Source organism: Solanum pennellii, chromosome 5, assembly GCF_001406875.1.
Source record: "Solanum pennellii chromosome 5, SPENNV200".
Taxonomy (NCBI): domain Eukaryota; kingdom Viridiplantae; phylum Streptophyta; class Magnoliopsida; order Solanales; family Solanaceae; genus Solanum; species Solanum pennellii.
The window spans coordinates 72,676,604-72,747,030 of NC_028641.1; the positions used below are offsets into that span (position 1 = coordinate 72,676,604).

A 70,427-nucleotide genomic window follows, 5' to 3' on the forward strand; every position below is an offset into this window, starting at 1 on the left:
TTTATTCATCAATAAGCATAAGCTAAAACTATTCAAATAATCGATTTTGACTCTTGTGTTAAGCAAATCATGAAACTAGACTAGAAACTTGTTGAACACATCCAAAGATTTTCTTTGATAATAAGCGCAACCATTCGAATAGTCGATTTATATGAATTTGGAATTCATGCAATATAAGCAGAGCTTAGTGCACCAAGCTACTTATTTTAGAAAATAGAGGTATTGCAAACTGAATGCCTACTCTAGTGACGAGACCATTTAAACATATTTACAACCAAATGATGAATAATTTCTTGTTTGGTAAACACTCACTTATTTAGTTTAATATCAATCATTCATATACCCTTGTGCAAGTTCTTCGCACTTCACATTACCATTATCACTAGTTTTAAGGAAATAACATATTTAGCTTTGATATAACCATTTAATATACCATCACACATCATTACAACTGGAAATTGTCCTAAAAAAGGAAGGGTGATATACCCTAGTCTATGATCCTGATGACTGGAAAATGGTAGGAGTAAATACTGAAGAGAGATGAAAGATCATTAGAGTGGCCACGAAAATTGGTCGTCGATGAGGAAATATAAATCAATTCTCAAACTGGTGTGATGAAACAAGCTTTACAAATGCTGTCATGGCAATATTCTGGGAATAAATTTCACCTGACAGATTGGCCCAAGTTGCCTTTCATCAATGAAGAACAATGTTTCATAATTATCACCAACTCATCCGCTTCACCTGTCTCTACCATAACCAATTGTACATCAAAGCTACCTAGCAATAATCATTACTGGCAGAAAATTTGATCTGTTTACAACATCATAACGGGCTTTACTGTCAAGTCTTGTGGATCTTGAAGCCAAACACCCTGGGGACAAAGTTTTGCGTTGGTTTTTGCGGCTTGAGGTGTCCATAAGTCATCAAGAAGAGATGAGGAAATGTCGTCCCAAAGTAAGCTCCATCAATATCTTGAGCAGTTAAAGAAATCATAACCAAGAACAAAAAATAGGCTACTCAAGCAGGCAACAAGAGCAATATGAAATTTATGAGCAGAGACGTAATCTCAAAATTGATATAAGATTAGCAAGTGTGTGTGTGTGCGGAGAGAGAGAGCACATCAAAAAGTAGTAGCAGAAAAGGATACTGCCTTGGTACTTCGATCGAGGGTAATAGATGTCCTCACACTTCGGACAGTATATTTTTACAGTACTTGCACGCGGAATATCTGATTGACCAACGGGAAGACAAGGCTGTCCACTGCAGTAAACTCGTGGGCATCTTCCAAAGTCGTAGTTTTTGTACTTCTCCAACTGAAAGGTTTGTCCCAGATATTAGGCACCACCACCGTCTCATGGACAGGGTTAAATGAAACATAGTAAAAACAACACATCAAAGGGAGGAAAATATGAAACTATACAAGAGAATGTGGACAAGCAATTACCATAGCGGCTATTCCCTTGCTAGTCAAAATGTACCGAACATGAATCAAACCATACAACATCTCAGCCGCCGATTCAACCAATTCATTCTGCTCTTCTGTGAACATATCACCTATTCAAAGCAGGAAAAATTTGACAAACTGCAATTGTCTTAATATGAAAGATGATGCAGCATTTTGATGTAGGACAGTATTCTTGGTCTCATAAAGACACAGACGGGGAAGTTTTACTTTAGATTATAAAGGAGGATGTGTTTCTAACTTGAAACATAAAACAAAAAATGAAAGAATCGTTAAGCTTGGTCTGCCCCAAAAGTCCAAGGATGTACTGGTAACAAAGACATTTTCAACTTGAACATAAAAGTAGATTCAGGACTTGCAACAAATTGATAGCTTGTTAGATCATGCAACAGAAATTATTCAGAAACGTCACATATATCATTTTTCCAAAACATCAGAATTAGTTAAGAGCCATGGTAACAGATTAACCCCCAACCTCACCCACCAATGCAAAGAAAAATAAAAGGATTTAACTCGTAATGTTTTACACCAAGAGATGGAACTGCTAAGGAAAATAGAATTTTTGACATCAAATAATTAGGAAAAAATACAAGATTATTTAAAACTCACACCAAAAGAACCCTAAACCTGAAATATCTGGCCATGGAAGCAGATTTGGCGGATAAGAGTTCCCCACAAAGGTATCAATTTTTGTATGGTTACTAGCAAAGGGGGCCACTTTAACAGTGTACAGCTTGATGAGCAGAGGTATGACACTGCTCAAAATGCTTTCTGTGTAACGGAACAGCTGAGACAGTCAACCATCTATTTCTGCATTGTCCATACACAGCTCATTTGTGGAGAATCACCTAAACCTTAAAGGCTTTTGCATGGACAATGCCAGGCAAGATAAAAGAAGCTCTAGCAGCTGGGAGGTAACGTTCACATGCTTAGGATAGGAGTAGATGGAGAATTCTCCCAGCTGACAATCTGGAAGGAGAGAAATTCCAGATGTTTTGAGAGCTTAGAGATATATGCAGAAGATCAAGATGAACTTCATCTTACTGCTATGTTTTTGGTGTAATCAGATTTACTCTAATGATACTGGGTCTCCATCTTTTGGCACCATCAAACAAGCGAATACATGAAAGAGAAGGGAGTTAAAAACAGCAGACAAAAGAATATACCAATATTTATTGCAACACATGCCATAATTCCAGAAGAAAACTGAACTCTTGATTGAAAAGAAGCAGCTCCTTTTAAGTTCTATCAGCAGTTAGCAGAGGTAAACAGGAATTTATCCCCTTTCCATCCCATCTTTTGATTTTTAGCAAGGACAGTTGGTTTCCTTTTTTACTTTCCAATGAGATGTGCGATAGAATACAATACACAATTAGCCATAGGGGCACCACAATTTCAATATATCAAGGTTTACTGGCTTAAATTTGCTGCATTGTGGCAAGAAGGTCTCATCAAACATGGACAATGAGAGACAAAGGAGATGCTCCCAGTGTAATCACAGGCGCGCTTAATCCTAAAGCGAGGCTCAAAACGTGTTGAGCTCTTCTCGTCGCTTAATGTGTGCTTCAGTATCGTCATCAAAGCTCTAAAGCATACTTTTCCTTGCCAATGAGCCTCTTCTGAAGAGGTGACACCAAACCATTGATAATTCAGTTTTTCGTAAAAAGAATGTCAATTTCTTTGTTCATAAATTTGACATTCATACTCCAATCGTTAGTCTTTGACTTGACATATATATATTTGTATTTTTCTCCCTTTGAGTCTTTTTTCACTAAAGCCCACACTTTATTTGCACTAAAACTCCTACGGATCTCACAACTTTTTTGCACTTTTTGTTTTTGATAACACTGAACATTCCTCCAAAACCTTACTACTCCCTCCGTAGCCACCAAGTTTAACAATGAAAGGAAGACTTTGAAACTGCAGTTTAAAATAAGCCATAAATATTTAAAATCATCTCATTAAGTGTGAAGTATTCAATTATCCTTCGGGGTGGCCCAGTGGTTTGGAATTGGGACTTCCATATTGGAGGTTTCAAGTTCGACACCCCTTGCCAGCGAAAGCACGGGGTTTGCCTTTTAGGTCGAGCTCGTCGCACCGGGCTTGCCTAGTGCGGGTTACTCTCTTATGTGGTTTGCGAGCTATTGCATAGGAGCGGGGGTTTTACCCTGTGCGCACCAAAAGGGTAGCAGCTGCGGGTTTCCCTTGTCAAAAAAAAAAAGTGTGAAGTATACGATTTAAATGTTACAAAAAGAAAAGAGTGTGACATAAATTGGAGCAGAGGGAGGACTAGATAAGAACTTTACTTCAAATGACTTAAAAATTATATGAACATAAAGACTCAAAATGACTTAGAAAATACATTTGCATCACCTATGGGCATTTCTACACAATTATGATGGTACAGCTTACACCAGTTGACTGAACCTGCAAGAGTGACTGAAAAAGTATAACAACCGGACTCTAAATTCTAAGTTTTAGCACCCTGTTTTAGGATCTAAGACTTTATACAAGTCAAAATAACCATTTGGGACTTGCTTGAGGGGTTTGGGTTGGGACACAAGGGGACAACCCACAAATAGACTGCAGATTTTTTCTGGTATTGTTTGCTTCACAACACGATCACAGCAGGGGAATTTTTGTCATCGCAATCGCATAGGGCAGTGTAACAGGTATAAAAGCTAAAGTTTTTTATTTCATTTCAAGACATTTTTGGGGTGCTCTGCACTCGGTTTGGTGCGATTTTTGGAGAGGAAATCATCAACTAACTTTGGATAAGTTTCTTAGACTAGTATTAGTGCCTGTTTGGATCGACTTATTTTAGGTGTTTTTAAGCCAAAATAGCTTTTTGTTACCAACCAAGTCAAAAAAAAAAAAAGAAGCCAAAATAGCTTTTAAGCAGTTTGAAGTGTTTGGGTAAAGTTAAAAAGTGCTTAAAAGCACTTATTTTAAAGCCAAAATAACAAAAATAAGCCAAAAGCCATAAGTTAGAAATCCTAACTTATGACTTATAAACCAAAAGCCAATCCAAACAGGCTCTTAGTTATTATATGTCAGGACCATGAGATTCAAAGCTTCAATCATTGATTTTGAAGTGTCCAATGGAGGGATTTTGTCCTAGATTCTAGAATGTGCATTTTAGGATTTGAAGGTATGTCGGATTGGGAATCTAATTACAGATTTGAACTCGGGAACTTCCGGGTAACTAATTTTCAAATAAATTTTGGATTTTGACCCTGGGGATTGAGTTCGAATTTTATTAACTTTAATTTAGACCATGTACTAAATTATGGGAATAGATTCTTATCTTCGTTTGACGTTGTTGAACATTCTTTAGGCTAGAGTTGAGCCATTTGGACATGTTTGGGTGTGGAAAGGAGGTCATAAATGGCTGAAAGCTTGCTTTAATCGAGTTAAGTCGAGCCTTTTTTTGTCAATAGGGTAATAATTCCCAATTTATGTGTTATTCATGACTTGTAATGTGTAGGGATAATTTATGCATGGCATGACACGGATATATACAACTATCAGGTGTAAAAGGGGATACTTGAAATGCTAGGCTTTTGCTTTCGTACCCATATCCACATTTTGATGAGTTGAGCATTATATATATGTCATGTTGAAGTTGGGCTAGTTAAATACTAGTAAAGCGCCCCCAAGGCCTAGCTCGAGTGGCAAAAGGTGGAGGATCTGTGGCTTAGGTCGCAAGTTCAAGCCCCACACCATGCAAAGTGAAGCCAATGGTAGAGGGGCAACCCCATTATCCACCGAGTTTAGAAGGCTGTGATTGGTCAAAAGGGTGGGTCACAAACGGATTTCTCGGTTATCCAAAAAAACACTAGAAAAGCATGTTCTAACTTCTATCTTCATATCTGTTGAAATTCATGCTTTATCTGCTATGTAGTGTACATTGATTTCCTTTTCAGCTCCTAATATGAAATTGATACAGTTGTACAACTTACTTGTGACGAATTAGGGACCATGTGATGTGGGGACTATTGAGTTTGGATTGTGAAAGTAACATGAAGGACTATTTGGGTATGTAAGATCGTTGATATGATCATTTAGTTTCACAAAAAAAAAAGATCATTAATATGATCATATGCGTGTGGATATGAATCTGTCGCTTATGAGTCAACGACTTGCTACTTCCCTAGGGGTGTACACGCTAACCATGAAAGAGTTAGCCAACTGAGTTGAGAAGTGAATTATGTGATAAAGATTTTACCTTAACTGTCTTCTTTGACTATTTAACTTTGTTTGATTCGTTATCTGTATCGAACATTTCTATTATGTTGGTTTGAATTGCGATAAATGCTTAAATGTTGTTAATTGGCTATTCCTGCCTATATTCTTGTTAATTGCTCATTCCCTTATATGTCCCACCTAAATTGCATAAACTAAAGGTAAAGGTGTCTTTTTAAGTAACATTTCTCATTACTCTATGGGAGCAGTCAATGAGACTTATTGGGTACAGATTGATTTTCACACGCAAGCTACACTTCCTACACTTTTTGGTACAAGTTCGGATCACATTACCAACATGGTACGCGAGTGAGTTCCAGTTGTGATCCAGTTTTTCAGTAGTGTATCGTTTGCCTTCTACCACAGTGGTCATGACATGCTTTCATGTCATTATGTTGTTGACTTCTCCATTTTCGAACTATGTACTAGTTGAGAAATTTTGTACCTTTCTCTTCAGTTTGCTCATTAGTCATGACAATGTAACATCAGTTCAAGAAAATTTAATTATGTGCTTTTAATTTGGCTTCCATGTTGTATTAAATCTCTCATTTATGACTATTCAATTGTTAGCTTTTATTATTAATGCTTCCGCATAATTAGATTTTGGGTAATAAATGTTTTGATTTGCCTAGACTGGTATAGTCAATCATAGCTAAGGGAGGGTTTGGATCGTGATAGGAAGTTACTCATTTATTATTATTTTTGAGAGCATGAACTTGATCCAAAATTAACTTTCAGTAATTTCTCCCAGCCTATATAAGAACCAGTGTTTTGGACGGCGAGAGGCGACAAGGGCCTGCCTCGCCACGCGGCGAGGCGAGCGGCGAGGCGCTCGCCTTTTTGAATCGAGGCGCCAATTAATACCAAAAATTAAAAACATTTAATTGCACATATAATATTCAAAATTTCAATAGCAATTACATATATTACAAATACTATAATAATTACTATAGAAGAATTAATTTTTTTTCAAAAAAATAATGTACAACAGTCACAACACAGTGAAAGCAGAAAGCATTTTACAGTAATCCGGGACAAAACAGAGAGCAAAGAAAACAGAGGAAAAAAAGAATAGTGAAGGCAGGGACAGTGAAGAGTGAGAGAAAGAGACGAATGGAGCAGCAACTCGAGGGAAAGAGACGAAGAAGAGAGCAGCGACTGAGGAAGAGAAGAAGATAGCAGCGACCGAGGAAGAGAAGAAGAGGAATACACAAAAGTCTGATGAAAGTTTGAAAATAGAAAAAAAAAACCTAATATTATTAAGTTAAAACTTTTTTTTAAAAAAAATTCAAAATGGCGACGCCATTGGGTCGCCTCGGGTCGCCTCGCCTCAGTTGATAATGGCGACACAGCCTCGCCTCGCCTCGCCATTCGCCAAAGGCGCTATGGCGAGTGCCTTTCACAACACTGATAAGAACTTGTCATCCTAATCAACCTAGAAGCTAGAACATATCAAGTAAAACTAACTAGTTTTCCGCATCTTCCATTCACTAGGTACTAATTTGTGGATATAGTCCATAAGAAACCAAAAAAAATAAAAATGAACCCAATAGTTTCAAAGACGAGAAAATTATTCTTCAATATAATGTAAAGATAAGTCCAAAATTAATTCTCTGGAATTTCATAACAAAATATGAAGTAATCTAAATAAGAGAAAAAATATGTACCATGGGAGGATTCAACATCAAGGATGAGGTCAAGTGCATAGTCGTAGTAGGGAACTTGACTGCTCAATCCACATAAGTTAAAATCATCCTGAATGTAATCATCATCAACTTCACAGAAGAACTCGTTACCACGCAGGTTACAAAACCAAGAAATCCATGAAGTATCATCCCCATCAGAACCACTAACATCAGACTCTTCACTGTCCGTTTCAGATTCCTCTACAAAGTAGATAAAAATGAGATTATACTCCTGTCGATTTTGAAATTCAATGGTAGTGCATTATGGGTTGGCATAGTATGTCACACTATACCCCACGAAAAAGTAGCACCTCAAGAAGACTAAATTACGTATTTTATTGAGAAAAAAGTTGTGACATGCTTTCCACAACCCAACACAAGAACCAACTATAAGTAAAAGATCAAGTTATTCTACTTGCAAGGCTAAAGGTTTTTAACAATCAAAACATTAAGCCTGACTTGAAACAGGATAAATAATACAGATAGTGTTAATTAGTAAGGGCAATATACCATATAAAAATATCAATTTTAACTTCATAACTTCTATCCCAGAGTACAATTGACTGATACTACAGCAATATATATTGACAAGTACTAGCATAAAAAGACCACAAAAGTCTGGCCTGAACTTATGATTGCACATCACAACACAAACTATTTTAGAAAAAAGAACTCAACTTTGTAAGCCACTAACAAGTATTGACTATGTACAACCAAGCAAATTACATATGATTCCACAAGGATAATCTGCATTTCTTCATGTTGAGAATCTGAGAATATCAGAAATTCAATTTGGAAACATCCACAAAGAACAAGCAACAAAATAAGCAGATTCCGGCCATACTCATTCATCCATGTTCACCCTTTTAGCACTTGATAAAGCTTTATCTGAAATTCATTCCATGATGCTTTTTTGATAAAAGGAACATTGCAATTACTTCCAAAGAATTGCATCCTTAAAAAATAGGGGAAACCGGAAACGAAAGCAATTTTACTATAAGAACAACTAAAACACACCAAAGATGGATGAAGCTCTCATAAATTTTAATAATTTCATATCAATGCAAAGGCAAGTGGATTAAGCTCCAAAAATACTTTACAGCCAAAGCCGCAATAAAAGCGAATGATATATCTTTCCTGCTTCAAAGCATGACCAACAGCAGTTGAAAACCATTATATAAAAAAACATAAGAAGAAGAAGAAACTACAAACTCCCCTGTTTTCATTTGCCTGTCTCGCTTTAACTTGGCATAGAGTTTAAGAAACTAAAGACAACTTTTATTTAATCTTATAGTCTTAAACTAAAAATACATAGAAAGAACCCAAAATATCGTTTAATCTTGTCGTCTTAAACGTGTCATTTGAAATTAAAGATTAGAAAAAAATGTTAAGAGACAAGTTTCTGAAACGGACTTAAAAAGGAATGCAAGACAAACAAATTGAAACAAGGAAGTAGCTAATCACAACTAAAGCCTATTATGCTCATCTCCAGCAATTACTCCCAAAATCACATCTCTATTAAAACATGTTAAACCAAAACAGCCGGATCCTCTATTCTACCAGCAGCTGCAGAAATGATATCAATAGATAATCACAAAATACTACAGTTTTCACCCGATAAAAACAAAATCCAATGCTTTCTAAAAATGGAAAATATTTAATGGCGAAAAAAAAAATCCTAACCATCGGAGCACTTGTTTTTGTTGGTATTACGATGATCAAAATGCGATTTTCCAGCACCACCACCACCACCGGTTGACGTAGAGGGAACAGCTTTATCCTTCAAAGACCTAGATGTAGAAGGCGACAACTTCTCTAAGTGCTTATCCAACGCATCGTTAATTCTTTTCCGATCCAACGGTCCACCGATCATCTCCGACTTGGATGAACCACCACCTCCTCCTCCGCCACCTCCTCGATCTCTATACATTTCTATCAAGTATTTATCAAACCTTGCTACTATATATCTATATCTGCATTCAGGAGATTACAGAAAGTTACGGAAAATTGGAGAGAAATTGAAACTGAGAAACAGTGAGTCGGGTTGAGGAAGATAATTAGGGTTTCAAAAGGGGAAAGTGAGAGAAGAAGACACAGAGAGCTTCTATGAGGTTCTCTCTCCTTTTTTTGATTTTGTTATTGTTAGATCTTTTGTTTTCTTTCTCCACCTTTGTTTTTTTCTTTTTTAATTTTTGACGCTTAATACATCGATAATCTTTAAATTATAAGCAAATTTTATTTACAGAAAATTGATTTATTTTAATTGATTGTCGAAATGATTATTTTTTGACGCTTAATACATCGATAATCTTTAAATTATAAGTAAATTTTATTTACAGAAAATCGATTTATTTTAATTGATTGTCGAAACATATAATCATGTATTTCTATCAAATGTTTTTTGTTCAAGTTTTAAAATAAAGAAAATTGTTATTGTGGTTTGCAGCTACGGGTAAGGGTGGCGACGGAATCGGTACCGTGCGGACCAGACCGGTAATTGTCGAAATTGGCATGGAACCGGGATCGTTCAGCCGGAACTGTTCCGGAACTGGTAGGTCCGGTAGTTTCAGGTTGGAGCTGTCTTATATTATAATAATTATAAATTTAAAATTAATAATATATACCTTTAAAATTTATAAAATTTAAAATTCAAAGTTTAGAATTTATAAAATTTGAAATTCAAAGTTTAAAAGTTATAAAATTTAAATTTCAAAGTTTAAAAGTTATAAAATTTAAATTTCAAACTTTAAAAGTTATAAAATTTAAATTTCAAACTTTAAAAGTTAAAATTTAAATTTCAAACTTTAAAAGTTGTAAAATTTAAAATTCACAATATTAAAAATTAAATTTAATACACCAATAATAAAAAAATTAAGGTGATAGCCTATACTTCTATTAATATTTATTTCATATTACAATTTCATCTACAAAAATATTAGTAGAGTATTAAAAGATTTAATCTAGACAACCACCTTCTAGGAAGGGTTCGGTTTGAATTAAATCTCGAATTATCATACTCTTACTAATAGTCGGTGCTACGATATTGATCCTTTCTTAAATCATTTAACATTTCTATAGTAACATGATCGGGAATTGGTTGAATAGATAAATCTTCCATTGATTCAATCTCGTCGTTACTATAATCTTGCATGATTTCATCAACGTCAATTTGAAATTTGGTCGATAGTGGTTCACGACCCAAATTTCTTCTCTCGACATTAATCCAATCTCTAAATAATACCGAATCTCCAAGCTATCTGCTGCTAGTGAATGCCAATGATCTTCAATTTGAAATCTTGCTTCACTAAAACCGCCTTCCCAAGCTACTGACAACGCTTGAATAGCTAATATATCTCGAGTCATCGGTTGTAGTTTTGGAAATCCTTTGCCGCGATTTTTCCACCATGCTAGAACATCTTCAGTAGGTTAAGTATTTTGATTGACATATGCATCAAAATCTATTATTGTGAGAAAGTTCAAGATAAGAATCTAAATAATCATCAATATTATCTTCATTAAGTCTACTCCTAGAACTTTGAGGTTCTTGTTCACTTGATAAATTTATATTAGAATTGTATAATTCATACAATTTTCTAGCTTCAAGTTTTATATTATCTTTAACTTGTTGACAACTAGGAATTTTATCTAATTCACTATCAATATCTAAGTTAAAATATATTTTATCAACCATTTTTGATGCACGTATATCTTTATAATGAGGTTTAACATACAAGCGGTTAAATAAATTTGAGGAATAGGAATATAATATTTTCTATATTTTTCAATCATTTTTTGTATAGTTTCTTGAAATCTTGGTTATTTTTAAATTTATATAATTTAGAAGAAATCATACAAATATCAGGCAAAACAGTACAAATTGATGGACTATAAAGTACAGATATTCTTTTGGTAGTTAAGTAAAAAACTTTTAGGAAATCTATAAGTTCATTTATGTCACGCCAATCACTATCATCGAATTTATATGATATATCTGAATTATGAGCATTCCAAACCATTTGTAAGGGTATTCTATATTCATAAGCGACTACAAGCGTTTCATATAAAGAATTTCATCTAGTAGACACTGTTTTTGAAATTTTTCTAGGTGGAAGATTATATTCTAAACAACGATTTTGAAAAAATCTCTACGCCTAAACTTAACTTGACATTTAAATATAAAATGACATGCATTTTCAATTTCCGTGCAACCGTTATCATACATCTATATACCATCTCTAACAATAATTATATATGTGTCCAATACACCTAATATGATAATCATCACCATAAATAGGACAAAGAGTAGGTTTTAACAATTCAACAGCAACGTAATTATTTGAAGCATTATCTAAGGTTATACTACTTATTTTATCATATATTTCATAACTTTGTAAAATATATAAAATAGTTTGAGCTATATAACAACTGGTTTTTTGCATCTGACAACATTTATAACCTAATTTTTTTTTAGCATATTCCAATTTTCATCAATCCAATGTGCAGTAACAGTCAAATAATCGTTACCTTTTATACTACGACCCATATCAGAAGTAATAGCTATTTTACAATTATTATAATAAAATAAACAACGAAGATATTGAAAATGTTGTGCTTGATAATCAAATAAAGCATTTTTTATTGTATTTCTAGCAAAACCTTTAAAATGTGAATTATATACAATTTGAATATAATGTATAAAACCGAGATTTTCAGCAAAACTAAATGGCAAATCCATAACAACTATCATTTTAGCTAGTTCTTCAAGATCTTTTTCTCTACTATGAACAGGGTAAACTAGAAACAGAAACATTAGAAGAATTTATTTGTGTTTGTACCATGTTAGAGCCGCCTACTCCTACATTTTCAGGAAGGGGGTTACCGTTCTTTTTAGCTTCCGTTACCGCTTTAGCATGCAAAAATTCATATTACAACAAGACATTAAATTATTACTCAAATGTCCCGTCCCAGCAGATTTACCAACAGTTTTATGATTTAATCTATGTTTACATTTATTACAAATAGCTTGTGTTTTATCTTTATTTTGTGTCATAAATTGTCAAACAATCGATTTTTTAGCACGTTCTACCTTAGGCCTAGGATGTACGGGGGGAACAGGGGCAAGACAACGAAAGGGAGCGGGACTAGGAGTGGGAATGGGAGTATTAATAGCCATAGGTGGCTCAGTTTCATTATCATCATCATCATCAAAAGTAGGTGTATCAGTATAATCATCAATGTCATTATCATTATCATAATCTCGCGGCAATTCCTCATTAAAATTACCAAAACGACGTTGTAAATGTTCATGATAAGGCTCTAATCTTGAATTACTATCAATATTAAAAACAGTATCATTAACATGTATATAATCATCCGTATTCATTCTTACTATAGTATATTTTTTAGTTTTAGATCTAGAAGGACTACCGATTTTTTGATTATCGGAGGATGTCAAGTTATACATATTTTCAACATGCTCAATTGCACTTGTTTTACCTTTTCCTTTTTGAACAACATTTTTACCGGAATCCATATTAAAATATTAAACGTGAGATTATATATAATACAAAAAATGTAATGCAAACAAATAATTAATCACAAAATAAATAATTAATTATTTCAATATAAATGAAATGTAAATTATAAGTTGGAACGAATGTATCGAACGTCTACTTAAAAAAGTAGACGTTTATGACCGCCGAAAGTCGAAAGCCGAAAGTGGAAAGTTAAAAGTTCAATTTAGAAGCTCCAAATCCAATTTCAAAGATCAAATTTAAGGCAAAAACGAAATTTCATTAATTTTAAGAGATTAAATATTACAGAAGTAGAGAGTCGAAAGAATTGAAGATGATTTTGTGAATTTGTGATTAAAAAGAATAAAAATTTAGGGATATTCATAGGTAAAAAAAAAAGGTTAAAGGTGTAATTTTTAAAACTTTGAAAAATTAAAAAAGTTAAGGAGGGGGGTAGGGGGTGTAAATGGCTGCAAAAATGGGGAATGAGCCGTTGGGGGGCCCCACTAGCCGTTACCCAACGGCTCTAAAACGACCTGAATTTTTTTTTAAAAAAAATTAACTAATTAAGTGGACCGGACCGGACGGTAACGGATCAGATTTACCAGAACCGGGACAAACCGGTAAATTTCGGTTTTCGTCCCATTACCTGTCCCAAAACTGGACCGAATCGATCCCTACCAGGATAAACCGGAATGAAACTGGACCGAGACGGACCGGATCGGTAACCGGATAGTGCCGGTTCCGTTGTCAGCCTTAGCTACGGGTGAACACTTTGTACACACTGCTAAAGTTTATACTATATAATAACATGTAAATCACACAATAGATGTAAATTGCTCTAGGTAAATTATAAGCAACAGGCTCGACTTAGAAGTCATTAAGTGAGAACAATTTTGGGTCATGTGTAGGGTGTGCATCGATCTGTTCGGTTCGATTTTATGTATGATAGAATCTGGTAATTCTACAAGAATATAAAATTGGTGTTTTGATGATAGACAAGAAATGCAAATAATTTGTGTAGCAAATTGACGCAGCCAATTGACGCATCCAAGTATTGAAATTAATTGTCACAGCCAAAATTAATTAAATGTACAATTGCTAAAGATGTTGAATATACATGTTGATACAAATAAGGAAACCTTTAATATATTTTATTAAGGTTTGTCATAAGTGTGGAAGTCCGGATCACTTCATCAAATTCTGTCCACTTTGGGCTTTAGAGCAGAAAAAGACAAACTCTGAGAAGGGAAAAGACATTAAGAAAGATAAGTTTGTTCCCTCAAACAGAAGAATAACAACTCAAGAGGCAGATATCTCAATGAAAAGGGCCTTTGCAGCAATAGGGAATTCATCTGATGAAGAATCTGAGGATGATGAGACAGAAAACAAATCCCTTCTTGCACTAGAACAAGAAGATGATTATGACTTTCTTGCTCTAGTAGCAGTGGAATTCAAGGAAGAAAAAGAAACCTGCAGATCACAAGAAACCATATTAGCACTCATGGCTGGATCAGATTCTGAAGAGGACAAAGAAGAAGAAGATATGAATGAAAAGGTTAGTCTTCATCACATACAAGACAATCTAAACTCATACTCAAAAAGGGAGCTAGAATCTTTACTCTACACTCTCATTGATGCATATAAAACCATAGATTCAAAAAGGGAATTGATAATGGAAGAGTATGCATCACTAAGAGAAGAAAACAAGAAGCTTGAAAAACAAAATCTTCATTTATTATCCAAAAATACTGAGCTAAGTAAAAACCTAGACTTGGTAAGTAAAAGGAATGAAGAGCTAACCAAAGAGCTTCTTGTGACTAAAACTGAAGCTGAAAATAGGATGAGATGGACCAAGTCCTCCATATTGCTTGACAACATTCATAAGAATCGTACATCTGAGAGACATGGGATAGGTTTTGATAGAACTAGTCCTCAAGTAAAAAATCCCAACATAGATTGTCTATGCATGCACTGTGGGCTGGTAGGGCATAAAAGTTATGATTGTCGAAGAAAATTGATTGCTCATAACAAAAACTTAAATTCTCCGAGAAAACCTCATCATGAGAAAACCAATGAACAAAAACAAATCCCTACAGTCAAATTCTTCCCAGATGGGCCAGAAAAAATCTTATTCATCCATTTTTAAAGCATAAATCAAAGTGGATCTGGGTACCAAAATCTAACCCCCGAAATTAACTGCAGGGATTAGTGAGAAGGAAGCAACAACAGTGGTACTTGGATAGTGCATGTTCCAGACACATGACTGGAGATAAAAGTAGCTTCCTCTCACTCAAAAACATCAAAGGAGGAAACGTTGCCTTTGGTAATAGAAAAAATAGGGAAATTCAGGAATTGGAAAGGTTGGGTCTATGAATACTCATGCAATTGAAAACGTATACTATGTAAATGGTCTACAACACAGTCTACTGAGTGTATCTCAAATATGTGATAAAGGTAACAATGTACTCTTTACGGAAAAAGAATGCAGAGTGAGAAATTCAGCGACTACCTGGTTCTACTAGGTAAGAGACACAAGAATGTGTACAAAGCCAAGATTGTTGATTCTAAGGAAGATACTCTTAAATGTCTAAGTGCAGTTTCTGATTGCTCCATGCTTTGGCACAAAAGAATGGGACACATTAGCATGACAACAATAAATAAACTCATATCTAAAAACCTGGTTAGGGGACTGTCAACCAAAAGTTTCAGGGACAACAAAGTATGTGGAACCTGCATTCAAGGAAAATAGGTTAGATCATCCTTCAAACCAAAGTTGACAGTCAGTACTACCAAGCCACTAGAATTGCTTCACATGGATTTGTGTGGACCAATGCGTGTACAAAGCAGAGGTGGGAAAAGATATGTGTTTGTAATAGTCGATGATTATTCAAGATTCACTTGGACACTGTTTCTTGCAACAAAGGATGAAACATTCACTATGTTTGAAATCTTTGCAAAGCAGGTTCAGAGAAAATTCAACAAAGAAATAATTAGTATCAGATTTGATCATGGACTGGAATTCGAAAATTCACAATTCCTACAATTTTGTATTACAAATGGGATTGAACATAACTTTTCAGCACCTAGAACACCACAACAAAATGGTGTAGTTGAGAGGAAGAATAGAACACTGGAAGATATNTTGTGTAGTTGAGAGGAAAAATACTGGAAGATATTGCAAGAACAATGTTGATCTCAAGCAAACTTCCAAAATCTTATTGGGCTGAAGCAGTAAACACAGGATGCTATCTAATAAACAGATGTATGATCAGATCAGTGTTAAACAAAACACCATATGAGTTGCTAAAAGGGAGAAAACCAAATTTAGCACATCTTAGGGCCTTTGGGTGTGTATGTTTTATACACAACAATGATAAAGACAACTTGGGAAAATTTGATGCCAAGAGTGATGAAGGAATTTTTGTGGGCTATTCTTCACAAAGCAAAGCCTACAAGGTACTTAATAAAAGAACAAACCGTGTAGAAGAAAGTGTTCATGTTGTCTTTAATGAAAATAAGAGTGAAGTTGAAGGAAATTCAGAAGATGAACAGAATGAAGCAACCTGCTCCAGGTCATCAGAACCAAAGATACGAGAAGAAGAATTTATACCCTCTCATAAAACACCTGAAATAGAAGATAAGTCTGCTACTGAAACTGGCCCTTCTGCATCTCAAGAGCAGTAAACATCCAAACTCACAGCTGGAAGCATCAAAGTTCTCATCCTTTACAAAACATTCTTACTCCGCTTAACTCAGGCATCTCAACAAGATCCAAATTACATAGCATGTGTGCTTTCTCTGCTACGTATCCCTAATTGAGCCAAAAAATATAAAGGAAGCACTATTAGACTCTGATTGGATTAGTGCTATGCAAGAAGAACTTAATCAGTTTGAAAGAAGCAGAGTATGGAACCTGGTTTCAAAACCTCAAAACAGAACGGTGATAGGAACAAGGTGGGTGTTTAGAAATAAGCTCGATGAACAAGATCAAATCATACGCAACAAAGCCAGGCTAGTTGTACAGGGATATAACCAAGAAGAAGGGATAGACTACGATGAAACTTTTGCACCCGTAGCAAGAATTGAAGCAATCAGAATATTGATTGCATATGCTGCCCACATGGAGTTTAAACTCTATCAGATGGATGTCAAAAGTGCCTTCTTAAATGGTTATCTACAAGAAGAGGTGTATGTGAAACAACCCCCAGGTTTTGAAAATACCAAGTATCCTGATCATGTATACAAACTAGACAAAGCACTCTATGGGCTAAAGCAAGCACCTAGAGCATGGTATGATCGATTGTCCACTTTTCTTCTCACACATGATACACAAGAGGAAAAATTGATAATACATTGTTTCTTCGAAAACAAGGTGAAGATCTGTTCATAGTTCAAGCGTATGTAGATGATATCATATTTGGAGGAACTAATGACTCACTTGGAGTAGAATTTGCCCAACTTCTTTGGATAAAACAGCAGCTTAAAGTTTTTGGTATAAAAACCGGTTGCATTCCTATTCTTTGAGATAATACCAGTGCTATGAACATAGCCAAAAACCCGGTTCAACACAAACGTACCAAACACATAGATATTAGACATCACTTCCTTCGTGATAATGTTGAGAAAGGGAACATAGTAATGACATTCTGCAAAACTGAGGATCAAGTTGCTGATATTTTCACCAAAGCACTAGGAAGAGAATCATTTCAGAAAAATCGACTTTCGCTAGGGCTCATCTTTTTAGATTGATTACTGCCTTACCAAGTCCTCAGGATATAAGAACCAGGTCCAGTCTAGTTGGTACTACAACTGCTTTACACTAAGCACAGAAAATCAGCAGTCAAAATATTTAAAAAAAAGGAATAACTATTGCTCTTTCTCTCTCCTATGCCACTTCTCTGAAAAGCAGGTGCAACCATCAACGCACACGTCTCTTCGATGTCAATCCCTCATAATTACTAAAACCCCTCGAAGATAACACCAAAACCGTTCCCAATAAAGCACTTTCTCCAAACAAGCAACCAACTCTTTCTCCTCTTCTTTTTTTCAGAAAAATCCTCTCCATCACCATGTTTAATCCTCTTGTTGCTTACTCAGATGATGAAAACTCATCTGACAGTACATCTTCTCAGGGGAAAGAGAACCCTTCCATTGATACAGTACTTGCTCAGGGGGAAGAAAATCAACCCACAAACAAACCGTCTACATCTTCTCCATCCTCCCCAAAATCAGTTCAGCCTACATCTCCACCACCACCAGTCACAGAGTCTCCACCACCACCAGTCACAGAAACATCTCCACCACCAGTTATAGAATCACCATCACCACCAGTCAAAGAAACCCCATTACCACCAAACCAGAAACACCCATAACCACTAGCACAAAAAACCCTCTTCTTCTCCATCTCATAAACCGACTCCTCAAAACCTACCTAACTCCTCTCTACCACCATCCCTACACTCTCTAAACGCTGATGACATCCTTCTAAGCACACTTCACCCTAAAAAAACAAGACGGCCAAGAAAACACATTGCAGTCAAACAAATTCGTCCGCACAGGCCAGTAACTCTGAGTGCGAATGTAGTTAAACCAACTGATGGTGCGATATCCAGTGTGAAGCGTCGTCGTCTGGGTAAGTCTCTTGTTCACTCATCTGTTTCTCCAATGGTTCTTGATTCTGAATCTGATGATGTTTCTGAGGGTAAAAATTCTGAAACCCCTCAGTCAAAATCAAAATCTGCAAAAAGAAATGTGGATAAATTTCTTAAAGTTGTAAGGAAAAAATATTTTCAAACCAAAACAGTGCTTAGGGGTAGAACTTTTCATCCTGATATTCTATCAATGGACATAGTCAAGCAGGTCTGTGAGTTACTACAGTTTCAGGGGTAGGAGGAGCTATTTCTTGAACCTAATCTGATTATGAACAAGAAGTAGTAGATTTTTACACAAATTTAACAATCTTGGAAGGGGATGTAGTATCTTCTAGTGTGAAGGGAGTTGAGATTGTTTTTGATGCAACTAAGCTTGGGGAAATTTTACATATACCATCTGTGGGTATTAATGAGTATCATTGTGCTTTTGATGAACATTCTAGTCTTCCAGCTAAGTTTTCTCAAGGTAGAGTCAATTCTAGGGCCCAGACTATGTTGAAAGGTATCATGAGGTCAGTTCATAAGCTTCTCTTTGAGATAGTACATAAGGGAATACGGCCCAGGGGTCACTAACGTCACATTGCTTCCATAAGGGACATGGACTTATGAATGCTCTTGAATGTAAAGAACGTATTGACTGGCCCACACTGATCATCAAACACTTTGCTAGAATTGTTGATCCTAAACTAGGTTCTCATCAATTAGCATTTGGGAATCTTTTAACTAGAGCGTTTGATGCGTTTGAACTACCATTGGTAGAAGGAAGGGTTTTGACTCGTGCAGATATGTTTACTCAAACCATTCTTGCTGATTGTGGCATTCCCATGGAGTCGGAGCAAGTTGCTAATGCTTCTCCACGTACATCTGGTCCTGTTGCTCAATTACTCAGGGAACTCAACGTGGCAGAAGAAAAGTATGCCACTCTTGAATTGGAAAACCAGAATTTGCGTGCTGAACTTCATACTTCAAATGCTGAGATTCACAGGTTGAAAGATCAGTTGGTGCAGCAGCAGCTTGCTAACAATGCACGGATTGACAGAGTACTGGATATGCTTGCTTCTGCCTCCACCAAGCCTAGTCAATCTTCAACTTGAAAAGCATCTTGTTTGCATCTGGTTCTTTTGATTACTTAACTTTGTGTTGATAATCCTCTTTGTGTTGCCAGAACATTTTATTTTGCTCAACTGGCTGAGCATCAATTGTTGCTATGGATGATATCTGGTTTTGCTTAGCTGTTATTGGACTCTTTTTGATTTGTCAAAAGGGGGAAGATTATTACATCACACAGATTATTTGTCTTCATCAAAAAGGGGGAATATGATAGAATCTGGTAATTCTACAAGAATATAAAATTGGTGTTTTGATGATAGACAAGAAATGCAAATAATTTGTGTAGCAAATTGACGCAGCCAAGTATTGAAATTAATTGTCGCAGCCAAAATTAATTAAATGTACAAGTGCTAAAGATGTTAAATATACAAGTTGATACAAATAAGGAAACCTTTAATATATTTTATTAAGGAAGGAAGTTGGATATATAAAGGATTGTACAATAAAAGGTAAAATCAGTACTCCTTGTTTAAATACAATTACAATTTCCTTACCTTATTTGATAAGGACTCAAGGCGCAGAAAAATCTATAAAGGGAGAACACACGCAGAAGAGCAAGACACGACTTTCACATAGAGAGAAAAGAGAGAATTATTCATCAAGTAAAAGTCTTCAAGATCGATAAGTTTGCTAAGTTCAAGAAGTTCTTGAGTTAGAAGTCTTGAACATGTAAAACTATTTCTTGATTCATTGTTGAGATTGTTAGTTACGATTCTTTGTACAAGAAGTGGGTTTGGCTTCTTGTAGAGTAGAGCTTTGGTGAGGTTTGTAACAAAAGGTGGGTTTGGCCTTTTGGAGAGTAGAAGTAGTCGATTATAGTTAATCGAGAGTTGTACTAGTGGTGAGTCTTTTTGATTATTGAGCTGTAATCATAAAATCATCTAGTTGAATTAATAAAACGAGGTTTTTCCTTCCTTGATTGAGGAAGGTTTTTAATTTAACAAGTGTTTGTGTTCTGACTAAAAACCAACTTACAAGAACCTGGTTCTTGTTCTAGAGGAAAGGTTTCTTCAATGTATTACCGATTCAAATTATCGATTTTGAAATAGAAAAAATTATATATAATGGCAGACTAATAATTCAAATTATAGAAAAGTTTCATGTTTTATATTCAAGCTTGTATTGGACAAGAATTAGTGCAATTGAGGCACATTCTATGGTAAATAAGAAGTTTGCTAATTTCAATACTTTTTTAAGTTTGACACGATTGTCTTGGACATCGTTAGTCTATAATGTTTAGACGAAATATGGAAAGTTAAAATAATGGACATCCAGGAAAGAACCTAAAAATTCTTTTAAATGGTGAATTTTCTTGTACTACTTGTTAGCAAGGCAAGTTAATTGTGAGACCATCATGAAAGAAAGTTGAGATTGAATCTCCTGCGTTCTAGGAACGTATACAAATATTTGTGGACTTATTCATACACCTAGTGAAATGTTTAGATACTTAATGGTCCTAATAGATGTTTCTTCTATATGGTCTCATGTGTGCCTATTATTATCTCACAACTTGATGTTTGCAAAAATGTTGGCACAAATAATATGTTTACATGCACAATTTTCTTCAGATTAGTTCATTCAATGATGGAATCACGACTCACCTAAAGGGTAAAGTAATTGAGAAAAAATAAATCTGAAAATCACTCTTGGAGTAATAAAATTGAAATTTACTCATGTAATAGTAAATCAGAAATTTACTAAAGAAAAAGGCACATGACGTAGTAAACTTGGAGTTTACGAGTACTAATAATTTTATTAGTTGGCATGAATAATTTGGTCATCCCAAAGATGTGCATAATGAGTAATAGACATACATTGAAAAACTAGAAGATTCTTAAAGAATTCTTTACGTTGCTTGTTCTCGTGATAAAGTTGATTGGATCAACTAAAGTTGGGACTAAATTCCTAAATTCTGAAAAGTATAAAAGGTGAATATGAGTCCGTTCTTCTATCATGTGATATGATAAAAAGATGCATTTATAAGATAATCACATGTGCGTTTGTTGTCAACCAATAGTTTGACATTCATAAAATTGTTTGTGCAAAAATAATTGAGTTAAGATCACAATTTCAGAATATGTAATCAAGACAATTTATCTTGATAAAATTGATAAATACTCAAGATGTTGTGACATTAAGTGTCTGAGATAGTGAAATCATTGCTTGTGAAAATAAAGCTCCATGTGTTGATCTGAAATATGATACTGCATACAAAAGTAATTGTATGCATCAAACCAATATATTATGATCAGATTTTCTTTCAATTGATTTATGGTCAGGGACCACATACTTTTATCTGATTATTTTGGTATGTAGTATATAATCAATGAATATACAATGATTTACAAAGATAGATTCTCCAAAAGATTGAGATATATGTTAGTTTGTCTAACATAAGGGGGAGATTAGAAGCAATACAAAAGTTGTAAATACTCCTATTGAATGTCCCTTAAAGATTGAATCTACAACATGCATGAAGCATGATAGACTAATCAATTCTAAATAAAATAATCTTTGAAAAAGGGAGAGGATCAAAGAATCAAAATGATCATAATAAGGAGATAATGTGCTCTTGGAGAGCCTACGACATAACACTTTATGAAAACCTCATGAGAGGGGTAGCTACCTAAAAATAATGAAGTGATTTATTCTTTCTGATTGTGAATTGGTAAAGCGATTAGTGAAATTTGTTGGTGGAAAACAAAATGCAGGATTCATTGGGCTTGAAGATGTTTACGATAAAGATCCATATGAATTGATGGGAGAGAATTCCATGGAAACTCACTATTTCTTCACTGAATTGAATTGAAAATTGAAGAAGAAGAAGAAATATCGTAAGAGCGGTGGATTTTGGAAACAGAAAGATAAAACAAAACCCATTCTTGATGAGGATAAAAAGCTAATTATTGGGTACAAGAAAAGCTTGAAATTCAAGCATGATGACCCTTCTTTAAATGGGAAATGGATGATGAAAGAGTATAATCTTGCTGAATCTCTTGTTCCTCAATTGAAATCAAAGGAGAATAAAGATTTTGTTATCTGTGCGATTATGAAAAAACCCCAAATTATTAATCAAAGGCAAATCTGTTTCTGTTTCAGATGATGTTGTTGAGGCCAAGAAGTTTGTTGATAGTGTTCTGCAATCAGACTCACAAGAACCCAAAAGTTGAAGCGTTTTATTTGAAATCCAAGATTTTTCTAACTGATATATGTTGGTGTCATTTTGTATTTTTTTGGTCTCTGTTCATATCAAAAGAGTAGTAGAATTCATTTTCAAGAACAATCTACTTTTCATGATACTTATCACAAGTCACATTCTTTTAAAAGAATTGATCATAATCATATATATATATGTATATATATATGCTTCATAGTGTTGGGTTTTAAAGGTGTAAACAAGAAATGAAGGATTATGACTCTCATGAAGGATTGTCACTTTGTCGGAGGGTTGTGACCTTTATGAAAGATTGTGTCCTTTCTAAAGGGTTGTGCCTTTTCCAAAGTGTTGTGAACTTTCTGGAAGGTTGTTTTCTTTCCTAAGAGTTGTGACCTTTACCCTTTGTTTGCTATAAATAGGGAGATTGTCTCTGTATGTGTGATTTGTTGTTGTCATTTTGAGTTCCTTGAAATTATTGAAGTTTGAGGTACCACTACTTCTTTAATGGTTAATCCGTTTCATCTTGAGAGGAATTAATCTGTAACCTCGAGTACTTGAGGGGATTAAATTTCTCAACGACACACAGTGAATTCTGTGGACTCGAATAGTTCTTTGTGTTTTTCTTTTCATCTTTTATTTCTTCTAATTTGCTAATTTGGATACAGGAGATAACACGTAATTATTTCTTTCATTAGAATTTTATTATCATGCTTTGAAATTTATCATATTCATATACCTCAACATCACTTTTGAAAGTCTAGTGTAAGGGTGTACATGATCGGGTTGGTTCGAATTTTTCAAATATCAAACCAAACTGAAAAAAATTCAGATTTTTCAACCTCGGGTTGGTTCCGGGTTTTCAAATACCAAACAAACATATTGTGTCGAATTTTTAAATTTATAAATCAAATCAAACTAATTAACTTCGGATTTTTCCAGATTTTTGGATTTTTTCGATAAAGTTTGCATACAAACATATAAGTAACTTGTGCTCCAAACATTCTTTAGTCCAACCAAAATACAATTATCTAAGGTGTTTCTTAAAAAATAACACAAAATATTAAATGAGTATTGATGACACAAAAATATTCAATAAAAAATAATAATGTAGTAAAGTCATAATGAAAATAATCATAATTTAAAAGTACTAAATCATGCTAAAATAAGTTTAATAAGTATTAGTTACATTACTAAATATTTAAGAAAAATTAAAATTAGATTATGTATTTTAATTGTCTAAACCAATGTAAAACTAAAGAACAAATATTCAATATTATTGTCATTCTCAGTGTTGAATTGATTTTTTTTTCTGCGTTGGTATTAATTTGATCTCCGAATCCATTTCCCTAAAGAATATTCTCTGCAATTAAAAGATTTATGATCAATGTCATCAAAAGTTTAACAAGTAATTTCTTAGAAGGAAGATTAAAGGAGTCATAGTTAGAAGTAGATCTATTTGATATGTTTGAACTATGATTCAGAGAATTTCTTCTATGGAGACTTTCTAATGTTGTTTAACTGCATTTTCACTTTCTCTAGTTCTTCTGTCAGTAAGTCGACTTCAATTTGACTTGCTTCAAGAAGTATATGCTAATCTAAAAATACATCACAAGTATATCATAAATATATGCTTATCTATATTTAATATTTGCATTAAACCAAGAAATTTAATCTTATGAAGGGACAAAGAAACAATTGATAACACCACAACTAACACTAATAAGAGATTTTGATATTAACTAAATATATTCTTCACATCTCAAAATTAAAAGACATATTTTTATCATTTACCACATTCACCAATGGAGATTAAATAACATACAAATTCCAAAAGTAACATTCTCCTTGAATTTCTCCTCTCACCCTCCAACACACCAAGCCACCCAATCGCCACCTCGACCCTTCACCATCCAAAATGTTTGCCTAGATAATATATAGATATTCTTCGTACATTATTTTTAAATTTTCATCAAACATTAGAAAATAAGTATAAAATTCACGTGTTTTTAGAAAACACTCTTTAATTTGTAGCATCTTATGTGTTCTACAAATGTCCATGAAGTAATTTTGTGGGTCTAACTTGATTTTATGTTTTGTCCACTAGTATAAATGACACACTTAATAACTACACGTTGTGTCACCAAAACAATGTTTCTACATCCCACATTGTTTTTGAACAGTGGAATATTTATGTTTATATGTAAAGTGAGAAGATACTCCGTCGCTGAGCCTTGTAACGTGGGTTTGTAACTCAAGTGAGGGCAACAATGTGGTGGAATGTTAGGTTGTTTCTGATGGTTGGGCTTTGGTGCGCTAATTTTTGGTCTGTCCTATCCAAGCACGGAGTTGAGCCATGTGGTCCAAATGTAAGTTTGGGTTGCTTGGCTCCTAGAGTGGGGCAAAATGTGTGAGGCTGATTTCACAGAGCAATGAACAGTCCTCGCTCTATGCAATGAAAGGATAATGGATCAGTGCTTTCCAGGTTCAATAAAAACCTAATGGGCTATCTAATTAGATCACCACTTTTTATCTAGCTTAGCGAAATTTAATTGAAAATTGCGTATCGTCAACATTATTATTGAATGATTAGTCAAGAAAGGGTTTGGGGGACCTTTATGACTATGAGGAACCTAAATAGGTTAATCTAATGATTTGATGAATGCTCAATGGTTATGACCAAGAAGTCCAAATTAGTGCCTTAAATTACTTCCCTCCGTTCATTTTCACTTTTTACGCTTAGACTTGTCACACTCATTAAGAAAATAATAATTGATATGATTATTTTATCATATTTTTCTTTTAATGCTAAAAGTAAAATACGAAAAAAATAATCATCTTTTTCTTGATAAGTTCAAATTGACAAATAAAAATGAAGAGAAAAAAAAGGTATAATTTTGTAGTTTGCAATATCAACAAATAGTCTATTAATAATTAATTATTCACTACTTTGCACATTGTCATGAGACTCGGGCCGATTGGTAAATAATGCTGACACTATCGAGTATAAGGAGATACAATGAAATGATTGAAATCTCTATAATTCATTTTAATCAAAGATTTCAATCTAAGCTCAAAATATGAAGAACTTTTGATATAGGGAGCACTTACCGGACACTAATTCAAATTAAGAACGATAAGTACTGCTTATATAAGCGATATGATAATAGGTGACTAAAAATGTGGTGGTTTATAAATTTTGATGTCTTCTCCTACAAATGATTTGTTTATGGTAACATTTTGACCGGAAAATAATGATCAAAGCAAAGAAATAACGTGTAAAAGGAGAAGAATAAAGGATGTGTTTGACAACGAATTAAGGAAATAAATTTTTTCATGGCCTATTAGTTAGAAAAACAACTTCATCAAAAATGAAAAAATGGCTTAGTGGGATCGAGTTTAGGAAAATATGTTCCAAAAGTAAAATTATTTTTTCATTAATTTTCTCCTCTTACCTCCAACACACCAATCCCCACCTCAATCCTTCACCATCCATAATATTTCTCTAGATAATATATCGATATTCTTAGGACAATATGTGTTGTTTCCTAAGCATACACTAAGAAATAAGTATAAAAATAACTTTTTTAAAATATATATATATATTTTTCCTAAAAAAATATTTTTGTTTCTGCCAAACACATACTCGGAGGTATAAACTCAATAAGAAGAAGCTATACTAAACCTTTGAAAAATTGATCTCACTTTTTTGTAGCACCCTTGTGATTTATAAATCTGTATGAAAATAATTTTATTTATGTTTTGCCCACTAGTAGAAAACACTAGTAAATCCTAATTAACTTTCAATTTTCATGTTTAAGAATTAAATTTAAAATAAAGGTAAATCTACATGTTGAGTCACCAACCAGGGTCTTTTTCCCACATCGCTTATAAACAGTGGGTTATTTATGTTTATATATGGAGATGAGAACCTACTCTATTGCCGGGCCTTGTAGCGAGGGCTTGTAACTCGAGTGGGGGCAATAATGTGGTGGAATGTTGGGTTATTCCTGATGGTTGGGCTTTGGGTGGCTAATGTCTGGTCTGCCCTATCCAAGCACGGAGTTGAGCCATGTGGTTCAAACGAAAGTTTGGGCTATTTGGCTCTTAGGGTGGGGTGGAATGCGTGAGGCTGGTTTCACAGAGCAACGAACAGTCCTCGCTTTGTGCAGTGGAAGGATAATGGATTAGTGCTTTCCAAGTTCAATAAAAACCTAATGGCCTATCTAATTAAACCACCACCTTTTGTCTAACTTAGCTAGATTTAATTGAGAATTGCGTATCGATCAAAATTATTATTGAGTGATTAGTCAAGAAAGGCTTTGGGGACCTTTATGACTATGATTAACCTAAATAGGTTAATCTAATGTTTTGAATGCTGAATGGTTATGACCAAGAAATCCAAATTAGTGCCTTATATGGCAAATATTACTTTCCTCGGTTCATTTTCACTTGTTACGCTTAGATCTGACACACTCATTAAGAAAGTAATAATTGACATGACTATTTTTATCACACTTTTCTTTTAATTGTTATTTAATATATTACGTTTTGAACAATAATTTAAAGAATAAGTAATTAATGCTAAAAGTAAAACATGAAAAAAAAATAAGGTTTAAGTCATCTCTATCTCCTTAAAGTTGTCTGCATAATTCATTTAGACACCTCAACTGGGGCTAGTACCCATCGAACACTTTTAACCTTTTAAAAATTTTATATCAATTAGACAGAAAATGTCTATCACCAGAAAAACAAAAATGAGTGAAGTACAAACACAAATACATAACAAATGTACCAATGAAACAACGACACGTGGCAATCAAATTTAATTTTTTGAAGGTTCTTTTTTAAAATCCAAAAATAATTTTAAGAATATAAAAATTAACTCTTTTAATTAACTACCCCACCCCCACCCTCTCGTCTTCTTCTTTACCCCATTCTGCCGGCTTAACACGCTAATGGAACATCACCTCACTCTTTCATTCCGTTCTATCAACATCAACAACGCCTCCTACGCAATGCCTTCATCTTCTTTCTATTGATAAATATTTATCACAGTTACAAGAAATAATAACAAATTTTTGTCAAAAAAAATTGATCGAGTTTTCTTTTATCGAAATAAATGAAGCTCAGTCAAAATATTTGAAACTTGTATAAAAGAGGAAAAAATGGAAGAATAGTTGGAAAGGGTGAGAGAAAGAGAGAGAAAGTTGGTGGCATGGGAGGTAACCATGGTGAATGGAAATCGTTGGGGAGGAAGAAGACGTCTTTTTATTTTATTTTATTGTCAGGTAATTGTTTTTGGTTTCTTTATTAATTAAAATGTCAAGTCAATAATGCAAAAAAAAAGTACCTTTCCAGAAAAAATTAAATAGAAAATGTTATTTGAGCATCTTCACGTGCTCATGGAAAGTGAAGTACACATTGTTTGCCACATCATTATTTGTGCTTAATAAAGACACACTTTGCATATTTTAAGTATTCAATAGATACTATCTCTAGTTGAGGTATCTAAATGAATTATACGGATAACTTCAAAGGGTTGCAGACGACTTAAGCAAAAAAATAATAATCTTTTTCGAGATAACTTTAAAATGACAAAAAAAAAAAGTAAGCAAAAGAGTATAATTTTGTAGATTTGCAATATCAACTTATAGTCATTAATAATTAATTAGTCACTTTACACAATTGTCATGAGACTTGTGGGCCGATTCGTGAATAATGCTTACACTATCGAATACAAAGAGATACAGTAAATTGATTGAAATCTCTATATATAATTTATTTTTAATCAAAGATTTTGATATAAGCTTAAAATATGAAGAACTTTTGATATAGGGAGCACTTACCGGACACTAATTCAAATTAAGAACGATAAATACAACTTATATAAGCGATAATGATAATAGGTGACAAAAAAAATGCGGTGCATTTATAAATTTTGATGTCTTCTCCTACAAATGATTTGTTTATGGTAACATTTTGACTGGAAAATAATGATCAAAGCAAAAAATAACGTGTAAAAGGAGAAGAACAAAGGATGTGTTTGGCAACGAAGGAAATAAATTTTTTCATAGTCGATTAGTTAGAAAAACAACTTCATCAAAAATTGAAAAAATAACTTGCTTAGAGGGATCGAGTTAGGAAAATATGTTCCAAAAGTGAAATTAATTTTTCGTTGATTTTCTCCTCTCACCCTCCAGCTTCACCATCCATAATATTTCTCTAGATAATATATCGATATTCTTAGGACAATGTGTTTTGTTTGCGCAGCACACACTAAGAAATAATAAAAAAATAATTCTCTTTTTAGAAAATTATTTTCTGTGAAAAATATTTTCCTTTTCTGCCAAACACATACTCAGAGGTATAAACTCAATAAGAAGTTATACTAAACTTTTGAAAAATTGATCTCACTTTTTTTTTTACCTTTTGTGATTTATAAATCTGTATGAAAATAATTTTATTTATGTTTTATCCACTAGTAGAAAACACTATTAAATCCTAATTAACTTTCAATTTTCATGTTTAAGAATTATAAATTAAATTAAAAATAAAGATAAATTTACATGTTGAGTCACTAATCAAGGTCTTCTTTATTCCACATCACTTATAAACAGTGGGTTATTTATGTTTATATATGGAGATGAGAACCTACTCTATTGCCGAGCCTTGTAACGAGGGCTTGTAACTCGAGTGGGGCAACAATGTGGTGGAATGTTGGGTTGTTCCTGATGGCTGGGCTTTGGTGGGCTAATGTCTGGTCTGTCCTATCCAAGCACGGAGTTGAGCCATGTGGTCCAAACGAAAGTTTGGGCTACTTGACTCCTAGAGTGGGGCGGAATGCGTGAGGCTGGTTTCACAGAGCAACGAACAGTCCCCGCTTCGTGCAGTGGAAGGATAATGGATCAGTGCTCTCCAAGTTCAATAAAAACCTAATGGGCAATCTAATTAGACCACCACTTTTTGGCTAGCTTAGCTAAAATTGAGAGTTGTGTAATTTATAGATATCTTAAATCGTTACATATCAGTTATCACTGTTTTTGTCTAGCTTAGCTAAAGTTGAGAGTTGTATGTAATTTATAGACATTTTAAATCGTTAGATATCAGTTATTAGTGTGTACCGATTGAAAAAAAATAAAAACTTATCAGCAATTGAGTCAAGACACGCTTTTGGGAACCTTTACGACTCTGAGGAACTTAAATAGGTTTAGTCTAATGTTTTGAATGTTGAAAGTTTATGACTAGGAAGTTGGGGTAAAATTTATCCGCATTGGGTGTATATATCAAGTCAATATATATTTGTCTTGTGTTTGAATTTATAGTTCATTTATTTAACCGTCATTAATTAACATATATTTTACTTTATTAAATCACGTGATAATGGAAATTAAAATATATTTTTTTAATGATACATGAACGTTGTGTTTTAAATTTGACGTTATTTGGAGTAGATATTGGGTGTTGAAATTGGAAAATTAAAATTATTATATTTTAGCAAAATAAAATTTTAAGACTGCACTTGACATTCATATTAACCACTTTTAATAGAGTTCGGAGCCTAAAGGGTATAAAATGTTAACAAAAATTTCAAAATGGTATATGAATTTTTATTTTAACCAAAAAGGCAAAATCGCTTTGAAAATAAAAATTCATATATACCGTTTTAAAATTTTTATTAACATTTTATACCCTTTAGGCTCCGGACTCACTTTTAATATATGTCTGAAATCTATACAGTTATGAAAAACTAAAAGTTTGTTAAATGAGTTTACTAGATTTATTGTTATTTTTGACAAAGTAATAATTTAAAGTGTAATAATTGAAAGTTGCTCTTTATGACATGAAACTTATATCTTAAATTTTAGTTTATTTAATAATATTTGAATATTCAAATTTAAAAGTAAAAAAGTCAAAACGTCATACATGCATGACTAAATTTTAACACAAATTGTATATGTAAATTAAACACAAATTTTCAACTTTAATAATATACGTTTATATTATTTTTAAAATAAATAAATTTGTAAAAAAAATATTCACATTTAATATTTATATCAAATCAAATAATTTGACCTTGTAAGAACGACCAAAAAATATTTTATTGTTTACCTTAATAAATGTATCGTATCGTTCTTTGGTAACAACATAACAAACATATGTGGGAAATAATTGATATCAAACAAATAAATAAAATTGTTGCAACTATCTCAATTGATCATAAGTAATGCATAGTTTATTTTATTTCAATTGTCACATAGTCACATTCTCCAACCTTCCGTGATACGCATTCTCATAGTATTTTCAACTATTTTTTCATAAATCTCCTATCTTCTGAAATTAATTTTCATCACGTGCATGATGACACTTTCACTTTATTTAGGATTTTCGAATTTCACCTGCATTTTTAATAAATTCAATCATTAATACGTTTAGTCAAAAAGAGAAAATATTACAATAACAACAAGAAATTTGATCATTTTTAAATTACCTACAATTATTTAATTATTCTTTTAAAAAAAAGATTATTTCTGCTGCTGCAGATTTAGGCTATGCTTGTCAAACCATAAATAATTGCTTCTATGTTATGTTTTTTAGTTGGACTATGTTGAACATGTGGAGAATAATATATATGGGTAAATCTAATTGTTATTTCCTCTATTTAATTATCATAGATTTTTTCATTTATCTTCAGTAAAATTAGCTGCACTAATCTACTGTGAACCCAATTACGGTATCTCAATTTATGTGATTATTTTTATTTTTTTTCTGTCTCATAAAAAAGGAAAAATGCACAAGTACCCCCTAGATTATGACCGAAATCTCAGAGACACACCTTAATTAAACTAAGGTCCTATATTACCTCCTGAACTTATTTTCCTTATAATTTTGTGCACTTTTTTGGCTTACGTGGCATCCAAATATCATCTCCCACGCGCTTCAATCGCGTCGAGTCACGGACTGTGCTACGTAAGACAAAAGGTGTATAAAATTACGAAAAAAATAAGTTCAGGGAGGTAATAGGACCTTAGTATAATTAAGGTGTGTTTTTGGAATTTTGGTCATAGCCTCGGGGGTACTTGTGCATTATCCCCGTAAAAAATGACAAATATATCTCTGAACTTTTACAAGTGCTATTTAGATATACCCTCTGTTATACTTTTGGGACATTGCTGCCCTTGCCATTAAAAAATTAGAGTATATATACTTTGTATAATAACGGATATATACGTGTCATAATCTTATTCACCGACTCGACATTTATTAAATATCAGATCGATGAATTTGTGTCATGTGTCCCTATTTAGTCTTCTGTTAGAATGAAGGGTATACATGCTCTAGTTTTTTGATGGCAAGAAGACCAATATCCCAAAAGTATGACAAAGGATATCTACTTACCAGTTACGTCAGTTGGGGTATATTTATCCTTTTTCTCCAAAAAGATTAATATGTCACATTTTTTTTGTTAGAGATAATTTTCATTTCAAAATTTTTCATTAACCTTTCAGAAAGATTCAACTATAAGAATTTAGAACACACACGTGCTGGTAAACCAAAATCACTTCAACTTTAATGAAATGATATATAGGTCATACAAATATCTAAAATTTATTTTACATCACAAATTTTATTAAATTTCTTTAAATTTTCAGTGTACTCAAATAATGCTGCGTAAATTGAAACGGATGAAAGTAATAACAAATTAACAATATAATGTTACTTGGAAGGAACAAAGGAAACTAATGAGTGATATTTTTTGGAGTTTCAGGATTTAGTTGAACACTTAGGGGTCGTTTGGTACAAAAATGAATAACTCATGGATTAGTAATGCAGAGATTAGTAATGTAGGGATTAGTAGTGCATGGATTAGTAATGCATGATTTATTTTTATCAAGTGTTTGGTTCATTGTTTCCAATCCCAACTTGTGTTTGAAATCAAATTCTTTAAAAATACCCTTAAATTATTATGTAAATGGGTCAAGGTAGATAATTATTGGAAAATATTTTTTTATGACATTCTAACTAGCTATGAGAAGAATAATCTTGTTGTCATGCTTCTAATTTTCTACTTGAATTATTTGAGGATAAATAATTTTCATCTTAATAAACTGATCACTAACAAAATGTCAATTTTAAATTTAAAAAAGATAAGTCAACTACTTTTAAAATTATAAAGACGGTCAAAAATTGTAAAATTGAATAAACCATGTACATTTACACATAAAAAATTGCAAGTTATAATTTTAATATGTATTTAATTTTTTTTAAATTGTTCAAAATACAAATAATTAGTGATATATTTGTCTTTTAATTAGTAAATATTAAATAACTCACATTTCAAATTTGTATTGATTTGAATTAGATATATTTAGTTACAAATAAGTCTCTCTAAATAATTTGTAAACTAATTTATTTAAATAATTTTACTAGTATAATTATAAAATATAAAAATCAAGAAATTAAAATAAAAATTAGGAAAAAGGGTCTGATATACCCCTCAATTTTGTCATTTAGAGTTGATATACCCTTTGTTATGAAAGTGGCTCATATATACCCCTACTTGTAAACAAATGGCTCACATATACCCTTTTCCTCTAACGGAAATGAAAAAAAATAATTTTAATCTAATTTTTTTTCTCTAAAAAATATAATCCTATATGAGTAAATTTAATCCTCGTCAAACATATTTTTTTTTTGACTTTTTTTTTGTTTCAATGACTAATTTATAATTATTATTTTGATAATCAAATTTATTTATGTTTCACTAATATTCTTGTAAAACTTAATGTAGATGACCAAATTTTTTCTTTGAATACGAAATTAAATTACAATACAAAAAAAATAGTTTAATTTTTTTTTCTTTAAACTAAGGAATGTAAGAAAAAAAACAAAATAAGAATAAGAAACTCAAATAATTATAATAAAAGAAGTCAAAAAATAATTTATGTATGAAAAAAATTAAAATATACCTTGAACTTTGATAGAAGAATCATATATACCCCTAAAATAATTTTTTTTTAAATTAGAACTAATTAATATAAATTTAAAACTAATTTTTTAACTTCCGTTAAATGAAGGGTATATGTGAGCCATTTTGTAACGGCAGGGGTATATGTGAGCCGTTTGTATAACAGTAAGGACATATATGAGTCACTTTTATAACGAGAGGTATATCAGCTCCAAATGACAAAATTGAGGGGTATAGCAAACCCTTTTCCCTAAAAATTAAAAAGATTTGATGGATATTTTTGTTTTTATGTGCTTATCCCATGGTATTATATCCTATGTATTACTAATACCTCCAAATGGAATGTATTAGTATTACATCCTATAATACCATATAGGATGTATTAACTAATTCATAGATTAATTATACATAGGCTCACATTCCTACAGACATAGTATTAAATTATACCATATATAATACATGAATTATTTCTTTTAATGCATCCTATCAAACGCCTCTTATTCTACAAAGTAGCACAACTAGTATGGAGATATTATAACAAACTATTTGAGATCACCCAGAATTATAATTGTTTGAAAAAACTATTGATAAGCTGGTGGATTTCAATGGAGAAGAATCTGATCCCAAAAAAAAAAAAATTGATATTCTTTTATTAGAAGTTTTCCTCTCCTTTTTGTACTGGTATCTATAAAAGTCAAAAATTAACTTTTTTTTAAAAAAACGAGTGATATTTTTTTGGACTACGGGGAGTTTGTAGCAATACTAGTTATTTAATGATACAATAATTTAGATTCAAAATTTTATTCTTCATTCGTTTTTTCTATTTGTTTATATATTCAAACATTCCCCGGATCTTATTAAAAGATAAATTAGTTAAGGTCTACATAAAAGTTTAGAAAAAATTATGCAAAATAGCAAATTCATATTAGGTATTATAGCTACAGTATAATAAAATTATATATTGTGGTTATAGTTTTTTTCAATTCTCTTACTATTTGTTTGATTGAATAATTTGTTTGATTTGTATAATTCGTTTGATTGTATAATTTGGTTCTTAGTTTGTATACGATTTAAAATTATCCTTTGACAAGTAAAATATATCAACGAAGCTCTAAAATATCTTAAATGTATAAATATAAAATATGCATATACTTACCTTATTTATATATTCTGCAAGTAAAATATATAAACAGACAAAAATATACGAATATAATTATTGAAACTATAATTATTGAGTCTTATTATGCCTCTTATATTAGTTATTTCTAAAGGAAACCGGAAGATAGTATTATGGATTGTTAATGTTGAAGTGAAACAACATGACCTTAACTTATAAATTGAAAATAAATAAATTAATGAAAATAAATAAATTAATGAAGATTAAAAACAAACCTATCGTGTGATAAAATGGATATTATCGTCGAGGACTTTCCCACAGATGCAACAACATCTAGAATGTGAAGGAAAGGAAAAAAAAGAAGCATTTAAAATAAATTATAAATAATGAAAGTAAATTATGAATGCAACGAAAAATTATTTCTTGATTTTTTAAATTGACGAGGAGAAAAAAAATGCAGTGTTGGATGAATAAAACTCACATTTTGTTAACAAAGTAGTGGGGTTGACTGATTGACTTCACACAATGATCACACCAAACTCTTCTTGAATTATCTGAATTAAATTTAAAAAGAAAAATATATTAAAAATTAATAATTGAATCTGAAGTAAAATTAACTCATAAAAATATGTCGTTGTAATCCGTTCATCCCAATGATAAATTGAATTTTACTTACATTCTTCTTGTATCTCTGTGTAAGTTGTATCCTTTTTATACTCTACGTTTTCCTTGATCGTTTCTTCATATGTCTTTTTTATTGCGGAATCAATTTTCTTACTCTGCATGTATAAGAATATTATTGTAATTATAACAAAAAAGTGACTTTACTAGATAACTTAATGACGATCATACAAGTAATTAACTTATCATCGGTTTTATTATTTATGCTTATTTTTCCATGTTGCAATGTATTCATTGTGGAATTATTGAGATGTTTATATGAGACAACATCATAATTTTTCGATTTAATAGAATTAGCAAGATTTAGGAATAATGAGCAGACATCTTTTACATTCCAAAAGAGCTATATTAGGAAATATCATGTTTTTTATATAATAAAATCTTTCATCTTTAGCGTTCTGTAAAATTTTAGTTTTTTTTTTAGAGAGTGATTAAATCACATTTTAATTTCTTTAATTATATTTTCAACGAAAATATGTAGAGGAACTTTGTGTATACAAAATTCTTCGTCCTCATCTTTTTCAAAATTATAATTCGAAAATCTTCATTTTCACAATTTTATCTAATTGTTTTTAAAAACATAATAAACTTCATAAAATCAATTGAACCAATAATTTTCGTAAGAATACAAACCTTATGTTGTACCATAGTTTTGCCAAAATTATCTTCATCAAGGACTTTTCCACACAAATTACAACATCTACAATGTCAAATTTTTTTTTTTTAAAAAAAACATTTAGAATTAATAAAAAAATTAAGTAAAAATTCATTCAAAAAAATTCAAGAAAATAAAGCTAACTTACACTAAGTCACCATAAAAATAGGGTCGAATAAATCTTGCACAATAATCGCACAAATAATTGCCCCAAACCATTCTTAATTACCTGAAAAAATACACATGAATCTTTGAAATTTAATTAATAGTATATATTTTAAAAAATAATCCATAATCAACATGTTGAAAGAGGAACAAGAATTACTAAAGTTCTACAATTATAAAAAAAAATAAAAAATTGTACCAATAGATTGAAATTTTCATCTCAATTTTCGATCACAATGTTAAAATTATCAATCCTTAAGAACACGCTAGACCTAAAAAACAAAACCTTGTAGAATGATTAGAATATTCCACTATGGTTAAACCCTAGCCATGCCACAATCAGTGTGATGAAATTTTAAAAAGAATATAAATTGTCAAACCTATTACGATATAATTTTTCGATGAAAGAAAATTATTCCCTTTTAGTGATGTTGCTCCCCAACTGCCTTTTTTTTTCTTCATGTAATGGTGTATTTATAAGTAGGATTTTAGGAGAAACAAAAGAAAAGGCATAAATTTCTAACGAAGAAAATTAAGTATAAAATAATATGTATCCCTCAAATATACTACCTTTTCTAGAAGAAATTTAAATTGTGTTCAATATTTTTTTTAAAAAGAATCCTAAAATTCGTAACTAAATAGTAAATATAAAGGAAAATAAAATTTCAAAGAGGAAGCTAACTTCCTACATGAAACTAGGATGCACTTTGGTACTTAAACAAAAAAAGAATTATTCTTTTTTAAGAAAAAAAATTGTTTCCAAAGTTCCTTTCGTAAAATAAAAAAGGGAAAATTACGCGGCTAAGCAAATTTATACTATTTATTACTCATTATAGTTATAGTTTGCTATAATTACCACTCGCGACTAACATTATACATTAATTATGTGGGCTGACTTCGAGTTTGTATATATATAAGTCGCCAGGATATACAAATCCATATGTATAATATACAATTTTTAAAACCTATATACATATACAATTCACCTCTCTCCCACTCTCTGCCCTCTCTCGCCTCTCTCCTCCCTCTCTTAATATCGCTCGCCTCTCTCCTCCCTCTCCCAATCTCGCTTGCCATTTATACAAATGTATATGTATAATATACAGTTACATACAATTATATACATATACAATTCACCTCTCTCCCACTCTGTTCTCTCTCTCCTCCCTCTCTCGATCTCGCTCGCCTCTCTCCCTATCTCTCGATCTCTCTTGCCATATATACAAATACATATGTATAATACACAATTATATAACCAATATACATATACAATTCATCTTTCTCCCACTCTTTTCCCCCTCTCTCTCGCCTCTCTCCTCTCTCTCCCAGTCTCGCTCGCCTCTCTCCTCCAGATAACATGTAGCTATAAATTTTAGTTATCACACTATAGCTATGAAGATTAATTAATCATTTTTAAGTGGTTATATGTGAAAGTTTCCCAATAAAAAAAGGTAAAATAAATATTCCTTAATTTTTTAATGTAAATTAAATAGGAAAATAATTTTTCAAGCAAATAAAATAATATCTGATTGTCTTCTATTCTTAAAAAAATCTAACATAAATATAATAGGGAAAATACATTTTCAAGAATGAGTCAAATTGATCCCTAGAAATCACCCTGTTCGTTCCGTTTTAGCTGTTATTTTCAAAGCTAAATTATATTACATTAATTTGATATTTTAAAATAAAATTTTAGATATTCAAAATATGTATATTGCAACTTTTTTCATATGAATATGATTAAAAAAGTACATCTTAAAATATTAATTAAAATTTATATCGTTCAAAAAAAGAAATTATAACAGCTAAAAAATTCATATGAATATGATTAAAAAAATATATCTTAAAATATTAATTAAAATTTATATCGTTCAAAAAGGAATTATAACAGCTAAAAAAGAACGGATAAAGTACTTAAACGTAAATAAAATAGGAAAAAACATTGTTGAGAAGGAAACACTTATTTTCCTTATTAAAAAGAAATCAAGAAGGATTGACATCTCTAGATATCAATACTATCAAAAATATATAAACGTTTATTTAGAGCTAGCTAGCTAGTAACACCTGCTTTGGAAAATGGTTGTTATCCGTTTTAATGTATTGTTAGTTTAAATATAATGTTTATTTTGATTGTTACTTAATTTTATTATATTCATCATTATATATCAACGAAAAACTCTCATTTTGTGTAACAACTGATTTGATGTTGGTCACAATGTTATCTTAATATAATTTTCTTCTTATTTTTGTCTTATTATTTTATGATCATATTTTATCATTTACTATTTATCCTATTATCAAATTATTGGTGTGTGAATATAACAACGAAAAAATGATCTATCATCTTTTCAAACGTTGTATTCATTAAAATAATACATACTAAAATAAATTTAGGGTGTTTGAAATACTCTCCAACTAATTGTTACCTACTTCCAAGAATCCATTTTGCATGTCACTATACAAAAAATGTACACTTTTTTTATGACTTACCTAAAAAATTTCACAACTTCATATAAAAGACCTTTAACAAGATACATTCAAATCACTCAAAAACTTCTCTAAACAAACAAAAAGATGGCCAGATTAGTTAACTCCATTTTCTTTACCTTCTTGTACATAAGTTTGATATACACACTTTCACCTTTTGTCAATGCAACAACTTCACAATTTGATATTCAAGTTCTAGTAGCCATCAAAACGTCGATAGACCCTTTTTCAATAACCGCGGATTCCTTCCTTAGTAGTTGGGATTTCAACTTAGACCCTTGTGAGACAACTGGTGCAAGTTTCTTAGGCATTCTTTGCACAGTTCCTGATCAAGTAGACACTAATGCCACGAGCCGGATAATGGAGATTGATCTAGAAGGCGATGGACTAGAGGGGTTCTTGACATCGTCTATCGGGAACTTAACTGAACTTGTTACTCTCAATCTAGGTAGGAACAAGTTCAGAGGACCAGTACCAGAGAGTATAACTAATTTGAGGAAACTTACAAGTCTTCAACTTTATGAGAATTTTTTCTCAGGTAGTCTTGTTGATGACATTGGTGTCCTTTCAAAACTCGAAAATCTTGATGTCTCAAATAACAGACTCTCTGGTTCAATCCCTTCCTCCATTACGTCACTTAGAAGTTTAACGCGATTAGACCTGTCTAACAATGAATTCACCGGAAAAATTCCTCAACTCAACGGATTATGGCAACTCTCTTCATTTGACATTTCAAATAACCAAATTTATGGGAATTTACCACAATTCCCGTTGAAGATCAAAACAATATCACTAAGCCACAATTTGTTATCAGGACACATTACCCCAGTGCATAAACTTAGACATTTAAACACATTAGACCTTAGTGATAACAGATTTTCAGGAGGAATAAACAAAGGGATCTTCAGGTTAACTGAATTAAGTCACGTAAACGTTTCAGTAAACCGTTTCACAGTGTTTGAGGTGGTAGAGTTCTCTGATAAAAACTCACAGCTACACACGTTAGACGTACATGCTAATCGTCTACATGGTCATTTACCTGTGAACCTTGTTACTTACCCAAACTTAACAGAAATAAACCTTGGACATAACCTGTTTTCGGGTGAGATTCCATCAGAGTATTGGTCAAGACTCCGATTTTCATGGAGAAGTCTTAACTTGGAATATAATAACCTGGAGGGATCGGTGCCTCGTGAGCTCAACAGGACTTTAGAAGGGGTTCAGGGAAGTTTTGAACACAACTGTCTAATTTGTCCAAAGGGATTGCAGCTATGTCATGGACAGAGGACAGCTTCAGAATGTCATGGAGGAGACCATGATTAGTTGAAAAAATTACATTGCATTTTTATATGTTTTCCTAGTTTTTTCAATATAGTTTATAAGTTGCAGACTGTTATTTCAATGAATAAAAAGTAGCATCGAAAGCTCCTTAAATTTGTCAGTATATTTTATTTAGACACTCGAACTACAACATGTTCCTATTGAGCACCTGAACACAAAAAAAGGGGCCAAATGACAAGGTAAGGCCTACCCTTTTTTCTCCTCGCGGAGTATACCTCACCATCCAAACATCTGATTACAGGGCGACTTCAAACGACTAGTTGATTCAAAACAGCTCAGTTAGGGTGTCTTTCTGTTAATATTTAACTATAATAGACACCGCCGAACATCAACAAAAGAACCTTACATGAAAAATACCAGCCAAACAATACAACATTTTTATGTACTTTTCTGCACATAAAAGCATATTTAGGAACATGAATATGAACAATAAGGGAAGAACAAACAAGAAACATCACGAATCGTGATCAAGCTTTTGAAACTAGTGAAATATCAGAGTTAATAAATGAAATCTCTTCAACTATTTTCTCAAGTGCAATTTCATCTTTTAGTATACCTGTATGTGAAACTCCTTGTAACTTGATGACTTTAAGATGTTGATAAGTACTCTTATTTGATTCGAAACTCAACAAGCTTATCATATTAACAGTCCCATCGCCATCCCCATACACAATCTCAGGCGACTTATCAAAATCCCCGTCTGCATACAACAACGTCTCGGGAGTTTTAACCCCACAACCAATTACACAAGTGATAGGCACTTGATCAGTACTAGTTACCAAATTTTCAACCAAGGGCAAGATTCGCGATGTGTAAGGCAAAACCCCTTCAGGAAACCCGATATCCTTAAGGAATTCCGCGATGTCATGAGCTGAGTACGTAACATTAGGGGTAACAACAAGTGGTGATTTGGTGTTAAACACTTTCGGAGAAGGCAAAAGCCACATATTACTTTCAGAACTCCTCTGTTCTTCCCTTACGAGTAACGGATTAACTAAAGGCACACCAAGTGTGTTACCAGAAGCAAAAGTGAGCATTTGCATAACTGTTCCTCCCCATGGTGAGGCCAATGCTATAAAGTGTTTGATGTATTTTTGACTCCAGGATTTTGGATTACGAACGAGTAGTTGCTGGACATATAAACCACCTAAGCTGTGAGAAACAAGAATAACAGGTTTACCTCCATTTGAATTACTTGCACTTTCTATCAGTTCTTTCAAGTCCTCAAGATATTTCGAACCAACATGACTTTGATGACCTTCTGCAGCTAAACCATAACGAAAATCGTAGGGTGCTCCAAACAGATTTGCACCATCTCTATAGCCTATTTCTTCCAAAGCTTTCACAAGTGGCTCCATATATGCTGTAATTTTCCTAAACATGTTAAAGAAAAAGTTAATACAAGGAATTTCTTGAGTTATTGGTTGACACAGAATCGAAATTCTTGAATCATACGTTACCATAATGGCGCTATATGATATAACGCCATACTGGTAACGTATGATATTAGCATTTTGATCAACTGAGGGCATATTTTTTGTTCTTCTTTATAGTGTTATCAGGACAACCTTTTTTGCACTTCAACTGGAAAACAAGATTAAGCATTTCCAACACTCAATATATTACCGCGTTTCATTTCATATTACTTGACCATGTTGACCTGACATAGTCTTTAAGAAAACTTCGATTGGATGTGTATTTTACTAAACTAAACCTATTAATGATATTTTGAAACTCCATATTTTACTACTACTACTTTATGTATTTGTTTCTTCCGGTTCAATTTGTTTGTCCAACTTTTATCTTTAGTCCGTTTCCCAAAAAAAACATCTATTCTCTTTTTGACAATTCTTTAGTTCCAACTATCCACGTGACATTCTTAAAACCACACGATTAGAGACATATCTTTAGTTAATGATCACATGATTCAACAATCTTTTTTACTTTCTTAAATTACGTGTCAAGTCTAAATAGGACACACAAACTGAAACGGATTGAGGGAGTATTTAATACTAAACAATTTGTTTAGTTAAAAACACGTTATCCCGAAATTAATTATTCCAGAATAAGTTATTCCACCATGTATTGGATAATTTGTCTCATCACTATGGTAAAAATGAAGGGATAAGTACTTCAACAACTACTTAATACCTCCAACCAAATGCAGGATAGAGTAATTCTGCATTTTATCACAGAATTATTATTTATACCTTATACCACGTATCAAACGACAAGTGAATTAAAACAAGATGTTTTTAATATAGGGAGTATAAAAAAAAAAACCTCAAAACACAATGTAATTAGCTGATAAATAAATAAGTAGGAATCAATTAACTTACTGTAGATAAGGATGAAGATAAAGAAGGGATTTAGTAGAACCAAAATGTGTAATCCTAGTCTCAACACCAGGATTATTATAATAATCATCTAATTGTGTTTGATAATAAAGCTTCATCCTTTGATTAAAACACTTTGTAAATGGTGCCAAAAGTATACTTGGATCAAACCATATCCTAAACCAACCTTCACTATCTTTATTTAATGGATACAATTTGTTGCACAATAAGCTTGTAGGCTTGTACTTTGAAGTTAATCTTGCTTCTAATTGGTTTCCACCAGCTCCTGGTATCAAGATTAGAGGGTTGAGATTAGTAGTAATTGCATGGCAATTAGTGGACAACATTGTTGATATTATGAATATGATTAGGATTTTCATGGCTAATTAATTAATATTGTCAATGAACAAAAAGAGGAAGGAAAAATTATGTATAAGGCCATTGGTGTAAAGATAAGGATATGAAGAAACTTTGTTGTTTATACTTGTGGTAGATAATGTGTTGACGTTGTTAATTATTGGACAAGTATACAAATATATATACTATATGCTTTTTGAGATCACCATTTAAATTGTTTGTAATTGTTTTTTTTTACAAGTTTAATTACTTGTTTTGGAAATAATTTAAACGTACACGATTTAAGATTGTGAAAATTTGTATTTAATTTGTGTTCGCTTTGCAACTTTTTTTACAAATTTACCTGTTTTGGAAATTATTTAAACATACACGATTAAGATAAAAAATTAGCATTTAACTTTAATGTGTAGATAATGTGTTGATGTGGTTAATTATTGGGACACGGGACAAGTTTACAAATATATATATATGCTTTTGAGATCGTCATTTAATTGTGTTTAGTTTAAAAATATTTTTTTGTAAATTTTACCTGTTTTGAAAATAATTTAAATGTGTGCGATTAAGATTGAAAATTTACATTTAATACGCATGGAATAAATAAAGTAACACCTCTCTTTGGCTAGCACTACTAAAAAAAGAATTTCAACTTTTTTTAAGATCTTTTTTTAACCTTATTTTTCTAATTAAAAATATAATAAATTCATGAAAAATATTACTTAATGACGATATAAAAAGCTACTTGTTGATAATAGATGCCCAATTTTCAGCTTAAAAAAAAAACCTATACAGCATAAAGGAATATGTGTAGCAGTTTTTATGCTCAATATTTCCACATAATGTAAGAACTTGGCTTTTTCAAATTATAACTTAATCATTTTCTTTAATAGTTTTTTTGTTGCCATAGAAGTTTGCAGGAAAATAAAAATATAAGTTCATTATTAATACTATTAATTATTTTTCTTAAGACCCTTATTGTTCCTTCTCCTTTTGTTAGGGTTGTTTATTTATATTTACTCTTCACTAGTTTCCTTTGAACTTTGCACACCTCTTTAAGACAGTGATTAATTAATATAAGTATGTTTTCAGGATACTCAGATTAGATATATAATTTTAAGTCTTGAAAAATAATTTGTAAATAAATAATTAATGTTAAGAGTAAAGTTTTAAAAAAATTTCTTTTTTTTTCTTTATATATTAAAAGTAATAAAAAAAATCTATTTTTCAGATAATGGACAAATAGAAGCGAATGGAGAGAATACTAAGTTTTCATAAATCTCTTCACTTTTCTCTAACTTCTAAGATTTAGCATTGTTGTCGCAATGGTATGTCAGAATTTTCACAATCAAAATATGAAGCAACCCCACAAAGAAGTCAAAGGGGATTCAACCAAGTATAATTTTCTATTTAAGGGGATTCAGATTAACCTCTTTGGCCCTATCAAACTCCACCCTTGTCTGGTTGTATCATCTGTATTGCATTCAGTGAGTGAATGATCACTATAATCCCAGCAGGTTCATTGACTATGACCAGCCTTTGCCACCAGACAGTGGCTAGTTTCAGGGTCTAACTAGCAGTCTTAGCCTTAACGATGCTCTACCACGGAGTTTGCATCGTGGAGTACACACAACATAGGTCAGAGTCATGGATGCAACTATCCCCAGTTACATGTTCACAGGTGTACATTCAGTTTAGCCTTCAGGCCCAATTGCATGCAGCAATTTGTAGAGCAGACATGCATATGTTTTCTTCCTAGGATAATTTTGGACTTAAGAGACATGTAGAGGAAGCTTACCAGGTCTAGATGACTCACCCCACAGCAATGTGCATATACGTCTGATGATTCATAAGGCTGCACATACAATCCAAGATGGAATTATTATCCCGATTCTGTGGAATAAGGAATGCGAGATGACCAAGCCAATTCCAGTAAACATGATGCAAAGAACTAGTCAAGAGAAACATTAACATGTTTAACACGTCTATCATCAGTTTAAGGAAGTGCACAAATGAGTAATCAACATCCTCTGTATCAATGCAAATAGACATAGATGTACACTTGTCATTCCAGCATATATAACAGTAGTTCTAGTCTTCTAGAGGTAATATAACCCTATACTCTCATAATGGTCCTCTCTGTGGTGATATATTCAGCAGATGCTCAAAAAGCTGAAAGTCTCATGCTGCTCAAGTTAGGCCAATCTTGTATTTTCGGGCATAGCCTTATGCCAGAAGCAAAAGTTACGTCGAGCACCATTAGCATGAGTTGACTTCGCCTGATGCCAGAAAATCAAATCTTATTTCTTGAATCATGCTGCTCTCCGCAAAAACAGAGCCAACATGTAAGACAATGCAGAATCAACTGAGAATAAAGCAATGATAAACAGCCCAACTAGAACAAGTGCCAGTATTGCAGTCTTCAGCTGCAGCAATTGGAGAAAGGGTTAGTTTTAACTTATGTATTGATCTCGACCTCAAAAGAAAAAGGATGAACATTCTTTGAAACTATGCTTAATTTATGAGTCAAGAACGTCAGTGCTAATCAACATCATTGAAACTAATGCTTAATTTATGAGTCAAGCATGTCAGTGCTAACCAACATCATTGAAACCAATGCTTAATTTATGAGTCAAGCATGTCAGTGCAAATCAACATCGTATTTAGCACATAGTAGAATCTCAAGAACTAAAAAGTTTAGGTAAAATAATTTGTCCCTTCATCAAACAAAAGGGTAGATACTGTTCAATGTAAGATTCCAACAATTAACTTCTGAAAGTCAAAATACAGCAGCGCAGAAATTACGCAATGCATGTTATTTTTAATAAACCTAACCAAGCACTGTACAAGAAATAATCTTGGCATAACTAATAAAATATTACTAATATACAATATGCAGAACGACACCTTAGTTGTTATCCTTATTTTCTAACTTGTCATCCTTCTCCTCTTAGTTGTATCCTTATTTTAACTTTTAGTCCCACATTAGTTGGTGAACATCTTCCCTTAGCTTTTGTAAGCCTATATAGAGGCCCTTGAGGCTTGAGGTAAATCATCTTGAATTTGAATATATCTTTTATATAAAGTTCTATTCTTTAGTTTACTCCTTTTAAGAGAGTGTGTTTCTTCTTAATTAGTAAGTGAGTCATCCTTCAATTTTCACTATCCTGTCATAGAGCAGGGTTCCTAACCTCACCATTATTGGCACACCCCCGACGTTCCGGAGTCACACATCCTTGGCCACCTCATGGACTTCACTGAGAGAAGAAAAATTGAAGTTCTTCGCTTTTTTATCCTTCGTGTCTGCACCACTTCGTATTTGCACCTCATTTTTGTGGTTTTCCCCTAATGTATACATCATTTTTATTTGCACGATATTGTTTGTACTTGTTCTGATATGTCACCCAATGTATGCATCATTTTTTTTAATTTACGCCGTATCCATTGAAATATAACAGCACACTTCATATCTCAAGGACAATCAATGCCATTGTAGAAACTACCAAGAACTATAGAAATATATAGGTTCATATCCTATTCCCTTTGTAGCATCTCCAACTCTTTTTTCACAAAGATGTGTCCTTTCTCAATTAAAACTATGCCAAATATTCTGTTTTTGAGGTCGATTATGTATGTGAAGATAGAAATACGTCTGTTAAAAAGATGATAAATATCTGCTGAGGTGTAAATTTCCAGAGGATTTGGTAAATCAACTATTGTAATTAAATGTGGATCTAATCTGGATTAAGAAAGTTAACGGAGCTAGTGAGGTGAACCTTAAAAAAGGTCGAAAAATTGGGATAACAGTATTATTCCTTTTTGAATGTGAATATAAAAGACATAGGTAGGGCGCAAGCTGAAAAATGGTGCATACATTAGGTGCCAAACCTAAAAGGTATTAGGATAGGTGCAAAACAGAAAGCCGTATACACTACGGACAAGTTGTAAGAAGAAATAAAAAACATATAAAATCAAAGAAACAGGACATACATTAGGGTGCAAAATGCAAAACACTCCAGCATGCCCCTCACTCCCATGGATGCCTTACCTCAGGCATGTGCCATTCATGCCTGCAAGCCATTGCACTAGATGGCTGCCTTGTACATTTGGCCCCACCCTTGGCCATCTCATGGACCTTAATTTTGGTGTTTGTTGTGGGTTGTGAAATTGTACAAGAGCATTTCATATGATTGTATTGAATCTAAAACAAAAGTTACATTGCCTCTACATGTCAAGTTCAATAGCTAGCCCTATAAAGGCCATTAACTATATTTAGCATTAGTGATTTTGTCTTGATGACCAAGAGTTGAGTATCCTGAAGTAACAAGCCAAATGTAATGTGGAGCTGGTTACTCCAATGCACTAGGCACACGGAATGATAACAAGTGGGTGTAACACATTATCAGCACACTATATTGGGCTATTGGCCACATACACACAACAGAAGGTAAATGATATTTACCAAATAGAAAGAAAAGATTTTACATACTAACCGTGCTTTGAAATCCAGGCCATTCTATGTACTTCAGCTGACTTGGCTGCTCAACCAAGAATTCCATTATAGATTTTGCAGCCCTGAGTCATTAACAAATAAATATTTTCAGAACAGTATCAATACATCATCAAAAACATTTCATCTAGTTAAACTTTCACAATTCATATTATTAGAGGATCCTATAATAACATGGTGCAGCTCCAGATTACCAAGTACATGACCTTAGATAGGGGGTGTGGAGGTCACGTATTAGGGTAGAAGGTTAGTAAGTATGGAGTGTTGTCTTGCTTTTCGAGGGGCTTAGTCTTATTTCTTATAGTGTCTTGCTTGATTCCGTCATCATCTGTTGTTTATTGTGTTTAGGTTATCACAGTTGTTTAGCTTTCTTCACAGTTGTTTTCACTTTTTCATACCTACTTTGATATTTTGTACTTGAGCCAAAGGTCCTCAGGAAACAACCTTTTTACCTCCACAAGGTAGGGTTAAGGTATGCGTACAATCTACTCTCCCCAGACCCCACTAGTGGAATTTCACTCGGTATTTTGTTGTTGTCGTAGAGGATCTTATAACATCCAAGCAAATAACAACAAAAAACCCAGTTAAATCCCACAAGTGGGTCTGGGGAGGGTAGAGTGAAGGTAGACCTTACCCTACCTCGTGGAGGATAATATCTAAGCAAATTAAGAATTAAAAAATGGATATCATAGACAAGGAGAAAATATTGGAGAAACTACTAAAACCTCAAGTCCTCACATCAAGATACTGAACTGCATCAAAAGGACTAAAGGAGATCTCATATAAACAAGATCTCAATACCTATTTCTCCATGGAAATTGAAGAAACAATTAATTTGATAAAGGGATTTGAGGAGCTTCTAGCTCCAGAAAGTTAATATTGGTCAAAAGAAAAGGTCTAATATCAGGTAAGTCGATATCTTCTCTCTCACCTACCTATACAGTTTCACTTGCAGAAACTGTGTTATGCATCAAGGTTACACGCACATACTGTAATTGACATACCGGACAGATTGCTTGGTAGCATTTATCCAAAATGGATCCTCATCATCATTGACACTAGATTGATAGTTTCTTTCTACAAATGAAGCACATTTGATAGCACGACCAGCAAGAGACAAATGTGTAATGCTTCTACAAGGAACCTGCAAATACCAAAACTCTAAGTTTAAGATGTATTATCGTCACAACAAGATACTGAATGTAATCCCAGAAGTGGGGTTTGGGAAGGGTAGGATGCACACAGACTTTACCCCTACCTTTGTGGGGTAGAGATGTTATTTCCGGTAGACCTTTGACTCAAGTAAACAAAGAAGTATTCAAAGGAAAATAACGACAGCAAAATAGCAAGATGAACAAAGCAAATGAAGAAACATGTATAGTAAAAATTGAAGAATAAGATACTATGCAAATGCTAACTAATACTACGAAATAAGAAAAGAAGATAAACTAAATAAACCTTTCCAGACACAGGCTGAACAGAACCATGACTTTTGAGTGTGCTCCTCTTGTAACTCAGAATATAGGATGGTAATCTTGGATAGACTCCATGAATTTTGGGGCAGAGTACACCTGATGCAAATTGATTTTTAGGAGATTGAAAGAGTTGTTTTAGATAAATTGAAGCCACAAATAAACCGAATTACATATGTTCAATGGAGAATGGAACCTGTAACTAGATCCGAACGCCAGCTGGAAATACTGACCATCTCAGTGATTTATCACAATGTTAGACACTTGCTCACTTGCACTGGCAAAAGTCTCTGAATGAGTGTCTGAAGACTGCAAAAAGAGGTTGCAACAATGAATCATCCAACATCGAAAGAGACATAGTAATGGTACTCAAACAGTTGAAAAGTACAGTCATGCAGTGATCTACAGTGATGAATAATGGCATTGAAAATGTGTTACATCAAATAAAGAAAACTTCTGAATACCCTTTGTTTTTTGAATAAGAGAACTCACACACAATCAAGGATTATTCATACAATCACAAGTTATGCAACTTAACGTCATACAGCAATGTGCGAACTTAATAACTTATTTAGGGACAACAAACAAAAGTAGCCAAAACTAGAGATATGCATACACGACATAAATAATACTGAATACTGGTAGCAAAGGGCAGGTTGGGTTGAAAACGGGTTATAACTCAACCATCCACTTCAATACAGGTAAAAGTGGATCAGTGAGCTGGCCAGTTTTACATGGCACACGAGTAGGAGTTGAATTTAACATTGATTATGGTTTATTTACTAACATCAATTTTGAGTAGGAGTTCATGTGAGATACTAATTTTTGTAATATATTTGTTAAAACAGAATTTATGTCCTTGCTATCATAGTGGTTATCTCATAGGTTAATTACAGTGTTAACATAAGTGCGAATTAGACAATATGAATTGAACTTGTGCAAGTTTAAACCAATGTTAGATATCTAGTCCTAAGTCAAAATTTTGAGCCAACGACGTCTAACTAGTGAAATAGAGAATGTATGAAATAATCATTACCCAATTTTCTGTTCCCTGCAACTCTTAAGTCTCATTTCACATATACCCTTCAAGTGGCCCGGTGGTTCGAGCTTGGGACTTCCATGTTGGAGGTCTCAAGTTCGAAACCCCGCCAGCGAAAGCAAGGGGTTTGCCTTCTGAATCGACTCGTCGCACCGGGCTTGCTTTCTGGGTCGAGCTCACCGGGCTTGCCTAGTGCAGGTTACCTCTCGTATGTGGTTTGCGAGCTATTGCATAGGAGCGGGGGTATTACCCTTTGCACACCCAAAGGGTAGAGGCTGCGGGTTTCCCTTGTCATACAAAAAAATCTCATTTCACATATCCTCTCAAATTTCCCCTAAATACTCTCTCATTCTCCGAAATTATTCAAAATTAAATAGCTTCAGACGAAAAAGAAACAAAAGTCAGCTAGCTTGCTAATAAGACATCATCATTACAAAATTTAATCAACTTCAGTACTTAAGACCCCTCTCTCTCTCTCTCCCTACCCTTATCCTTCATTCCGAAGCACCAATTACAACACCCCTATCATTTTTTCTTATGTTTCAACAACACCCATCTCAATTTTTTTCCCCTCAAATTCCCTGGGAAATCATTTACACCTACAATTACTTAAATAAACACACCAAAAGCAGAAAATTAATGACATTATTGCGCAAACAAGGCTGAGTATGGAAGCAGAAAAAATACAGTGTTTGAATTGTAACACAAAGAGATTAGGGTATTTGTATTTAGCGTGAGAGAGATAAGGAACTTACAGTGCCTGACCGAGGTAGAGACAGTGGTGTCGACCGCCGGAGCAAGAAAACCTGAGTATACTGACTGTAATATGGGTGTTAAAGTGGGTCGGGAATTAGAATTTGGGTTGCATTGCTTATTGCCCACCTAACATGGGACTAAATAAATGAAAAACTACCTAAATATACGACTTATTTTGTAATATTTTTTTAAAAAAAGAGAAATTATCATTGGAAAAAATTATTAGAAATTTTATTTTCGAATATATGACTTTTTGCAATTATCAATTGAATACATAATGAGTCAGATATATCACATTATCGAATCATTCGCAATATACTGGAACAATAAATAATGTATTCAAAACTAAGACGTGATGTATCGAAAAAGAGATTGAGGAATGTATCCAAAATTGAAACATAATATATCGAGACGTTTTGAGCTGTATTCAAATTTCACCAAATATAAGTGATTTTTGTAATTTAGGAATATGATGTAATTAACTCTTAATATTATAGAGTTTGTGTAAAATTCTCATTATAAAATTTCATAAATACCCAATTTTTAAAGTTTGTCATCAGATAAATTTTTTTAGGAACTTCCAAAAATAGCAAGGATTAGAAATATAATTAGGTCTAATAGCTAATATTTAATTATGACTCATAGTTACGCGTTAAAAAAAGAAAGGCGAGCGAGAGAGTAAAGAGAGGAGAGAAATGGTGTTGTGTAATTGTATATATGCTAGACAATGTATATAACTAGTTTGTATATGTATTGTTATATCAATTAATGCAATGTATTACAAATATGATTTGTATCAATGAATATAGTTATATGAATCAAGGGAAAATTGTATATAATAGCAAACTAATAACCTAAAATAAATGGAGTAGCTAGGGTTTGATTTAATTGTGCTCCATAGCAAAACGTTAGCCAAAGTTTGCCAGGCGTCTCTCTCCCAAAAATCTCGCTCGCCACTCTCCCTCTGCTCGCCACTCTCGCTTTATACACATAAGTGTATAATTCTGTTTCTGTTTTGTATAAAGCGAGAGAAAATTGTATATACACATGCAAAAACATATATCTTCGTGTTATACACTTAATTATACAATTTACAAACATTTTACTTCAATTCAATTGTAGACAAATGCAAATTTTATACAAATATTGCAGAGAAAAAGGCCAACGAATTATACAATTGCAAATTATACAATTGCAGTGAAATACATTTTTCTCTAGCTTTATACAACAGAAGTGTATATATTGTGTTTCTGTTTTTGTACAAAGCGAGAGAAAAACATATATCTTCTTGCTATACACTTATAATTATGCAATATACATACATTTTAATTCGATTCAATTGTATGCAAAGCAAATTTTATAAAAATATTGCAGTGAAATAGGCAGCGAATTATACAATTGTGCATTATACAATTGCAGTGAAATAGAATAGCGAATTATACAATTGCAGCGAAATAGGCCAGCGAATTATACAATTTAGGCCAGCAAATTATACAATTGTATATGTATAGCGAATTATACAATTATGGAGCGCAATTATGCAAACTTTACTATAGCATACAAATATGAATTTTTTGTTTGCTATATGCGAAAGTTGCCCTTTAATCAATACGATGAACTTAATTGTATTAGTGAATGCCACTTTTATAATATATATAACCATTTTTGCCTTGAGAAAGTTATCACGTGTATTTTTATATCGACGGTATGGTTAACATGAAAAGGTTATCATTTGTATTTGTATATTAGTTGTTAATATTTGTATTTATTTATGTACCAAGTAATTTAGCACGGGTGTAAATAATTTTTCTAAGCTTCATAACAATTTTTTCAATAATCGACTATATAAGAAAGAAGAAAAAGGTAAATTTTAGAAGGTTTTAAAAATATATCAATAGAAATTTAATTATTTGATATTATCACATATCTAAACAATTTTAAATATATAATAAATGATTAAAAATATCTTCATACCTAATTATATTTGCTAATATAATTGTCTTGTTAAAATTGAGTGATATTTTTATGTAGCAATGAAGCATCACTTTTTCTAATTTTTTTGTACAAAAAAAATATAGAATCTGATAATTCTATGGTTAGAAGACCGTTAAAAATGTACACAACAAAATAAATAATTTATTTTTTTAAAAAGAAAATCTACTTTTCTGAGGTCAAACATTCAACACTTTTCGTTAGTGTTACTTTGTTACTCTAACAAAATTTGAAGAAGGAGAAAAATAAATTTGAAACAACAGCAAAATAATAATAATATTGTTGACTCTTTTAGAAATTTATTCTTCATTAAATTGTTGCTCTGAAGGCACTTCTAAATGCTTCATCAATGCAATTTTACGACTTTTTCAGAAATATGTACATATAATTGTTGCATTATGAAAGTACAAGTAGATCAAAATGTTGGATTATAGACTCATGTTAAAGAAATATTCTTGAACATGAAAAAATTAGAAATTGGTCTAACCTATATAACTCAAATGCTCAAAATGACTTGTGATATGAAAACCAACAATTCTATGTTAGTAGACATATATTTTATAGCTTCAAATATTACATTTATTTATAGTATGTTTGCTTTCATATTTTTCAAATTACGCTTGCCGAAAATAGACATAACTCACACCAAAAATATTTAGAAGAGTTGAATGAGAAGGAAAAAAAAACATTAAAAGGATGAACTTTGTCAAAGTGAGATCATATGCAATATTCAATCAATTTCGATCCTTAAAGTACGCATAATACCCACTGATAAAATTTAGTAAAAAGAGATACTTTACAATATAAAAGTTAAAAAATATGGGCATGCAAAAGCTATTAACTCTTAAATGATTTTTTAATTAACAAAAAAATCTCATCCTTGTATGTGAAGGAATGATGTTGTTGAAAAAGAAATTAGAGATTTGAGCAGATTCTTTTATCGTACCTTCAACAGTTTCAGTTGAAAAAACTTGTCCGAATAGTCAATTAACACTTGTTATTTAATCTGCACTAAGTATAACAATAAATTTACAGAAACATAAACAACTAAGTTTAAAGTATGTATTTAAAAACAACAATTAATAATATAAATATAAATTAATGACTGTAAAAAGCATATTAGGATTTGTATCAATAGAATGAAACAAAATGAAAAAAAAAATTGAGCTCACCGAATGCACAATGTCCCCTAAGGGAATTATTCTCCTCTAATACCCAAGGTTTATAGGAATAAATCATCTCATGATAGAGCAATTGTATTCACCAGTATATTGATACAAAAATAGTGGTGTCAACAGGAGCAAAGGTCACAAATATTTAACTGTCAAAAGAAGAAGTTCAGATTTTTCGTTGTTTTATAATAAAAGAAAATTCCTCTATTTATAAAAAAACAAAGGGTAGTGTGAACAAATATTTATTGTGCTTTATCGGAAAGGTCACAACTCTTTGGAAAAATTACAACCCTTTGTTGTAACGACCTGATACCGTCGTTATGGAAAAGTCAATGAAGAAAGAATTGGGGCCAAAAACTCATTCCTAGTAACTTGGAATTACCTAACCTAGTCCAGATGTGGAAGAAATCAGAGTCATTAAGGTGTAGAAAAAATCTCGTAATGAATAAGAGATCTAATTGTAAATTTTATAACATGAGTGATAGATAAGACGATAAGAAACTCGTAGCACTTTATAGAATCGAATTTGAACGATCTCGGAATTGATCTTTTCGTGAATGGGTACATTCTGTCCGTGCAGAGGCCGCTATAGCGGGATTTAGGCCACTGGTGCGGCGCCGCTACAGCGGGATGGGTCAGCTGGAGCGGGACAGACGCGTTTTAAGTTGCTTATAAACCTTAAGACAAGCCTATTTAGTACTTTTTGACTTTTAGGACTAAGGAGGCGATCTCATACGAGTTTTTAACATTTTTTCACCATTTTTAGGCAAAAGGTATGATATTAACTCCCCGAATTCATTTTTCGATCTGTAAAACCTATTTCCTATTATCGATGGGAAAGGGTTTTGATCTAAGAGTTATGGTGAAAAAAATCCTAAATTTGGTATTATGATATTGGGTTTGGTCTAGGGTTATTGGGTTTGTAATAATCCGAATAATTAGACCTTTGATTGTTGATCCTTGCGTATATTAATTGATTGTGATTGTGGTGTGTGATTGAGGATTAGATTGTCACATTCCGGCAAGCAAACTTGGATCGATTGTCACTTTCCGACATAATATTAGATCGGTTGCCATGTTCTGGCACAACTATAAGATTGAGTTGCCACAATTGTGCAAGCTAACCGGGATCAAGTACCACGCTAGTGCACTAACAATTTGATTTTGAGTTCCGTGAGAGGACCAATGGTGTGTAAGCATGTGAAATGTGTTTTTGAGTTGTCATGTTGATAATGATGTTACATTGATATATTTATGCATGTTATTATAATGTTTGTTCGACTTGTTTATATTGCACAAGTGGGATAGCCGTCTGATCCCACTAGTACACAGTGGTTGTGTAATGATTTTGCACCTGCTCTGATTTTTGTTGAGTACAGGGCATCTTCAAGCGACTGTTGACACACCTCACTTTGGAGATCGGTGACTAATTCGAATTCAAGAGTGAGCTAGTTCCTCCGGGCTGCTTTGAGTTCTCTTTGTTTAAGTCCACTCTCTTCGGACTCAAACTATTATTTAAGGTGTTGTTTAGTTTCGGGGTTGTACCACTTGTTCTTAGATTTGTCTTTAGTAGAATTTTGGTACATGACTTCGAGGTTCTAGGTGTTTAATTCTGCATTGTTAGTTAATTAAACTTTTTAGTTTTAGTTTAGTTGCTTAGTTTGGGTTGTAGTAGTAGTTCTTCCACCATATGGTTAGTGTGGGTGTCAATCACGACACTTTAGGTCATGATTAGGAAAGGTTACAACTTTTTATAATAGTCGTAATTTTTCATAAAAATCGCAGTTTTTCATTAAAGTTGCAACTTTTCATAAAAGTCGCAAATTTTTCTAAAAGTCATAACTTTTTCTGAAAAAGGAAAACTAATTTTGAAAATAAAATAAGTTAAAAGGGAATTTTTATTTGTGGTGACGCCATGTAAGCGGGCTTAAGGTCTCTATTATATAAATAATATAATATGATATGATGGAGAGAAAAGAAATGAGGTGAGAGAGAGAGGGGACAGAGATAAAATGAAGTATACTATTCCATATCACTATTAAATTGAAGTATTCTTTAAGATTTCAATGACCGTCTTAATGGGGTTACAATATATAACAAATTTGTTTATTGGAATAGCTTTGTTGAATCAAGACGACTCATCTTCTATTGGCTCTGAGCTTGTTCTCTTAATAATCGAGTGATGTCAAAGTACTTAAAGGTCTAATTAATATGAACATTTATATATGTTTTCATTCACTTTTTTTCTAATGAAAAATTTGAGTCAATCATTTCATATTTGATATGTCTAAGATAATAATATTTAAAATAATACTTTTAATTATACGTGTAAAAAGTAACTTACGCGTCAAGTGGAAATGACGAACCTATTCCTCATACTACCCCCTCCCCCCCTAAATAAATGACTTTCGCAACAGTAGAAACTAATTTACACTCCTAATTATTTAGACGTGTCATTAGTTTTCCTCTAAACCACTTTAATTAGAACCTACTATCCAAACAACTTAATTAATTAAAGAAGTAAACTAGCTAGAGTCTTCAAATTAAAGACAACAATGCCTACATTTACATATGTAAACTCCATGACCAAAAAAGTTTTATTTATCTATATATAGATTAAATTCTATGATATAATTACTACTAATTAACTTCATTTTTAAAACATGCAAAACCATTCATGCACATAAGCTGTTTAAAGTCAGCAATTTTTCTAGCAAGCAAAGGTACTAGAATTGATCATTAATTAATTAATGCTTAATTATTTCTTCAATTATTTCCTAAGTTTATTGCTTGCTGCTTCTTCACATTCTGCCAGCTCTTTCAAAAGTCAACCCCAACTTATTTCACGATAAATTAAAGTTTACTTATGAGTTTGACTTATATTTATGTAAAATATATTTACACTCTCAAATCATCTTTACTTGATATAGTTGATAACATGTTCTATAAAATATACAAAGGATAATTACCTATAAATATTATTTTTGTGACTTGATAATGTAAAAATTTTTGAACCTTTTTATTTTTTATATGACACTTTTTTATTCTTAGTTTGGTTTGAGATAAAAATAACAATCTTAAAATAAAATGTGAATATTTTATCCATTATTTGTATTAAAATGATGAGATTTGTTATTAGTTGATTCCATGGAATATTCTAATTGTCTATTCCGTATAGCATACCAATGACAAGTTTTTGTAATAAAATTGATATTTTTTTATAATCGAAAGATGCAATGTTATAAATTTTTCATTAAACTCTTACTGATATTTTATAGTAATGAAAAAAAAATCATGACATTGCTTGTATTTAAAACGATACATTAAAAGATCTGTAATGGAGTCTCGAATGCAAATTATTTAGTTTATGAGAATCCAATAATTTTAGTTCAAACTATATATATACAACAACACCGACAATAAGTTTAATGTGATCCCACAAGACACATGAGAGTCTACGAAGAATGATATGTCTATTCAGACCTTAATACTTTACCCTATTTTGTGTGCGGTAAAAAGATTGTTTCGTATATATATATATATACTCCCTCCGTCCGGAATTGTTTGTCATGTTGCGCATATCAAAAGTCAATTTGACTAATTTTCAAAGATAAATTAGATCATATTACTGTGATATTTTAAACAAAAAAATTAGATATTCTAAAACTACATGAGAAGTACTATAAATTACAATTTTTTGCATATTAGTATGATGAAAAAATATATCTTAAAATGTTAGTCAAAGTTTTTATAGTTTGATTCTAAAAATAGAAACCATGACAAATAATTTCGAACAGAGAGAGTATAAAAAAATTGTGTAACTAGTTATGGTTGAATATTTCAATAAAAAATGAGTTGGTACCTAGGTAGCATGTCTATATAAGTACCCCTTCATCAATTGTTTCAAACATTTCATTCTTCTTTCCCTTTTTCATACCCCTCTAACAAAAATAACTAAATCTATCGAGCACCTCAACGTACATTTCACCTTCTCTATAAGATGAAGGTGATGAAAATCTTAATATCCCTCGCCGTCACTATGGCGCTCGCCATAACTATCATCACCACCATCACCACCACCACTACTACTGAGATTACGGGGTCCAAAAAAGCACCAATTCCCACATTGCCCCCGTTGAAGAAAAAATTAGTAGCAAGTCGATTTCTCGCGGAACAAGTGAAGCCGAAAAACCCTAGAGCGGCCGATCACTGCCACAAGGATAACGAAATATGTACCGCTCTTGAAATTGGCGGCAAAAACACAACATGTTGCAACAATAAATGTATCAATTTATCGTATGATGATCATAATTGCGGTGCGTGCAAGAAGAAATGTCCGTTTACGGAGACTTGTTGTAGGGGTGAATGTGTAAATTTGTCTTTTGATAAAAGGCATTGTGGATATTGCAACAACAGGTGCATGACTGGTGGATATTGTTTTTATGGAATTTGTGATTACGCCTAATATATAAGGTTTGGCAATTTAATGATTTTTATAATTTAAAGTATTATTATTGTTTATGTTGAAAATAAACAACCACATTTGAGATATTTAGTGGTTGACATCCCTCAAGAACATCATTTATACATTAATAATGATTTATCATTCAAATATTGATGTAATAATTTCAAGCATAAGAGTGTGTATACTCATGATAATTGTTTGTTTTTGTTAACAATTTTTTTGTGCAATTTGAGTCAATTTTGTGCAATTTTCGAACATGTAGTGTTGGTGTTATATTCTTTGTAACCTGTTTTGTTTCACAAATTTAAACCTTCTATTACTTGTAAAATTGTTTATCTATTTGTTAGTTGATGAATTTTACTTTATTGGATGAGTTTGGGCGTTTAACTAGATCGCAAGGATACATTTATTAAAATTATCAATTCACTTTGGATCTAGTAATTTTTGTTTAAATTTTTATATGTATTTAAAACTTCAATAAAAGAAGTTCTTATAATAGGTTACCATAGGTCCAATACTATATATCTAATGACTCATTTGATAGATATAAAATCAAAACACCCTTAGTTTAGATAATAATACCAAATATGAAAAAAATAAATAAAGAAGTTAGTAACATGGGTTATTGACTAATACTTCTCGTTCTTAATTACTTGTTCAATTTTAACTTAACATATTTATTAAAAAAAATTAACATAGTATACCATTTTATCCTTAATATTTGATAGATTCTAAAATTAATTTACTCATTAAAAAAGTTTTTTTTTTTTCAAAAAACATTAAGTTTCTAATAAATTAAGAATATAATAATAAAAATAAAAAATATTTTTTATTTTATTAAAAATAATAAGTAAAAAATTAAAATCGAACAAATAAAAAAATAGGAGAGTAGTATTAAAAATACCAGTCCATCTTTAGGTGAAAAAAATATGAATTTTAAAATTTCAAGAGAGATCTAATGGTTTTCCCAAAATATTGGAACTATAATTAATAATTATGTATATATACTCTCGTTCCATTATTTTACCAAGTCTTACAACATACGAGGTTAACTTGTAATTTTTTGTTTTTTTCCTTTTGTAAACTTTTTATTGAAAAATTCATTTATTCTGTTAATTCGAAATTGTATTTATTGATAGAAAATGTCCAATTTATCAAGAATTCTTCATTCACATGATAGTTTGTAATTCAACTTTAAAAGTTTGACTAAGAGCATGTTTGGCTCAGCTTAAAAGCTGGTCAAACTGACTTAAAAGCTGGTTTTTGACTTATTTATCTGTTTGGCAATGCTCAAAATAACTTATTTTAAGTTAAAAAAAACTTATTTTAAGCCAAAAGTTAAAAGCTGGGGTAGGGGTGTTTTTTTTTTTTTTAGCTTATAAGCTGTTTTAAGTTGACCACATTTTTTATATTTTTGCCCTTAATATTATTATACAATCTCCAAGTTACCCACATAACCCTAACATCTCTTTCTTCCATTTTTCTCTTTTCACGTTTGGCATGGCAACTTCAGTACTTTTATCCAAACACATAACTGCTTATTTTAAAAATAAGTTTCAGCACTTTCAAAAGTACTTTTCTAAAGCTACTTTTATTAAGTCCATCCAAACGGGCCCTAATAATCATTGAAACCTTTTTTTTTCTAACTTACTCCCTTCATTTCATGTTAATTGAATTGTTTGAGATATTTTTTATTTTTAAATTAAATTAATTATTTAATTTTTAGACTATTTTTAAAATATTTTTTTAATTTTAACTTTAATTAATTAGTATTGATATTAGTTATTAATTAATATTTAGTTACTTTAATTAAAAATTTGACAATAATTAATAAAGATAAAAATAAGAAATTACACCTAATTTATATGTTAATATTTTTTAAAGAGAATAAAATACTTTAACAATTCAATTAATATGAAATGGAGGAATACTGATTTGCAAAATAAAAAGTGATCTTAATTGCTTGGATCGTAAACATGCACGTGAAATGTCAAAACCTAGCAAAATGTTTTTTTCGAAGCAATCAATAGTCAAATTCTTTTAATCTATCTTCTTTCTTTTTTATTTTTGATTTAATGTTTTATTATAATTTGATAAAATTTAAATTTGCATTGAAAAATTGGTAAAAAGTTTTCTATATTCAAAAATACATAAGTTCAAGACTTCTGTATAAAAGTAAAAATATATTTATCACTTCATTACTATCCTTGTTAATTTCAATTTTTCTTTGCAAGCTTGTTTAAGTGTTATACATTTGAACTTTTGAACAAGCAAAGGTAGCTAATTATGTTTATTCATTACTCATAAAGACAATTCAAAATAATGATAATCTGTTTTTTTTTCTTTATTTTAATTTTCCTTTCAATTAATTATAATGACTTTCCCTATTTTAAAAAATATATATATATTGCAAGAATTCAAAAGTACTCTATTTAAGTTAAATCCCACGCTTACTTCCACCCTAAGTCACGGTGTTAGCCTTGAAGTGTTCACCTCACATGCTATTAAACTATGTTTCCTCTGAATTATTTATCGTGATTTTTAAAAATATTAATATTTTAAAGAAAGTGTTAAGCAGTCAGAAAATTCAGTTAAAATTTTTTGCCAGAATTTAATGAAATTTTTAAAAAAACTATAAGATTTTCTTAATTTTAAAATCACTAATCTTTTTTCCATTTTTTAGTTAAAATGTGTTAAAAGTTATTTTAAAATGTAAAATAATATAGAAAAAATATCACTATGGTCAAATTCTAATCAAAATTTTCAGGCCAAATTCTTTTTTCACATATTTTAAAAGATTAAAACATAATTAATTTTAGAAAATCATATTTATCCTAGTAGTAAATGTTTTTATAATTAGAATACCTCAGTAGAATAAATATCTAATGACTAGAAATTGTATCTTTTAACACATAAATAAAAGTAAATAATAATAATAATAATACTTTAGTATTTCTTAAGGAACACATAAAATGAAATTACAACTGATAGTTTTAAGAGGGAAGGAATTTATTTTAATTCAAATTTAGTTGCTACTTTAGTTTATAAATTCAGAATCGAGTTTGTCTAAATATGATATTGTTTCTAATTATTTTTCTAAATAGGGGTACGGCATACTTTTTTCAAACCCACCAAATATAATTTAATAAGTTACCTAATATTACTATTTCCTTACCAAATCTTATAAGGATTATCGTAATTAAAAATAAAAAAAAATAAAATATATATATATATACAAAGATTACCTATAATCTTTTCCTTTTCCTATGTAAAAAAAGATTATAAAATATCAAAATCCTTTTCCATCTAATATTATGATTATTATGTTTATAAAAAAGGATCCAAATAGACCACTAATTACATTATTAAAAAATTATTAGTTAGAGAGAAGTTTTAATATTCTACTTAGTTTATTCATGGCGAAGTATAAAAGAAAATTTCAAAGAAAACAACGTAAGGTGTTGAAGGTTAAAAAAGAAAAAGCTATTGTTGAACATTCAATATTTTCGTATACGTCAATTTCAAAAAGATCAAGGACAAAAGCAAGTATAAATTTTTTTGCAAAGAACGGTCAAAAGTTTAATCCATCAACTAGTTGGCTTGACTACAAAAAGGAAAGCATGAAAAAGAGTTCAAAGGATCTTGATCAAATGGGTGACAATTGGTACTCTATACCACTTTCAGAATACGATATTCCAGATGACATTTCTAACGATCTTGATGAATTATTATGGGATAAAGATATCTTTAATTTTTCTAATGATATTCCAAAATTGTATAAATAAATAAATATTAGAATTTCGATTAGCAAATAATTACTTGAACTAATTTTCTTGTTATACTAATTATTACACTTCATTATAAAATAACATTACCTTATATACTAAATTAGTGTTTCCTATTTATCTTTTTATGAAAAATTTGTAACATGAATTTAAAAATAATAATCTTGGTTTTTAAAGAAGTAAAAATGTTGATAATGAAAGGTTTATTTATTTTTAAAGTTGAAGAAATCAAAAGTTTTTTCAAAATAAAAAATAATAAATTGGGGTGAAAACAATTATCACCCTTTAAAATAAATCTACCACGTCCTTTTATTTACTATGCCAAAAGAATATCGACTTCTAAATTAATGAAACATTAAAATCTATCTCCGTTCTAATATAAAGATTATTATATTCATAAAAAATATTTTAAGACGCACTAATCATATTATTACATGTTTGTTAGAGTGAAGTTCTAATACTTCTATTTAAGAATGGAGTGTCCAAATTCTAAGGATTATTCTTTGGCCTTTTGAGATATAAAGGGCGGCTCAAAAGCTTTGTAAAAAAATAATTGCGTTAGAGCTGAGGGCCTTTTTTTTTTTTAAAAAAAAATATATTACCGGGAAAATTATGCAACAAAGTAAATTTATACTATTTAATTACTCATCATAGCTATAGTTTGCTATAATTATCACTCGCGACTAACATTATACATTAATTACGTGGGCTGACTTCGAGTTCATATAATTAGTCACGTTTGTATATGTATAATTCGCCAATAATATACAAATATATATTTATAATATACAATTATTTAACCTATATACATATACAATTCACCTCTCTGCCCACTCTCGCTCGCCTCTCTCCTCCCTTTCTCAATCTCGCTCGCCTCTCTCCTCCCTCTCACAATCTCGCTAGCCATTTATATAAATGCATATGTATTATACACAATTATATACATATACAATTCACCTCTCTTACCTCTCTCGCTTGCCTCTCTCCTTCCTCTCTCGATCTCGCTCGCCTCTCTCCTCCCTCTCTCAATCTCTCTTGCCATATATACAAATACATATGTATAAATGTTCAATTATCTAACCAATATACATATACAATTCACCTTTCTCCCACTCTTCTCCCCCTCTCTGTCGCCTCTCTCCTCTCTCTCCCAGTCCCGCTCGCCTCTCTCCTCCATATAACATGTAGCTACAAATTGTAATTATCAAACTATAGCTATGGAGGGTAATTAATTATTTTTAAATGACTATATGTGAAAGTTTCCCATTATAACTATTTTTTATAAAAAAAATATTGAGTATTATTTGTAGAAAGTAAAAATTTTAAGTAAAAGAGCAAAGAAATAACAAAAGTTTGATAAATTATGAATACTATGTCTCAAGAAAGATTAAATAATTTGTTATAGTAAACTTCATAATAAACATATATATTCAAATTTAAGGTCTTCATACAGATTTGACTTAAGGCAACCGGTTCATTAGAGTCGCCCCCAGAGATGAGATATGCATGATGTATAATGAGATGGATTTGTCATGTATTTCTTAAAAATACCCGTTCGACCAAGTTTTTATTTTTGAAATAATTATGTGAATTTCAAGATCACTTGATAGATTGTATAAGAATAATGCTAAATAAAGTGTTTAGTAATGCTTGCATTACCAATGCATGTATTAGTTATACTTGCATTAATTATAAATTAATTATTTTTATGCATTGTTTGGTTTGATGCATTTAAATTAATTTTCGAAAGACATAAAAAGACGTTTTGACGGACAATAGGGTCTTTAATCATGCTAATGCATGCATTAAAATCATAGGATTGCTAATACTTAGAAATCGATGGTATGTAACTAATGCAAGCATTATTAGTTATGCATAGATTAGAAAAGAGTACCAAATAGGGTACTAGTAATACACAAGGTTAATACATGCACTATTTTTCCTAATACACTCTACCAAACAACCACGAATCATATTATTGCATTGTATTTTAGTATTTCACTATTATTATATATGTATAAATATAATGTATTGGTATAGAGATATTGTTTATACACTAATATACTTATAAATATTATACACAAATACAATGTATTTTGCTTTTGAAATCAACATGTTGCTATGTTTCTTAACTAATCAAAATCCTGTTATTTTCTGCAATTCTATTCAAATAATGCTATTTACGAACTTCTCCTTTTAAACTTAGCATATATGTTATTATTATCTCTACTTTTAAAATATTATATGTATTCTATTACTAATTTAGAATTGCCTATTATATGTTGAGGAAGATACACATGAATATATGTATTTTTGCTATCAGAGACAAGCAAGGTGGAGAGGGAGACAACGAGATTTGTTATGTATCCCAGATACCTGTGAATCACACTAGATAAACACTAAATGTATATATTTGTATGTATCTAGTGTGACTCACATATATCTTAGTGCTAGATTAACAGGAAAGTGACGAACGAGATGGGAGGGAAGTATGAGACGAGCAAGGTTTATTATATATCGAGATACATGTAAATCCATTTGAATACAGTGTATCTAGAACAAATTACACTTAACTTTAATCGCAATTATCTCGGAATACATATATCTAGATGTATCTGAACGTATACATAATATTACAATATAGAGTGTATCTAAGTGATTCGCTCATAAACTACTCAAATTTACGAAAGTTTCTCCCTTTTTAGTCTCAAATGTATTCCAATAAGTAACTAACCGATTAATAAGGTGAGGTCAAGCCCAACATTCTTGGCACACTAGGGATGATTTGTTACTCTTATAACATGTCAAAAAATAAATTTAAATTTAAACACACATAAAATTACATATACTTCGTAACTCGCTCCATCCCATATTAATTTTTAAAAAAACTCACTTCAACCTACCAAGCACAATCTTAAATATGTCCCGCCTCGCATGTGCCCACACATTGCCATATATATATATATATTTATNATATATAAAGGAAACAACACATATTTATCCAAATAGACGCAATTCAATATATTTATCCTGATTGAATCCACAACCTAAACTATTTACTTGACTGCCCCCTTTGTTTTATTCATTTAAACCATTATTGATAGCCTGACACTTGACAATATCAAACAATAATATTTGAGTAATATTTTCACGGAAACATTGTCTCTTCCTCCTTGAAGCCATCGGAGTATTCTAATGGTGTCACAGTGTAACTAAATAATGTTCTCACTGAATTATTACTTATTCCTCTTTGATACCATCAGAGGTTTGATCTTTATTCATTTTTTTTATATCAATGGCTTAGATTTATGTTAGTTAACATAATCAATGCCTTCATTAAATAAAATTCTTAATCCATTTTTAGTTGTTTTTCTCTCCCCAATTTTTTCTACAAATTTCTCTTATGGAAAAAGAAACTAACCTCAAAAATTCAAAATCATAATAAAAAAACAAAATATAAATCCTAATTGTATTCCATGGAGAAAATAATTTTTACATATTTTTATGAGCACATCTTTTTACTTTAATGTTTAATTGCTACAATTAATTTTATTAATTTGATATAAATGATATGATAAGTAATATTTCTCCATTGTTAATCATTTTTCATTAACAATTAACAACCGGAAGTGTTTGAGTTATTACTTATTGCACGACATTCCCAAGCTAATTATCACTCTTTTTCAAGAATCTACATTATTATGCACTACTTTTAAAAATTAGTGAAAATCGAATTAAAAAATTAACTTTCCAATATTAATTTTCCTTGAAAATGGTAAAAAAAAAAACCAACCTCATACGTAGGTTTACATTTTTGTTTTGTTTTCGACGTTAAAAAATGTGGAACTTTCATTTATAGCCATTTAAAGAATAACCTAATTATTCTCCATAGCTATAGTTTGATAATTTCAATTCGTAGCTACATGTTATATGGAGGAGAGAGGTGAGCGAGTCAGAGAGAGAGAGAGAGAGAGAGAGAGAGAGGAGAGACGCGCGAGAGGGGGAAAAGTGGGAGAAAGGTGAATTATACATATATATCGGTTAGATAATTGTAAATTATACATATGTATTTGTATATTGGCAAGCGAGAGTTGGAGAGGAAGGAGAGAGGCGAGGGAGACTGGGAGAGGGAGGAGAGAGGCGAGAGGGCAGAGTGGGAAGAGGTGAATTGGTATATGTATATAATTGTATATTATGCATTGCTTTTGTATATATGACAAACAAGATTGGGAGGGAAGAAAGAGGCGAGCGAGACAGGGAGAGGGAGGAGAGAGGCGAGCAAGAGACGGCAGAGTGGGAAGAGGTGAATTGTATATGTATATAATTGTATATTATACACATGCATTTGGATATATGGCAAGCGATATTGGGAGAGGGAGGAGAGAGGCGAACGAGATTGGGAGAGCGAGGAGAATGACGAGCGAGAGAGGGCAAAGAGCGGGAGAGATGTGAATTGTATATGTATATAGGTTAAATAATTGTATATTATACATATGTATTTGTATATTCTGGCGAATTTGTAACGACCCGCTAGGTCGTTTTGAGAATTAGGACTATTTTGACTCTTTTCGTTAAATAAAAAAAACAGATCAAAAATTTTGAAATAATTGGTAACTACGAGTATCTAGTGATAAAAATTTTTTATTAAATAATAAGTATAATAATAGTTAGTGGGCCAAGTCTATAATTCATTTAGTACTCTTTTATATTTGACCCATGAAATTAAACTTAGTAAATAAGGGTTAAAAGTTTCTTAGTCATCACTCAAAAATAATAACAATAGAGAAGAGAGTAGCGGTTGACAATGAGGTTACGATGGTTTCCTGGTAAGCACTTCAATTCCCTCTATTTGTATATGTAATAATTTATATAAAAAAAGAATTATCACAGAAGGTGATCCGACTCATTTTATATTAATGCAATTGGAAAGGGTTGGGCAGAATAGGTGGAGGAACTTGATGGTTTAAGTGAGGATACGATATGAGTGACGGGAGTTTTTTTATCAGTAATTAATGTGATAATTTCTCTTAGGGTGTATAAATTGAAGTGATTTGTATAAATTGCTAATGAGTGACTGAAGTGGTTAATTGTTTGGATTGAAGTAATTTGAAGGCGAAATATATTTTAATAATATTTCTTGGACTAGAGTAGGAAGCAATTGTTATGTATATGTTGGGATAATCACTGAACAGTACTTTGTTCTAAGCATTGGAAAATGGATAATCATTGGCAAACAATATGCCTGCATGATAGTATTGAGTTTGTGCAGTTCTATTGGTTACTACTCATGGTGTTTTCGTAGGTGAGGTTACATGTGAGGAGTGTTTATTCGACTTCAGCAATTCCTCTACTGGTCCTTATATTTATTAGTTCTTATTTTATTATCATATTATAATTCACGTTTTGATATATTTAAATAGGTAATTAAATATCGGGTATATTATATTGCATGAAAGCTATTAGGGTTGTAGTGTTTGAAGAAACTATGACTTAATTCTAGGCTTGAAATTTGGATATATGAGAGTTGACATATTACTTGGAATCAAGATTTTGAAACTTTATTATATATTTGAGTGGTCATCTATTTGAATAGATTGCTGTGAGTTGGAAGTTCAACAAAAGGGGAAGACGCAAGTTTCGGAGTGAATTATTCTTGAGATTGAGGCAAGTGAATTTCTAAACTCTTGTTAAGTGTATGAAATGCGTGTATTTCCTTGTGGTATATGTTTGCGAGTAATGGGATTGGTGATGGGTTGACTTGTCCACATTGATTAATTATAATGATGAAAAAAAAAGGGGATAACAAAAGGCATTGTGATTAATTGTTTATGTGTGATTTTGTTGAGAAAGGGTTGAAGGCTTGTTGAATCATTGTCGATGTGACTTCATGTTTGTGTGGTTGTGAACTGTGCGATGTTATGAAAATGGTCATCTCCTCATTATTTGTGTGAATTTGTCATCTGCATTATTCTGAGGCATTGGTTGTGACAAGTGTTATGTGCATTGAGAAAGAATGAGTACTTAAGAGGATGTACCATTTCGAGGGACGTATCGCGCGCCGCGATAGATACTGTATTTTGAGGGACGTATCGCGCGCCGCGATGGTTACTATTATCGAGGGTCGTGTCTGCGCCGCGACAGATGCATAGACAGATATGTCCCCCATGGGTCCCGGACTGAGAGACAACGGGTGTGTATCACTAGGTCAGACATGCATCATTATACTTGACATTGCATTCCATTGCATTGCACATACTTATCATTAGTGAACTTGATATCGTGTTTTGCTGATCTTCTGATTGCCTTTCTGCGGAACTTATGATTGATCAATATTGAGCTTGTTATTGCAGATATATAATTTGTTGAAGTATTGTTGTTGAGGATATGTAATTTGTTAAAGTGTTGTTGTTGAGGATATGTAATTTGTCTAAGTGTTGTTGTTGAGCTACGTGCTATGTAAACTATGAGCTGTTAGGTTGGGTTGATTTTACTGCAGGATGTAGTTGTGGAGGTTCGTTTGGGGGTGGTAGGAGTACCCATATTTCATCCCCTTAGCTTGTGTTTAGAGGTTTACTTGCTGAGTACCGTGTGATTTGGTACTCACCCCTTGCTTCTACAAATTTTTGTAGGTTATGAGCCTGGATTTGTTGTACTTGTCATTCTCTTCTTTTCCGAGGCTTCTTGGAGATTTGTGAGGTAGTTGTTTCCATCTCAGCAGAATTTCTTCTCCATAATTATGATCTTGTTCTATTCTAGAAACAAGTTCATTTGAGACTTGAGTTTTTTCTTTTGAATAAATTGTAATACTTTAGAGGCTTGTACACGTGACTACCAGGTTTTGGGGGTTTTATTAAGTTACTTATATTTTATTTCTGCACTTTATTGTAATAGTTGAGTTTTAGGCTGACTTGTCTTGGTGGGATAAGACGAGTGCCATCACGTCCATTTTTGGGTCGTGACAGAATTATACATATACAAACGTGACTAATTATACAAACTCAAAGTCAGCCCACATAATTAATGTATAATGTTAGTCGCGAGTGGTAATTATAACAAATCATAGCTATCATGAGCAATTAAATAGTATAAGTTTACTTTATTGCGTAATTTTCCCAAAAACAAATTGATCTCCAAAATTCGATTTTGTTTTAAAAAATTTAAAAAATTTAATAGTGTACCATCTTTTTTATTTAAGGTAGGTAATTGTACCATTCATTAGAATTAATTAGGGTTATCAAGTGGGTATCTTAATTAACTTTTATTTAGTTTCCTAATGATTTCCAATTTTAATGTTACCTAATTTAATAATCTTTTTCATAATCTTATAAGAAATGTCGTATTAAATAAAAAAGTTTTTCCTCTTCTTTTTTTTTCCTTATGTCTAAAGGACCCGGGTTTCCAAATTAATAAAATATCAAAATCTTTTTCAACCTAATATTAGGGTTACCTTATATAAAGGTCCTAATAGATGACAAATCATACTATTGAAAATTATTAGCTAGGGAGAAAAGTTCTATTATTCTATTCGATTTATTCATGGCGAAGTATAAAAAAAAATTCAAAGAAAATAACGTAAGGTGTTGAAGATCAAAAAAGATGAAGCTATTGCTGAACAATCAATATCTTTTTATACGTCAATTCTAAGAAGATCAAGAAAAAAAACAAGCATAAAACAAATTGTGAAGAACGGTAAAAAATTCAATCAATCAACTAGTTGGCTTGACTACAAAAGGGAGAGCAAGAAAAAGAATTCAAAAGATCTTGATCAAATGGGTGACAACACTTTCACAATACGACATTTCAAATTCCTTTCTCAATGATCTTGATGAATTATTATGGGATAAAGATGTCTTTGATTTTATGAATGACATTCCAAACTTGTATAAATAAATATTCGAATTTCGATTATTATTACTACAATTATGTAACGACCTGTTTAGTCGTTTTAAGCAGCAGATTTTATTTCTGGAAAAACTGTCTGAGTCGACGGAACCCACGACGGACCGTCATGGGCACGACGGCCCGTCGAGGGGGTCTCGTTCCAAAACACTTAGAATTCTGAAATTTGGGTACTAAAATCGACTCTCTGAACTTCGTGACGACATGGCAGGACGGACCGTCGTGGGCACGACGGACCGTCACAGACCCTTTAGTGGAATTGAGTCTCTGAACTCTGTGACGGAGCAGCAGGACGGACCGTCGCAGGCGCGACAGGCCGTCACAGGCGCGACGGGCCGTCACAGGTTGCGTAATCCCAGGCTGGGTCGGATTTCTGCTTAGTAATTTGAGGGGCGTTTTGGACTATTCC

General features: G+C 31.9%; 6 protein-coding genes across 8 annotated transcripts; 2 read left to right on the plus strand and 4 right to left on the minus strand.

Annotated features, from left to right (window-relative positions):
• Nucleotides 1–340: 340 nt before the first annotated feature.
• On the minus strand, nt 341–9,558 carry LOC107020870 (putative casein kinase II subunit beta-4). 2 transcript variants are annotated; one of them, XM_015221395.2, is made up of 5 exons: nt 9,079–9,558; nt 7,378–7,596; nt 1,448–1,542; nt 1,151–1,316; nt 341–974 (listed from the first exon to the last, which is right to left on the minus strand). In XM_015221395.2, the coding sequence occupies exons 1-5, from the start codon at nt 9,323–9,325 to the stop codon at nt 844–846; spliced, it is 858 nt and encodes a 285-aa protein (XP_015076881.1). In that variant the 5' UTR covers nt 9,326–9,558; the 3' UTR covers nt 341–843. The 2 variants fall into 2 exon arrangements, with proteins under 2 accessions (XP_015076881.1, XP_015076880.1); XM_015221394.2 differs by having other exon boundaries at nt 1,448–1,557; nt 9,079–9,556.
• Nucleotides 9,559–30,965: 21,407 nt separating this feature from the next.
• Nucleotides 30,966–36,480, minus strand: LOC107020170. Its single transcript, XM_015220466.2, has 6 exons — nt 36,397–36,480; nt 36,227–36,293; nt 35,589–35,691; nt 35,394–35,466; nt 35,188–35,245; nt 30,966–31,225 (listed from the first exon to the last, which is right to left on the minus strand). The coding sequence occupies exons 1-5, from the start codon at nt 36,465–36,467 to the stop codon at nt 35,188–35,190; spliced, it is 372 nt and encodes a 123-aa protein (XP_015075952.1). The 5' UTR covers nt 36,468–36,480; the 3' UTR covers nt 30,966–31,225.
• A 2,334-nt stretch (nt 36,481–38,814) lies between these two features.
• Nucleotides 38,815–40,359, plus strand: LOC107020906 (LRR receptor-like serine/threonine-protein kinase FLS2). The gene has a single exon (XM_015221434.2). The coding sequence runs from the start codon at nt 38,988–38,990 to the stop codon at nt 40,221–40,223; it is 1,236 nt and encodes a 411-aa protein (XP_015076920.1). The 5' UTR covers nt 38,815–38,987; the 3' UTR covers nt 40,224–40,359.
• Nucleotides 40,360–40,550: 191 nt separating this feature from the next.
• LOC107020905 (lecithin-cholesterol acyltransferase-like 1) lies at nt 40,551–43,081 on the minus strand. Its single transcript, XM_015221433.2, has 2 exons — nt 42,581–43,081; nt 40,551–41,615 (listed from the first exon to the last, which is right to left on the minus strand). The coding sequence occupies exons 1-2, from the start codon at nt 42,955–42,957 to the stop codon at nt 40,709–40,711; spliced, it is 1,284 nt and encodes a 427-aa protein (XP_015076919.1). The 5' UTR covers nt 42,958–43,081; the 3' UTR covers nt 40,551–40,708.
• Nucleotides 43,082–44,864: 1,783 nt separating this feature from the next.
• Nucleotides 44,865–50,832, minus strand: LOC107018726. 2 transcript variants are annotated; one of them, XM_027916925.1, is made up of 7 exons: nt 50,705–50,832; nt 49,947–50,236; nt 49,107–49,219; nt 48,897–49,009; nt 48,443–48,582; nt 47,422–47,503; nt 44,865–45,354 (listed from the first exon to the last, which is right to left on the minus strand). In XM_027916925.1, the coding sequence occupies exons 3-7, from the start codon at nt 49,144–49,146 to the stop codon at nt 45,241–45,243; spliced, it is 489 nt and encodes a 162-aa protein (XP_027772726.1). In that variant the 5' UTR covers nt 49,147–49,219; nt 49,947–50,236; nt 50,705–50,832; the 3' UTR covers nt 44,865–45,240. The 2 variants fall into 2 exon arrangements, with proteins under 2 accessions (XP_027772726.1, XP_015074772.1); XM_015219286.2 differs by lacking the exon at nt 49,947–50,236.
• Nucleotides 50,833–57,803: 6,971 nt separating this feature from the next.
• LOC107019998 (stigma-specific STIG1-like protein 1) lies at nt 57,804–58,619 on the plus strand. The gene has a single exon (XM_015220345.2). The coding sequence runs from the start codon at nt 57,870–57,872 to the stop codon at nt 58,332–58,334; it is 465 nt and encodes a 154-aa protein (XP_015075831.1). The 5' UTR covers nt 57,804–57,869; the 3' UTR covers nt 58,335–58,619.
• The last annotated feature ends 11,808 nt before the right edge of the window (nt 58,620–70,427 follow it).

Coding starts and splice junctions, on each gene's coding strand:
- LOC107020870 (XM_015221394.2), bottom strand. CDS start 9,325: ATGTATAGAGATCGAGGAGGTGGCGGAGGAGGAGGTGGTGGTTCATCC. Junction 1,558..7,377: donor TGATGTTGAATCCTCCCATG/GTACATATTTTT, acceptor TGCTTTGAATAG/GTGATATGTTCACAGAAGAG. Junction 1,317..1,447: donor GCAAGGGAATAGCCGCTATG/GTAATTGCTTGT, acceptor CAAACCTTTCAG/TTGGAGAAGTACAAAAACTA.
- LOC107020170 (XM_015220466.2), bottom strand. CDS start 36,467: ATGGTTTGGGGCAATTATTTGTGCGATTATTGTGCAAGATTTATTCGA. Junction 35,692..36,226: donor AAACTATGGTACAACATAAG/GTTTGTATTCTT, acceptor TTATACATGCAG/AGTAAGAAAATTGATTCCGC. Junction 35,467..35,588: donor CACAGAGATACAAGAAGAAT/GTAAGTAAAATT, acceptor AATTTAATTCAG/ATAATTCAAGAAGAGTTTGG.
- LOC107020906 (XM_015221434.2), top strand. CDS start 38,988: ATGGCCAGATTAGTTAACTCCATTTTCTTTACCTTCTTGTACATAAGT.
- LOC107020905 (XM_015221433.2), bottom strand. CDS start 42,957: ATGAAAATCCTAATCATATTCATAATATCAACAATGTTGTCCACTAAT. Junction 41,616..42,580: donor TATCTTCATCCTTATCTACA/GTAAGTTAATTG, acceptor TAACATGTTTAG/GAAAATTACAGCATATATGG.
- LOC107018726 (XM_015219286.2), bottom strand. CDS start 49,146: ATGGTCAGTATTTCCAGCTGGCGTTCGGATCTAGTTACAG. Junction 49,010..49,106: donor GCGTTCGGATCTAGTTACAG/GTTCCATTCTCC, acceptor AATTTGCATCAG/GTGTACTCTGCCCCAAAATT. Junction 48,583..48,896: donor TTCAGCCTGTGTCTGGAAAG/GTTTATTTAGTT, acceptor TGGTATTTGCAG/GTTCCTTGTAGAAGCATTAC.
- LOC107019998 (XM_015220345.2), top strand. CDS start 57,870: ATGAAGGTGATGAAAATCTTAATATCCCTCGCCGTCACTATGGCGCTC.